The sequence below is a fragment of the Amia ocellicauda genome, chromosome 17 (genome assembly GCF_036373705.1).
Source record: "Amia ocellicauda isolate fAmiCal2 chromosome 17, fAmiCal2.hap1, whole genome shotgun sequence".
In the NCBI taxonomy this organism is placed as follows: domain Eukaryota; kingdom Metazoa; phylum Chordata; class Actinopteri; order Amiiformes; family Amiidae; genus Amia; species Amia ocellicauda.
In genome coordinates this window covers 3,190,259-3,251,820 of record NC_089866.1, presented here as the reverse complement: position 1 = coordinate 3,251,820, position 61,562 = coordinate 3,190,259, and the positions used below count along the sequence as shown (strand labels likewise).

General features: G+C 39.4%; 4 protein-coding genes across 5 annotated transcripts; 1 reads left to right on the top strand and 3 right to left on the bottom strand.

Moving 5' to 3' along the window:
* Positions 1-1,375: 1,375 nt before the first annotated feature.
* On the bottom strand, positions 1,376-17,638 carry LOC136713272 (ADP-ribosylation factor-binding protein GGA1). The gene is made up of 17 exons (XM_066690347.1): positions 17,590-17,638; positions 15,925-16,009; positions 14,309-14,384; positions 12,843-12,941; positions 12,357-12,480; positions 11,667-11,767; positions 11,021-11,101; positions 9,963-10,100; positions 9,553-9,634; positions 6,955-7,074; positions 6,209-6,358; positions 5,863-5,921; positions 5,443-5,594; positions 5,042-5,169; positions 4,636-4,805; positions 4,169-4,279; positions 1,376-3,040 (listed from the first exon to the last, which is right to left on the bottom strand). The coding sequence occupies exons 1-17, from the start codon at positions 17,636-17,638 to the stop codon at positions 2,927-2,929; spliced, it is 1,839 nt and encodes a 612-aa protein (XP_066546444.1). The 3' UTR covers positions 1,376-2,926.
* Positions 17,639-18,452: 814 nt separating this feature from the next.
* Positions 18,453-24,606, bottom strand: ears2 (glutamyl-tRNA synthetase 2, mitochondrial). The gene is made up of 9 exons (XM_066688859.1): positions 24,218-24,606; positions 23,910-24,065; positions 23,568-23,757; positions 22,825-23,297; positions 22,458-22,566; positions 21,420-21,573; positions 19,878-20,008; positions 19,096-19,225; positions 18,453-18,652 (listed from the first exon to the last, which is right to left on the bottom strand). Exons 1-9 carry the CDS (start codon positions 24,504-24,506, stop codon positions 18,569-18,571), a joined length of 1,716 nt encoding a protein of 571 aa, XP_066544956.1. The 5' UTR covers positions 24,507-24,606; the 3' UTR covers positions 18,453-18,568.
* Positions 24,607-25,137: 531 nt separating this feature from the next.
* LOC136712340 (UNC93-like protein MFSD11) lies at positions 25,138-34,790 on the bottom strand. Of its 2 annotated transcripts, XM_066688860.1 has the most exons (13): positions 34,386-34,789; positions 33,162-33,217; positions 32,865-32,972; positions 31,996-32,075; positions 30,138-30,234; positions 29,601-29,659; positions 29,326-29,470; positions 28,917-28,966; positions 28,558-28,623; positions 27,897-28,022; positions 27,354-27,528; positions 27,110-27,245; positions 25,138-26,799 (listed from the first exon to the last, which is right to left on the bottom strand). In XM_066688860.1, exons 1-13 carry the CDS (start codon positions 34,509-34,511, stop codon positions 26,647-26,649), a joined length of 1,377 nt encoding a protein of 458 aa, XP_066544957.1. In that variant the 5' UTR covers positions 34,512-34,789; the 3' UTR covers positions 25,138-26,646. The 2 variants fall into 2 exon arrangements, with proteins under 2 accessions (XP_066544957.1, XP_066544958.1); XM_066688861.1 differs by lacking the exon at positions 32,865-32,972 and having other exon boundaries at positions 34,386-34,790.
* Positions 34,791-35,775: 985 nt separating this feature from the next.
* Positions 35,776-40,565, top strand: ubfd1 (ubiquitin family domain containing 1). Its single transcript, XM_066689429.1, has 7 exons — positions 35,776-35,847; positions 36,727-36,987; positions 37,241-37,449; positions 37,685-37,750; positions 38,098-38,203; positions 38,511-38,593; positions 38,875-40,565. The coding sequence occupies exons 1-7, from the start codon at positions 35,832-35,834 to the stop codon at positions 38,983-38,985; spliced, it is 852 nt and encodes a 283-aa protein (XP_066545526.1). The 5' UTR covers positions 35,776-35,831; the 3' UTR covers positions 38,986-40,565.
* Positions 40,566-61,562: the final 20,997 nt, after the last annotated feature.

Sequence of the window (61,562 nt, the reverse complement as noted above, 5' to 3'; positions counted from 1 at the left end):
CACACACACACAGAGTTATCCATACATTGTTGTTGTTTTTTAAATTTAGTATGAATTTGAATGCCATGTGTACTGAAAACAACATTCCCCTGGTGCGGTTTCATACCTCATGACTGATGATCTCACAGTCGATCTCTGTAACTGGAGAAGTTCAGGGGAACTGGTCCACCGTCATTGCAGGACCTGCCCATGACACAGCATTAAACAGCGCACCGCTCTCGCATAGAGAGGCGATCAACCTGGCTTGGCTGTTAACCACTGAAATGTATCTGTTACACAGATAAAAAGTAAGATAAAGCTGTCAATGTTTTTACCTCGCTTTGCTTCAGTTTATTTTGAAGAGGAGGGTTTAACTTTTCAAATATGACCAATCTGAGACAGCAGAACCCAACTATCAACGGGGTTTAACCCCCAAGACACTGGGTTAATACGCAAGGCCAATAAATAAATAAATACAATTACATCCTGCTTGAGTTGGCAGAGCCAGTCTGACGATGTGAATTCACAGCAGAATCCACTCTAAGCTTCACATGCCAGCTCAGGAATACAGAAATACACTCCTACATTAAGAATATCTAATTCTGGCTCAGTTACAACAGAAACATTAAAGATTTGGAGACTAACGGTACCAGTAGTGAAACCAGTACAAATATGATGAAATTTTGACTTGCAAAATTCCCATTTCCTGTTCTTCACTGTGAGTGTCATCTGCCCTCTGTGGTTTGTTTCTTTGCTGAGAGAGAAAAGCCGACACGTTCACCATCAGATCAGTGCATTACTACACAGGTGATAACCAGGAACTGGCAGTGAGTGTTTAAATACAGGGTCTGTATATTTCTGAATGTGTGCATTCTCAATGGATGAAAGGTTTAGGTGAATGTATGCATTATTATTATTTTTTTGTTTGTTGTAAATGGTGTGACTAGTACTAGGAATTGGGAACTCTGATGAACTAAGGGTTCAAATGTAGAAAATGAACACGTTGTCACACAAAGCATGTCACTGATTAAAAAAAAACACCCCCTTCTTCTCCACTTTCAAGCCCTTTTATCTTGCACAGCTCACAAACACAAACTTTTGCAAATGCTGCCCTCTGCTGTCTAGTTTCCACACTAAGCTTTGAGTCTATGAAAGAAAAAGGCGACATCATGTTGCGAGTGTTAAAAACATCATACTGCAATCACCCACAATACTGCCATCACAGTATACACAGTCCCCTTGTTGAGAGAAACCCAGGCTCAGAACGCTGTGTTGAATTTCACTTACTGTGTAAAAATGTGGTTAAGCACTGAAGACATTGTTAAGGCGGGTGTAAAATAAGATATTTGTGGTTCAAGGGCTTTTTCTTTTAAATTCTGTTAATAAATGACACCTCTTTAAATCTTTAATACCACAATTTATTGCAACTTTGAAAGTGGCAATCGTGTATATTTTCAATTCATACGAGACAAATTAACATGGCAGCCAATTTTTTTTCCATTTTTACTTCATGAGTACCGAGCCCGGATAGGATTTCCACATCGGAAAAGAAACAAGATTGTACCTATGAGGCAAAGCAACCCTTGCATGACCAAGTTCCTCCATTCAAGTTGGGGGCTGATTTCATCAAAACACCTAATTACAGGTCTTTGGTTCATAGAAACCCTGGACTAAAACCATGAAGAAATCACCTCACTAGTGGTGGGCATGCACGCTATGACTAGACTACTACAAGGGCATGCAGTTCACACAGGTCAGGTGGAAAATGTGAGACTTAGAGGGAAGCACACCGCTAAACTACAGCAGACATTTGCAGACACCTCACAGCAAGCCGTGGGGTTCTGATATATACACATGCCCACAGAGCAGAAATGGAGTGAGACAGACTTTAACCTTTACTGTGAAAAACAAAAAAGCACCAAAAAGGCAGCATGATAACTATGGGAAGACAACAATACAGTTATGCTACAAGAAAAATGTGGGGATACATAAGGCTGTATTTTGCAGGACTATTCTATTTGCTCCTAAAACAAAAAACGCCAACAAGTGACATTTGGTGAACCCTCTCTTCTTGACCTTCCAGCTGAACAATTAAAATCTCATTCAGATGAATTAACAACACTTTTAAGCCGAACACAGGCCAAGGGGACACAGGCCGAGTTCGTACACGGATACAACGCACACTGTAGGTAAAGCCGACAACATGTAAACACGACTCCCGATTGCGTGCATTCTGATCCGTACCCTTTGTTACTAAGTGACAGAAAGGTGGCACGCCAGAGAGCATGGCACCTGCTTCTGCTCAACACTGACTTCAAAATAAACTACCCCAGTGACGAGAGACCACTTGAATCCGACTCTATTCACAGGAGCGGCTTTCCTGCGGTAATGCCACAAAAGCTCTCATTCGGCTCCTGCTGGGCACATCAAGCCTGGCTTAAAGTGCTATAGAGAGGAGATTCGGGAAAGACAAACAGAAAAAAGCATCCATTAACATCTGTATCTCAAGGGACAGTCCTTCAAGGCTGCCGGATATAACCCTTGTGATTTACCAGACAAGCGGTCTGTCACCTGGAGACACACCAACAAGCACTAGCGCTTCACAGCCAAAGTACTGACAGCAGTACGTATAACATCAGCAGTCCTACCATGTCCTAAAGCACCCGCCTATTGGGAATCTTTTTGTTATTCTGTCGCAGCCACACACTTTTTATAGACACCGTGCCATACCTAATGCAGCAGAAACATCCCTGCATCCTTGCATGTAAAAAATAAAATAAAATAAAAAGTGTCTTTGGCTTTTTCATATTATAAACGTTAACATCAAAGTCCTTGCTAAAGTTCACACCGCGATATCTTCTCGTTTGGCCAGTACTTCCCACACAGGTGAACTCTGATAACTTTTCCAGCCCGTTTAAAACAGGCACAGTAATCTAAGTGGTGTCCTTCAGAAGCCCGTCCAGGACCACCCCACATCAGGGAAGTTGTCCACCTCTCCCAGCTCAGAGATCTTCTGGTCTCCGTGGGTGAAGGTGAGCTTGTACCTTAACCTCACTTTACCCTGGAGAGAAAACACAAACGAAGGTCAACCAAAACACGTAACTACTGAGCAGTTGCATTGAGATCCCAAGAGAAGGCATGCCATGTCTTATACGTCAGTTCTTCTTATACATCTGCCATTGTAAATCAATGATGGACACATGTTTGCAGCTTTTGCAGAACAACAATATATATTGTGTAGTATCACTTCTCTGTACATTTACACAATGATATAAACAGTATAATTTCCAATCCCTTCATCAAAACTCTCGTATATGTATTCTATCAAAGGAATCCAAAAAAAGAAAACATACCATTAATACCACACAGAGTTAATGCAAAATACCTACAGTGTTAGACTGCCGCAAGAAACAAGTGCAATGCTGATCTAACAAAGCACACAGCAATATATGCCATGGATTAACACAATAATTGGGTTTTAATTGGCCCCCTACGAGTCCATGTTAGTAGGCAAAACCATTGTTGAAGCATGCCTCGGGTTGGTAAATGATTTATTTGGGTCTAGAAGGGGGCATGGGGGGTACGATAACAGTTTTTCAGGAACTGCCTCATTAAGCATTTGTTATATGTCTTGAGCTCACTTCTTAGCTCACTTACTCTTATTTCTTTAGTAAACACCCCCCCATCACAACATCTTTAAACTGTAGACATAAAACATTGAGACTAACGACAGCATCTAATCTGCCAAAAATATGTCATCGTCTGGGAATAACAATTATAAACAAAAGCAATTCTCCTTGGTTATTACAGTTAGAGTTAACAATACTAAGATCATCCGAGATCTAAACGAATCGTCAGAAGACTACGCCGTTGTAGATCCCTACGTATTTTCCTTCGAGTTGTCTTGTGAGGATGAGTAGCAGAGAAAGAACAAGTCTAAAGATCGTGCCCTTCTTTATGAAGCGCGTCTTATTCTGTGGCATCAGTTATTACGGTTTTTATGGAGCCGGAAAGTGCCGCGGCCTGACAGCGTTTCCCAGCGTAACGTATTGCTTTAATATTGCGAGAGAAAATGGGCACTCGCTCGTGGGCCTCTGAAGAGCCTAAATGACATTTACATCACATTTCCAAATGCGAAACAGATGTGCCTCCCACACATAGGCGAGCAGTGCGTACAGGAGACTCTCACCTTCTGCGGGTTGGACAGCAGCATGACCTGAGAGATGACGGCCGGGGGGTGAAGGGGGTTGTAGGCCGGGAGCTCGGAGCTGGTCGCTGACTGCAGTCTGACTCTCATTGTCTGCAAGACACGACAGCGGGTGTGAACGGATGGAGGGGGCAGCTAGTTTAACACAATGGGGCACTTAGAATGAAGGCAACTAACTAGAAAATTTCACAAGCACAATGTCAGATAAGAGAAAGCTGAAGATATCTGAAGAGTCTGGTTTCACAGAAGGCGATTTGCTCTAATCTAGGAATTCTCAAGCTAAACTAACATCATTTAGTCCATAACCAGTGCTAATATGGGTCTGGGAAACCAGCCCAAAGGTTTTAAAGGTTTCATCTCGACTGGATTAAAACATTTGAACAGAACATCAGAGTGAGAAACCCACACAGAGAAAACTGCCGACGAGATGTAACGTGAATGTTTCTCACCTTTGGCACGGCAGCTTGGAAAACAATCTCCTTCACGGGCTGCGGGGAGGTGCTCAGCATCGAGATCACGATGACGGCAATGTCCGGTCTCCCCACCGGACTGTCTCTGGCGAAGTGGAGCATCACCCTGAAGCCGTTCTGATCGTAGGCGGTGACGGGCGGGATGCTGCCTGCGGTGAACAGACACAGAGGCTAGTCAACCTGGCAACTGCACTTTACAACATGTACATGAAAGTCTGGCCATGTAGAAGATTCATATGTGCTCATCGTGATCTCATCATCATCATTTTATTTCTGTTCCGCTTACCCAACCAAATAATGGTGGGAAAATGAAAGAGGACAATGGGTTAAACTGGTTCCGTCATGTTTGCAGGTTACAGTCAATGTTCTCTGCAGGTCGACTCACTCGGTTTAATGGATTCCAGTGAAACAAAGACGTCTGAAAAGGACTTTTCCTGAGGCCGGCCTTCAGATATGGAGTGTGTTGCTGAGCTCATGATTGGCTGATTCAAAGACATGGGCTGGAGGACTGGCCTATAACGAAAGAAAACAAAGTGATATAATTAAAATCAAAAGAAGTTAACTAGGAAGAAAAGTTCCAGCACAAACGAACTTAATTAGTTAATTCAGTAATTATTATCAATGTTATTTTTGCTTTAGAAACCCTTATGCAGGATATATAAACACACACGTGGGCACAGACTTGCTCACAGTGACATTACAGGGTTTCTGACCATAGTGCAGAACAGGAAGTCGCAGTTCTTAATCTAGCGGAAATGGCCGGACCTGTGTCTGCCCGTGTCTTACCAGTTGCTGTCCTGGGCCCAGCCCTGGGCCCCCTGCACTCTTGTGCCCTGGCCGCCGTCTCCACTGCAGCCACGTGCGGTCAGTATGCTGCCCACCCTACCCTCCTCCACCTTGGCACTGAACCCAGGGCTTTGTCCCAGGAAACTTGAAGGCTGGCGAGAGTGGACAGGAGTGAAGGAAATTAGTCCCAAAGAAAAACTCTCCTCTTAACGACTATCCAGGTGGGGTATTAATTGGCCGTGCAATCGCACCGCTGTTTCAGACTCTCTGGGAATTCAGCTGCTCTACACTCAATTAAAAACAAACTCACAATAGTATGACAGATCAATTAAGTCTACAGAATGGGATGCCAGGGGGCTAAATGGAAATGGACTTGTGATTTATACTTTATAATCTAATAAGAAGAGACTAAACCCCTACCTTGGTCAGTTCCACGCCGTGTGTTCTCGAATTCTGCGTCAGTGGGGGGTCGTTTAGACCTAAACAAATGGAAGTCAGATTTAGAAATATTTCAGCAATTAATACACCTGGCATTATCACTCAGTGGCTGGACTAGAGTAGTCAGGGAGGAAAATAAGAGGTACACAGTACGATCACTGTAACCTGCAACAGGCCCAAACTGACTACAGACCAATTTCGATACACCCATCAAGAGTAAAAAAAAACAAACAAACAGGGGCATTAATTATCCAATTTAGTGCATTTTAAAAGTATGATCCATCTTGTTTTGGCCTCTGCAGTGAAAGGGCCTGAGGAAAACACAAACCTAATGACATGAGCTCTTCATCCAGCAGAGAGACGGAGCTGTTCCCATCGTGCGAAGCCCCGCCCGGGGCCGCGGAGTTGGGGTACAGGGACTCCAGCTCCGACAGGTCTATCAGATGGTAGCTCTTTATTTCTTTGGGGCTCTGCGGATCTGTGGATGGCAACACGATGAGGAGAGATTATTTTAAAAGCGGACTATAAAGAGCTGATTGCAGCGTTATTTATGTGATAAATGATGCACGATTATTTCACTGCGGTGTTCTCACAGGACCCAAACACAGGCAGGCAGGCATTCAAATTGCCAAAAAAGGAATAAAGCAGACAAACTTTCACAGCAGACGGGAAAATCTTAACCAGAAAAAGGGCAGAATTAAAGACATTGAAAAGCGCTTCTTCTTTGACTCAAAGAGATTACGCACGCTCGATAATTCACCAGAGTATACCTCAGTCGTTGGCCTCACAGGGATGTGCGTGTTTAAAGCACCAGAAAGCTGAACACAGTCATCACTAGAATATCTAACATGTGCATCGCCACTGATGCTGTGCAAAACATCTCAACCTCAGAAGCTAGCTTCAGCTTTGGATATTACACACTTACATGAATTGCTTAGCTTCTTTAAAATCAAGACCGTGAGCTGGAAACGGGCTCAGGATTTGATGAGACGCATTTCAACTAGACTTTCCTAGAGTCATCTTTTTTGTGTAAATCATGGGCTTACAAAGAAACTACACACAACATTACAGTACCTTTGGCTTTGTGGTCAGAGTGTTCGACAACACCGTGTCCATTAACCTCTCTGCTTTTAACCAGCTCTTGGTATAGATTCACCACCGAGGTCAGTTTCTCGTTGGCATGGAGGATTTCCGCTGGAACACAAAAAAAAAGACGGGACTCTGAGAGGAACGCTAAATAAATGGGAAAAGCTCTGTGTGGCGTAACAGGATTTCCACATCAAATAATCCACATAATCTTGTAAAGATGTAGGAAGTATTTCTCCCCAGGGCAATACCCACCAGATAAAGTGAAAACATAATTGATTTCCCCTATTTATTAAGTAAGCTCATTGTGGTCTCTTACAGTCTTATGTTTTCATGTAATTAAATTGCGGTTTTCTTCCCGCCCCCCCCTCACGGTAAACATAGTAATCGAGTTTGTATAGTATATCAGTCAGGACCGTTTTCTTCGCAGGCAAAAACTGCATTTGAAAAATCTGGACTGCACCTACAAAATAATAGGGAAAAAATCATTGTATAAATGTAAACCTTATAAAATTAGTCTTGAAACACAGGATTTCATAAGTGGGTTGCTATTGTATAGAGCAGGGGTGCACAATTAGAATCAATGGACCTCTTTGAACTCAAATTTTCTCCCCCCAAAGGTCCAGACCATTAAAATGTCTAACTTGTGCTATGATTCATGGGCATATGTAGTTTGTGTTTATGTATAGCTAATAAACAAAGTACTAGATTTAAATAACAATATTTACTGCACATTTTCAATGCAGGCATTAAACATGAGGTAAAATAAATAGGCCTACATTTACTTACACTCTTAGAACTAATTCTGAGTTTGGTCAAGGACAACACAACTTTGTGTTAAAATTTATACAAGTACAACAGTAATATGTATTTGTAACACAATACTGGGTATTTTTAACACATGAATGTGTTTTTCCACACAGAATTGCATTAAAAATATAGATTATTGTGTAATTTATTGTGTAATTTAGTTTAGTAATTTAGTCATTTAGTTAATACATTCATGTATTAAATTTAACACACTAGTTCTAAAAGTGTATGATTAGGCTGCAAATCACAAATGTTCTAATTTCAAGCAAAACAAGACTGCATCGTAACACAAAAATAACAAAAGAATGTTTCTGAAAAAGTGCATTGATGTTTGAACAAATAAGAAAACACAGGTTTAATATGTATCTTTCCTACTCTCTCCCACTTCACTTCTCCATCTTTCTTCTTTAGTGAGATGAATGGGCTCTTGCTTGCCCTAACTTGAACCTTGGCTGGAAATACACTGTTAGTATTTCACTCTTTCTTGCTGTTGTTGTACGTGACATTGGGATTTGCTTGATCTTTTCACAAAACTTTTTGTTTACCGTCAAGTAAAGTTTCAACAACAGCATACATGGACTCACCACTCCCCCATCAGTAAACGTTTTTTGCTGTTGACCCAGCATCCAAGCTATTTTTAGTGAACATTTGTTTGCACGTTGTTGGGTAGTGAATGCATGGGAGAGGACTCTGGTGGACCGATCATACTGGGCTTTGAGTTTATTTTCCGTGCCCTCACCTCAGAGTGCTGTGGATATGTTTGCTCAACAGATCTGTGCTTTGTCTCATAGTGGCGCTTCACGTTGGCACTTTTTATTAGAGCCACAGCTTCTGAACATATCAGGCAGAGTGGTTTGACACTCGCTGCGGGAAGGATAAAGGCATATTAGTCTGTCCACTCCTCTTTGAAAGCATGATTTGACTTCTGTGCATGCCATTCTATCATTTCTCCTCTTGCTCCCACTTTTGCTTCTCTTGCCGTCTCTCTCTCTGGCAACATCAGTCTCCTAACATGCATTGTAAACATTCGCTTTGATTGGTGTATCGTGAAGTGATTTAAATAACGTATGTGACTAGACAATACACAGTAGTATGGGGCGCTATCTGGGACCTTCCCAGCTGTGCTGAGCCAGCGCAGTATGTGTACATTGAAAAAAATCATTGCTTCATCAGTAGTTAATTTAACAATTATTCATGAGAAATGTGTTGAGGTCCAGACAGAACCTTCACTCAGTCTAGACCCGGACCACGGTCTGCCAGTTGTGCACCTCTGGTATAGAGGCACTGTCTGGAGACTTATTGTAAAATGTTCCCTTAGGCCCCATTATGAAAATTGTGGAGTTACGAACATAGTACATTAGATACGTAAAGAGCAAATAATGCGTTTCTGACTTACGCAAACCGACTCACTTAGAGAATTGTGGAACGGAAACCTTATGTAAGTTGGGGAACGTCTGTATTAGCCCTCAATTAAAAAAGGACTGTCGTTAAAAAGAACAGAGCTGTCTGGTACTAAATCAGGTACCATGAATGTGCTTCGACAAATGGACAAGTAAAGTGAAGCTGAAAAGTTGACCTTCGTGAACAAATCAAAACACAACCTTATCAACCGCTTTCACCACTAGGAACGGCAGAGTAATACATTTCCTCTCAGGGAGAAAAACAGAGAGCTTGTGGGACAAATTCATTCTTCGTCATATCTTTATGAAATGTAAAAAAAAACATAAAAACAATAAAACAAGCAAGTGAAAAGAAGAATCCTACTCCTGTCCGTACCTAAAGCGTCGTCGTTATCCACAGTGTCGCTGGCGAGGCGGAAGAGCGTGGGTCTGAGTTTCTCACAGCGTTCGTACAGACTCTGCATTGAACAAAAGACAGAGCAATCATTACATTTTCCGCATTTTTTTTTTTTTTTTTTACCTCACAGGAGGGACAGTAGCATTTTTGAGCTTGTCTGGTAATGGTTCGGTTAACACGGGGGAGAAAAGTAGGAGAGACGCGGTGAATTCACAGCTTGATAGTTGCTAATTATCAATTCATTAAACAGAAGCCACAGAGATCATGGCACAGTAATCCACCAATGTCTTTCATTAAGGTTCCCTTTGCCACCCTCTTGTCTGACAGTTGTATATAAGGCTGCTTTTTCGCTTCTTTCTTCCTCACATGAAGGGCTCCCTGGGACGTACCTTCATAATGTCCCTGTCGCTGTCGGAGACTCGGTGCCTTCTGTAATTCTCCAGCATCTCTTTCAGGAGCTTCGTGTTGTTCTCCACCTCTTCCATGGCAGTAATGCGTTTGGACACCTTCTCCATCTTCTCTTGCTCCTGCCAGGAAGGAAAGGGATCGTAAAAAGGAAAAGGCGCCCTTAAAGCTGCATCCCCTAACTATGACAGGGCCTCTTCGGGCCACCGAAGTCATAGGGAACTCAACTTTTCAAGTGCGGCCCTTGGTGCGAACTCCACTTGGAAGTGCGGTGTGCCCGGCATCCTTGCCTACGATCTGAGAGACTGCTTATGAATACATTACTGCATCCCAAAACAACTGGAAATAACACTATGACATGATAATCATACCAACAATGGAGACCACAGAAACTAAAGGCATGTTTATAATACAGTAAATGCAGCGAGCACAGGTTTGTAAACAGCACAGTGCACTTGGAAATAAATAACTATAACTGGAAATAACTATTCTATCACGAACATCTCTGGAGGCCGGTGTAACATGGTCAAGGTGAATAATTCACAATCTACTCGGAGAAACAGAAGCCGAGTGTTACAGTGATGTTCCTGTGTTAGTAAATGTCCTGACTAGAATACAAACACGTGCTCTAATATACAGTTTGCGATTCTGGTCAGGGTGTCTGTCGTTGCCATTGCTGTGGTTAGCACACCCCCCTGCCAAGTCCCCGGTGAAATCCTCTAGTACAATTTGTGAGGACATATGTTCAAGAGCTGAACAGCAGCATAAGGCTCCCAAATGGCACACACGGGCCGAAAGGAGCTGGATACTCCCAGCAGATCGCAGCGGACTGAAATGAATGAAATCCTAGTCTGAGAAACATGTCTGTGCTCCACCTCTCCTCATGTCAATAAAACATCAATAGGAAACGCTGCCACAGTCCTCCGATCGGCCCCATCTTACAAATCAGTGGACTGTTCTTTGGTAATCAACCCGAATCCCAGCGGTCCGCAGTGAATGAAGACAGCGGCCTGCTATCGACAGTAAATGCCGGTTCACGTACCTCTTTTATGGTGTTCTTGATCAGTCTGTTGGCAGCCTGTAGATCATCAGGGTGAGTGCTTTTCAGAAGCCTTGCTAATAGCTGTGAAACACAACAGATGTTTTTACTGTGCTGGAGGGTGAACAGCAGTGTTAAAACAATAAAACTTCTTAATTGTTACCCGTGTGATAAGCAATTGTCATAGAAAGCATCCCAGCGAATTTCAGAAGCCTCTCTAAGCTTACCAGAGTCCTCCAAGGCAATCTGGCAATTCAGTTACAACCAAAGAACCAGCCACCACACCCCTAGCGAATCACACAGGTATTGAATCGTCTTTGTCAGCGAAAGAATCCGTCTCTCATTAGCCTGGGTAAAGAATCCCCATTGTTTGTGTGCAACCATATATCTGGACTCCCAAGAATGTCAGCAGGGCCTGAAGTTGAACTTGGCAGTGAAAAGTGATGAAGGTGTGGCAACTTTACTTCATATCGGCCAAATTACTCTACTTTTACTGCTGTGCAACTGGTTTAAATCCGAACGCCATTCCAGGGAGGTGCCTTTCACCAAACCAGTCTACTGTCAGCTAAAACTTCACCCAGCAGGCTACACAATTGCGGTTTTGCCACATTCGAGTAAAGGACAATAAAGATTTAATCCGGTTTCAAACCTTCGATTTATCTTCGTCATCAAAGACGGAGCCCTGCGTTCGTGGAGGAAGCGGCGCCATGAGGATTTTCTCCGATAGTTTGGGGTCTTTCTTTACAATACCTGGGAGAGAGTGAGGGGAGAGAGGAAAGAGAGCAGGTGCTTGAATTCCTTCATCCATCATGTAAATCTGGACGAATTAAGCCAGTCAACGGCTCCATTGTGTAGTTTAGCATCAGACCAGATGCCCTGTTTTAAATGCAATGTGTCAAAGCCCAATTAGAGGATTTCTGATTGAAATTGACTCTTCTCTATATGAATTCAGTCCTGGGCTTTGATACCAAAGAAGCATTATGAAATAAGAAAACATATCAGCCAGTTAAATACAGCAGAGGAGGACATGGGGGATTCGAGATCTGGACATTTCCCATGTGAATATCCTTGCCAGCGTGTACCACAGCGCATAGGTATCCCCCTCCATGTGCCTGAACCCATACATGACAGATCTGTTCTTGGAGGCCGAGTCCGGCTCCTGAGAGACTATTCAGGGTCAAACAGGGCCTCGGCCAAGGTCTTAGCAACAAAGAATGAAACAAGCTGGGAATAAATTACAGAGCTCCCCCCACTCCCACAGCGAGGAGCCTGAGCTGCCTTTCAAAGAACGGGAGAGAGAAAGAGCAAGGCAGAGTACAACTTACTCGTCTCTACACACCTTGTTTCTTGAGCATCTGATAGGCTTCTTTGATCTTCACTTCGTCTGGCAGCCACACGGTCCATCCGTACAGAACCTCTGTGACCTTCTCCTTGACCTTCTCTGAGCTCCAAGTGCCCAGGTACTGTCAGGGGGAAAGCACAGGAGAAAGGTCAGTGTCCCACAAAGGCTTTAGCAAACCACACTTCAAAACACTGAACGCCGCCACGAGCAAAGCTTAACACGCTTGGTTTTATCATAGCAAATTACTGGAGGGAATAGCACACAAAAGCAAAGAATAATCATTTATTATTGTGCACAGGAAAACAAACACACACACACACACACACGGCAGATCTGTTCTTGGAGGCTGAGTCCAACACACACACACAATCCGTGACTAAAGATCAGGCCCAAGCACTGGATGCCATCGCCGTCCTGCGGGTCACATCGAAAGCCCTGCTGGTTCTGACTGACAGCGTGTGATAAGACAACGGCTTACTGTACCTTGGGCGATAAAACTTTGATCAATTCATTCAGGAAGCGGAACTTGCCAGCCTCGGTGTGAAACTGCTTGCCACAGCTGTTCATGCAGGCCTCCAGAACCTAGAGATATATTAAAAAAAAAAAACACATATCAATTATAGAGGACCGAGTGTGCTAAGAGTTACAGAGGGAGAAGGCAATGGCTAATGTGAAGCATACGGTTCCTCTAAGCCTTTCTTTACTGCACTGACACCAATTATACACCCTCTTCGTTGTGCTCGCGCTCTGTGGTGCACCGAGAACAAGAAGAAAAGACGCGGCACGATTCCGTAGCAGGGGTTTTCTTGTGATCCCTATGAAAAACACCATCTTGATATTCGCAGCTTACAATGGTCTTTCATGTCGAGTGGGACAGATCACTTGCGGATAACAAAATTTTGAAATCAGTCAAAAATAACCAAGGCGTTTTCAGTTTTTTTTTGTAGAAGCCAGGCCACAGAAGATCTGACTTAGATGTTCACGCGGCTTAAAGACAAGAGCCGAATACCTGCCTGCTTCAGATTGAGGGAGAGGAGGCTGTCAAATTCTGCTGATAAAAGCCACTGCATCCACAGTACAGACAGAGCGCTGACAGACAGGCGCTGTAATTAATGTGGCTTTCCCCTTCTAACTTTTCTTTTCTTTCCCTTCGAGCTTCCTAACAATGCAAGCCGATTCCTGTGCCGCACATTCGCTCTCCTCTCCACAGTGGCTCAACCCACCAGCTCTCCCGCCGAGGGCTGTTTCAGTAGCTGTAAATGTTAGTGGCTGTGCTCAGAGCCCAGAAAAGGAGAAGACATACAGAGGCACTGAGCAGCCTAATCTGCCTCACACACAGAAATGGAGAAGACTTTTCATGATTTTATTTCATGACTGTATCTTTGACTACATAGCCAGTGCTTCTGGTCACGCACAATTTATTTGGGAACTTTTACCCTGCAGAAACATTTCCTCACAAATTTCTAGTTTTGTTTTCATATTCACATGATGCCTTTGTTCCTACTCTATCAATACCTTCTTCGTGAGTCACAGGTATGGTGTAATGTTCAGTAATTTCCAGTGTAAAAGGTATCATTACTGCAATAGGTCAATGAAGAAAATGCATTCCAGCTCTTCACAGCATTTCACTCACAACTGACTTTTTTGCTTCCTCAAAAACATGCCTCCTTCGTTTCCTTTGTGGGGGTTGTATGTGCGTTACATTACTTTGTTTTGGTAGCTTTAAGAGAAGTTACTAGATGGAGAAGAATGCCTTTGTTTGTCCCATAACTAGTACCTAATTGATCCCTGAATTTCATCACGAGGTTTCTGCTAAATTAATTAAAAGCTGAGGTTTAAAAACTCTCAGATGGGGCTGTTTGGGTCTGATGATTCCTGCTTATTCAGACTGCAGGCACATTACTAACTTGCCCACTATATTAATTTAGAAAGCATGTGAAACATCTCACTGTTAAAGCCTGCAGAGACTCCTTCTCCTGAGGTGACTTGATCTTGTGGGCCAGAAGTCGAATAGCGGTTTGTGGCCTGGGAAAAGAAAATACAATTGAAATCATCATTTTGAAGAAAAACTCAAAAAACAACAACAAAAACAGGGCTTTGCAGAATTCCATGTCTTCTGGCCAAACTTAAGTTATACATCTGTGCAAAACCACAAGAAATGTCCAGGAAGGAAAAACTTAATCTTAATGTCTCAAAAGGTTTTATTTTTAAAATGTTTTATTTTCAATGAAAATCATGCCAGTGATACAATGACTTAGTGTTTCACCACCCCCACACAAAATACATTTCACAAGTATCGTCAAAGAAGAAAAGCATTAGCTGTGAATGTTATCCGATGGCCTCTGTGCTTCTGATGTGCTACCACAGTAACTGTTATTTTATCTGAAAATGGTCACTAAGCCTAACAAAAGCCATTTTAATTAATTGCTGAATAGTTTCTTTTAGTTCATGCCAATACAATTATTCCTGTATTTACTGGACTTTGCAGATAATTATGACCACTAATGGAGATCAGCTGCATTTCCCTAAAATGTCATTCCTCTTGCTTTCTCCATTACATACATTCTGTCTGATTTCCTGCCTTTGCTTCTGCTTTGAACAATCCTTAATTAATCCACACCATAAGACCAAGAAAAGACCAAGTGAACAGAGAATGGTGAATGGAGAAAAGAACATCTCAGGATGAACACGTGATAATGATATATCATTCATTATCTGCTTGATATCTTTTTCAGTGTGGTTTCAGTGACGCTTGTTCCTGTTGAGATCATTTGCTGCATGTTCTAACAAACGGTTATCTGCTTTGTGGATCAATGGCGCAGTCACAGGAAGTGTGAGCTAACACAGACTCTTATATGTGAATTTTAAAAAAGGCACTTTTAAACTTGCTTAAAAAATAAACAAATAAAAAAAGGTGCAGCTTCTGAAAATGCTGTCTGGAGGTGAGAGGGATACACCCAGCATGCTACTGTTGAAGAACAATCAGTCTTCAATCAGGTTGGAACGTTTGTTGCAATGCCTTTATTACACGTGGCGTGGAGAACAGCAGTGAATCAAGAAGATCCCAAAGTTGTTCTGCCTTTATTTTAACAGTCAGAGTTTTTATACACAAAAATCTAAGATCTGGTTATAATCAGAAAGTAAAAGTTAGCTAAGCAGAATATATATCATTATAGGACAGAGTTCATAGATCAACACATGGATTAGGGAGCAGGCACTTATATCATACTGTTTGACATTGCCTCCAAGAGTCTCATCGTAAATAAACAGAAATCAAGCTTCCTTCTGGCCTGACCTTCTAGCTTGACCTTTTCTTTCTTAAGTATACAAGAGAGAAAAACAGGTGTGAGAAAAGAATTTCTAACTTTTCTTCCACACTACCCGCACACACGTGGTCACTCAACCACTGTAACTCAAGACACTCAAACACTCAGCTAAGAGAAGAAGATTGATGATGCGGCCCATTGGATAAACCGATTGACTGCGGATGTTCATTTCTATTCAGTGTATAACTGTTGTAATTGCCTGTGTTTTCTAACAGCAGGTGGCTTGTTCAAGTACTTACCCTTCAGGTTCTTTGTTAACCTGCTCACAGAATCCCTGGATGCCCTCCCAGTTTTCCCCCTGGTTGTTGGGGTCTGTGGCTTTGTCTGCAAACAATCACAGAAATTATTTACATGATGGCAAGGAAAAGCTATACCTAAGGCAAAACTAAGCAAATCACAAAACCTGTACAAATAAATATACTGTACTGCATATTCTGTCAATTAGTCAATCATTACACCTTACTGACCTAAATATATGTTGTATCTTTACAGCGTATTGCAACTTACATATATTCACTGTCTTCCATAGCCTGGGTGTGACAGAATCATGTATACAATCATGTGCAACAAAGTAAAATTAGTGACAAAGAAAAAAAAAAGTAATGTGTGACATATGACCAGATCGACCTGTGGATTTTTAAAACAAACATCACTTTGAGCAGTGATACAGGTTAGACAGATTAACTTCTCTTAAGCAAAGACCTATTCAATTACTGACATATCATTGTATACATGTATGCATTTGTTTTATATACTTACAATATTAAGTATAATATAATGTAATAATATTAAGACGTCAATATTCCTAATCAGAGTAATAACTTTCCTTAGAGAAAGTTTTCTTGTTTTTCTCCAAAATACTGATCGTTTTTCATTGATTACATTACATAATATCAATAATACGAATTGCTCCAATCCTGAGAAGCCAAACGTGCTGTGGATGTCGCATTAACAGGGGAGCAAATTCAGCGTCTGTTTGCATCAGCAATGACAGGCAAACTAGACTGGGCCGGAGCTGCTGTGCAAACCACGCCAACACAAAGCCTCGGCCAGGTGGTTTCCTAATTTAATCAATTCATAAGAAGAGAGAGAGAGAGAGAGAGAGAGAGAGAGAGAGAGAACACTAAAAAACTATTGGAAAACGTTTACTTTAGAGAAATGTCGGGTGTATGTTGCTGAATCAGTTCTACTACCCCTCAATTACACCGACTTCCACAGTAAATGTGAAGTGCGTAAACGTCTCTACTGCTCTGGCTGTCAACGAGCTGCGACTGCTTCAGTTTAAGACTCCTGGTTCTTGTAGCGCAGATTTCGCAGTTCTGCGCGGTTCCTCCAATGGCATCGCTGGAATCGTGCAGATCTGCGCAGCAGCTCGTCACGTCAGCAGATGGCCTGGCTGCACAACCCGCCGCAGCTGAGCGCTGGTACACATGACATCTCGACGCGTCTGCCACTTCCTGTTTTCTATAGCCGTTTCTAAACACTTTTCGTTATTAATTTGAAGTGTTTCCTGATCTCTCCGTATTATACAAGACGTCGTTTTTCTTATGACAGCAGTAAATTATAAATCTTAGTTCGGCTCAAACCGACCTCAAAAACTTCCCGTAAGTGAAACATTGATTGAGAAAAGGACAACAGATATAAAGTTACTTAGTTTCATGCATGACATCTGCCACACGCCTGGCAACAACAGCCCCGTCTGCCCACATGTGATGCTGTGTGTGATCATGTTTAATAGGTCGCTAGTTACCTACATAACCCTTTTTTGCACAATATGTTTATCTTATTAAAAAACCAAAACAAAGACATTACAAACCAGGAAGACCAATGCAACCGCAAATCTAGTTGTTATGAATGTGTTTAACGTGCATTTTGTAGAGGCTTAAAATTGTTTTATAACTTACTGAGCCAAGACACTAAAGTTTCTCCGACTTCCTCAGCCGCCATGTCCATCAACTCTGACTGCAGCTGTCGTAAGTACTGCGCCTTTAAGAGGTCGCGTTCGGCAGCGCAATGTCCGCAGATCTGCGCGGCTCACCCAATGGGAGCGGCGGGATCCTGCAGATCTGCGCAGAACTGCGGACATCTGCGCTACATGAACACGACACACACAGCGCAGCGGCGCTTGATCCGAGCATGTGACAAATATTTAACGGACTGCTCTTTGCGGGAAGAGTGTGTACAAACGTCATCCAGACTGATAGAGTTCATTTGTATAGTTGTTTGCAATGTGGGGTTTATTTTGTGTGTGTGGTGGATTGAAATGTAACACCCATACATTTTAAACCCAGCTATGCCACACCATCACCATAATGCTGCTAACAGACTAGTCATTCACTCAGTGTACAAGGCCACTATTTTATCTAGGAACACTGAATACTCCAAATGTATATTCCGCAATGTGAACACCTTATTCAGACTATGAAAGGGAATATTCCCGACCTGAATATTGTGGGGCGTGTAAACGTCATATTACATTAATGTGATGTAAACATGAGAACAGGTTCAAGGGACAGCAGATAGTTTAAGTAGGATGATGACACTTTTGTTATGGATTTGAAAAGAATTAGAAATTTCACAGCAGCTCGATGGGGATAGAAGGGTGTACTGAACTTTAAAGAGCGATGGATGTTTAATCTACACTTACAATACAGTGCATGATATTTTAGAAAGTCACAAAGACTTGAAAACCATATGGCCGGGGATCCAGTTGGTGTTATTTGTATTTTAGGCTGTATAGATTTGAAAAAAAAAGACCAATCAAAGATACGTTTACAATCCACTTTTAATTTAGAAGCTTGTTTGTTGGAAAAATAATAAATATGTACACAGAGCAATAATGGGTTTCAATCTATGGTTACAGTCCTTTGTTTTCATTTTTCATCAGCAATTCAGCACTCTCTGTAACCGGTGATATACTTCTTTCGGCCCCAAAGATATCATCATTTCAGCAACACTTGGTCCTTGCTATCATAACAAACAAACAAACAAAAAAACAAGTCAGAGAACGGCCCATTCTTTCATGATACACAGAACCGCATCTACATAAAACATCTGCTAAGCCTCGAGCAAGAATAAAAGAACATCAGCATCAGCAAATGGATATAGCTAAACATAATTGTATTATCTGAAGCAGTTTTACTATAAATACACATTAAACCTCACAATTACTATACAGTAATACAGTCCCTGGAGCCAGGGGGGGGTTTAAGGAGGTTTGTGGTGCATCATAAAGAAGGCTGAGTTTGATTATTAAATAAACTCTTGATTTTTAATTTAACTGTAATGTAAAACACAGATCAGCATCTATATTTAAAGATCAATCAACCGATTGACTCATAGACTAAACATCTCCCTTGACTGTTGCACCCTGTCAGAACGTATGCTTCACATAAGATCAGTGATATTACCTGCTGTCCACTGAGCGCGAGGCGCAGGAGTTTCATTGTCGCGCTGTATTTCGTTGACTTTGTCTTCTGCTGCAAGCCCTTCAACTCCAGGTTCAGGGCTTGGGGAGTGAAGTCCACAGTCTGAATCAATCTATCGCAAAAAAAAAAAACATGGTAAACCCTGTCAATTAACACAACGAGGCACATTTAATTAAATAAATGCAGACATAACATGAGCGTTGTGATATAAGGCCCTCGCTTTGACGTCCTGTGCTGGGGTTTAATCCTTATAGCTGCCTAACAGTTAACTCTGACACAATCTCACACTGATGAAACCCATACACTTCTAATATCAAAGGGATACTAAATAAACTCATATATAACGATGAGCAAGTCACGTCTAAGCATTCTGATCAATAATTAATTACCTGCAAAACTACTTGAAGACCAATTTATTCATTTTTCTAACGCCGATGGTAAATTGATTCACAAGATATCCTTGTGCTGATTGGATCCCAGAACAGTACTTAATATCACTTTATCCTCCGCTAATGGTAGGTCGCTAGGAATATAAAAACATTTAAAAAAAAGAAGCATTTAACCCAACATTAACACTCTCTCTGTCTTCCTCGTGCACAAGCCAAATTCATTGTTATCAATATGCACAAAAATAATTATTAATGCTTTCAACATTTCATTCGTAATTACTGGCAGGGAGGTGGGAGGAATATTTTAAAACACAATATCATGACAGTTGCACATTTAAAAGCTATAACGGGTGTATTGTCTGCTCAGGTACGTACTCTAAGACCAGAGCAAGGATGGTGTTGAATTCTGCAGACACCTGCTGCAGCTGGCCTTGTGAAACTGTGGGCCTCACCCACAAGTAAGAATAGGCAGGAGACACCAGCTCTTGAAGATAGGTTATGTGGCCCTGAAACACACATAAATCAGAACAAAGTGATCGATGGAGTTTCATGTCAGAATAATATCACCGGTAGTTTAAATTGATTTGTGAAGGTCTATCTAAAGGCATAATTTGAAACATTACACACAGATTAGTTTAGCTCAGACCTTTTCATTAATTTATTTCCCAGATCTTCCCTTACTTAAGGATTCCCAGGAGAACTGAAATGGCCCCAAATTGTCTTAATTCTCCTTTTCCAAGAGAGGAGTCTTTATCTCCGCAAAGTACTTCTTATATAAATGTTTCCAGCACAGAGCATCTCCTAAATGCATTAGATGTTTTCTAAGTTATGATAATAAATGTGTAATTATTACTTAGGTAGGATTTAATCTGGGGTTACTTTTACTGAGCTACTTAAAAGGATTAAAGGAGCATTTTTTGCATCATAATGGAGGCACAAATATGAAAAGGTTTGGGCTTATACACTTATGAATGCAAACATGTAAGAATAAAGACTTCAACATCCATTTTAGAATCCTATCCATTAAACATGGAACATATAAAAAACATCAATCAAAAGAGGGGGAAACTATGAAGGAAACAAGATTTTGTCCCATTTTAAGCATGCAATGTCATTTTTGTGACAGACGGGAATGAAAAACACTATTTTGTGATAGCTGGGGTGGCTATTCTGCGTTTCTGGTATGACTGGTACTCTTTATTTAACCTTGGAAATGTTTTCACCGTCTTTGTTGAACAAACCCATGATGGTTCTTCATCTTTCAACCTGTAAACCTTGTGGCTCAGTTTCTGTTACAGGATTGGGTGAATGAGTGCTCTTACAGATAAACCTAGACAAAGCAGTCCAAATACCAACAATCCCACAGAAAATCCCAAAAGAAGGGAACAAAGTACTGTACAGTTGATCGTGACACTGTCGTTACAGTGAAATATTAGAATTATAAAATGTTCACGGACACACTAGTGTCTATAATTTACAAGCACTTTGATTCAATTTTCACAAACTGTAAAGCACACAAATCACAAATATTCAGACTGTACTTACAATATAGCTTATTCTCACTATTTTGTATTAATGCTCGATTCGAATTTTATATTGAATTGTATTAGTGCACTTTAGTAATGCTTGTATAAACTGTAACTCCTTAAAACCAAAAGTCTTATATTGAACAATCTAACCTTGTAAAATCTACACCCTGACATATTTACAGTAAACCAAGCACCATTGTTTACAATGACAAGGATAAAATACTATGATCTGAGTTTATTGGGGAGGTAACGTTGCCCTCTGTTGGACGTTTGTTGCATTGCTGCTCGTTGCCACACTAAAAAGGACTTAAAATCGGTGAATGTACTGATTTGATATAGAAGTAATAATTCCAGTTTGGATTAGAGGTCAGACGGGGTTAACAGTTACCTTCCGTAGCTGAAGAATGCGCTCAATATATTCCTGGTGCAGAACATCCTTATCCTCGATCTGCGGCCCGTAAACCTGCTCAATGTGACCCTGCAGATCTCTGACCAGGGACCTGCACTTGCCATCATCACCGATTCTCTGGAGTAAATGAATCCTGTGGGGGACAGGAAGGCCAGGAAAGTGTTGTGGGTTACCTCTCATCAGTGACCTTCTGAACGTAAATGGTGAGCGGCACTTTAGAGTCTGCAAGTGATCAATGGGGAGAGATGCTGTAGGCCAAGCATAACATCTCCCAAGCAGAGAGCTTCAGTGCCATTGATGCTCTGGGACACATATTCTGGATTATTGAAATGTCCCATATAAACAGAAGCATCCAGGTGTTTTCAATTTTGGTGTATTAAAAATGCAGCACAATCTTGACAATTGTGTTTTTGCAAACAGCATATATATATTTTTTTTTTTAAACAGACTTGTACAGTAGAACATTTTAAAAAGGAAAGACACCCAGGGGTTACATTTTGAATGCTTGAGCCACAGCTGGTATGGTCGTTTCGGTGTCAAAGGCGTTAATCAAGTAAACTGCACCCCCAAGGATGGTACATTTTCCAATCTGTCTTAATTATGCAGGAGTCTCTATTATCATCGCTCTATGGCTCTGGGGTCGGTGCTGCACTGCCGTTAAAGCCACTAACAATATGCAGCTTGCACGTCTCCCGACAGCGCTTACTACACATCAGGAACCGGGATCTATGAAAGCCTCTAACACAGCAAAACACTTGAGTGTATGTTTAGAAATGAAGCTGCCAAGTTGAGGAATGTTTCAATGGTGCTGCAACCATCTCTGTCAAGATCAATTTTAAGTCTCTGGAAGAGCTACGCTGCACAAAGTGGGCTCCCAGGGTTGTCTGAACACAACAAATTCCTCCAATTTCTCCAACAAAAACTTTCTCAATAACATAAAATACAGAAGAGAAATCACCAATAACATGCACTTCTCTCAATGCATTCAGAGGCTATAGAAACTAGCCAGTGGCTCACCTATTGAAGTCAGGAAGTTTGTCAAGATCCAGCAGCGCAGAGTGTGTTGTGATTTTGGTAACATCGAATTCAGAGATCAACTCATCCAGTGTCCTGCCAGGTCGATTGTCTGTATGTATAGTAAAAAAATTAACACAGAATTGAAAGGAAAATAAGAAATTGTGCTCTCATAGCAACACCTTGTGGCCAATGTATATAATGCACTTTACAGAACAATGGACACAAATGTAACTTTTCATTCTCTCTCCAAGGTCAAGGCAAGGTCACACAAATAAAGTATCCAGGGGGTCACAGAAAAGAGCTCTACTTCTCTAATTCCAGGAGATCTACATTAATGGGCAACTGATTCAGTAGGAAATGGACTTACTGGTAAATCCTGAGCCACAGTTCGTTATGATGTCTAGCAGAGACTCGGGCAGATAGCCCCCTGCGACAAAGTGCTCGATGAAGATGTCCCCCTGGCGTTTGGAGAGCTTGCTGCCATCTTTGTTCAGCAGCAGGGGCAGGTGGGCGAAGGTGGGGGGCTGCCAGCCAAAGGCCTCGTACATGAGCAGGTGCTTGGAGGTGGAGATGAGCCACTCTGTGCCTCGCAGCACGTGGCTGATGTGCATGTGATGGTCGTCGACCACGTTGGCCAAGTGGTAGGTGGGGAAGCCGTCCGCCTTGATGATCACGGGGTCCCCTTCCACGGCCGCCACCTCGTGCCTGTTCCACCCAAACACCACGTCCTCGAAGGGCTCCACGCCCTCCTCCAGGCGGAAGCGGATCACGTGGGGCTGCGAACGGCCCAGCTTCTCCTCCACTTGGTCAGAGCGCAAGTGTCTGCATCGGTTATCATACCTACAAACAAAAAAACAAGCAAAAAAATAAATAGTCTTCACATGAGATCTGAATCAACCGTCTGCCCCTTTCTTGGTCCATGCACACACTGTCCTCAATTCTGCCTCTGACACTCTTGCTTGATTTAGTCAGTGGCTTACTGTGATTTAGAGAAGATGGATATACAGCTGTGCAGTTTAACTGAGTTAAACTGTAGTTTCTGGTGGCATTTCTGCAGTGAAACGGTGGCAGCATGAGGAAGTCATGGTAAAAGCTGTCCGTCCTGCTTACCGGGGGGTCTGCCGGCTCCTGAGGGCCTCTTTCTTCAGTAACTCCAGGCGCTGAGGGCTGCAGAAGCAGCGGTAGGCCATCCCTCTGCTCACCAAGGTCTGCGCTGCCTCTCGATACAGCTCCAGCCTCTGGGACTGCTGGTAGGGCCCGTACGCACCACCTCTCCGTGGACTTTCGTCTGGCGGTATCCCTGCCCCAAACAAACACTGGTGCCATGAACACACATGGGGGTGAAGATGTAAATGTCTGTAAAGTGATTCAGTCTGGACACTTAGTGATCCTGGTCTGTAGCTGGAAGAGCATCAACAACAAGCGCACAGTATGTGAGAAGGGTCCAACTACCTGCCCATTCCAGCATGTCTTCGATGCTCTGCGCCGCCCCGGGGACCAGCCTGCTCTGATCGGTGTCCTCCAGTCTCAGTACGAAACTCCCTCTGTGCTTCTTGGCAAAGATGTAGTTGTAGAGAGCGGTGCGCAGTCCTCCCAGATGCAGGAAGCCTACGAAAAGGAACAAGTGAGGCACCAAACCAGGCATGATACCCATGTCGTGTATAGTACAGGTGTGTGGTCAATACGTACAGCCAGTTAAATATCAAGTTACTACAACATGTTTGGGATGAAACTCTGCTATTAACTGTGCACACACTTACCCGTGGGACTAGGTGCAAACCTCACCCGTACCCCCTCGCTTTCAGTGCACACATATCTCCTGCTGTCCCCTGCTGACACACCATGGTTAACCGTATGGCAGTCTGCAGCTCTCCAGTGGACACTAGAGGCCCCAGTCCCCTGTGCCCGACAGTGTCTCTTCAGCGCTAGAGCGGTCTGCGCACAGTGCAGTGGCCTTCCGCAGCCACCGTAGCTGCATAGCTGACAGTATTTCACCACAAGACCAAGCGATCGTGCACTGGGACCATTGATAATCGCTGGGAAAAACATGCTGGTGTTGACATCTCACCACCATGTACCAGACCTGTGTGAATCACATGTGTTCTGGAGTGTTCCGGTATGGCTGGGTCCTGGTCGCATCCTATTGGTTACAGAAGCCGTCAATCAGAAATAGTCCCCCGCCTCTTAAAGTCATCTTGCCCGAACGCAGGTTTGTAACTAAAGTCGCAGTCTGTTACAAAAAAGTAGCCATAGGTGTGGGATTTCTGTATCCATACATTTGTAGCGAATATAAATGTATATTGTTTATGTCACCCACAAATGATATACAACAGTGCCTTTTCTTAGAAAGCGTTGTTGCTCCACATACTATTGCATTTATACTCAATTGCACATATGTAATAGTAGTATTGATTAATTTAGTTGAGGGAGACAGTGAGGTGATACAATTTTAGTGGTTGACACTGAGGCATGTGTATTGATAAACCAACAACAATTTGAAAAACAAATGTTTGTGTTTATTTTAATAAAATATATAAAATACAAAATGTATACCCATCAACTATGCTGTTTTTTTTTCAGCCTTATGTTTGATTGAAAACAATTAGAAACAATTGGAAGTCTCATAAATATATATTCATTAAGAACAAAACATCTTTAAAATTACCAGCAAGTAAAAATATCGGAGTAAAATATTTTAATACAAAAAGCTCACTTTCAGATACAGACATATACTCTAAATGGTTTAATAAAACAGGCTGTGTATTTTTTCCAGTAATGATTGTACTTTAAATTATTATAGGATAATATCATCACAAAACACAAATAAACACATTACATAATTTGCATAATTCACTTCAGAAATGTTTACAGTATACACCAGGAATACTGGAGACCGCACCTGCCAACCTTCAAAAGTATTGAATTCATACAAATTAAGACAAAATAAGTGAAAAAAAGTTGACAGGCACATTCATGTAAACTAATAGTATGATTCTGTGAGAGTATTGTTAAGCTGCATTACACTAAAATAGGAGCGACAATGTATAACACCAAACATGTTACTTAAGAGCACAATACATATCCCCAGCAAGGCTGACATCAAACTTGAATGGTCTGTGGTAACAGGGATGCTCTTTACATTGTGCACTGCATCCCAAGAAAGAAAAGTATCACAGATGGATAATGAAATCATATAATCCATATTGTTTTAGTAGGTATTAGTCAAAACCTGTCTAACTTGCAAGTTAGAATTAGTGATTGCAAAAAAGCAGTTAATTTTCCTACACATTGACCAACCCTTTTGATTTATTAAATACATGTCTTCATTTGATCAATGTGAAATATGATACTATTAATTCACAACTATAGGTGTGCAGACTCCTCCTTTTGGTATCAGAGGTTTAATTTTCAGAAAACCGCTGTGAGCAACGCAGGGGAAGAATTATTTAGAGCACTAATCTGCATGTCTATAGGATAGTGATTTCAATGTATCCCTCCATTGCCTACTAAGTAGTGTCTTAAATTGTGCATATGCTCACTGAACATTTGATTTAGGCTTCACACCAGGGTTGGGCTGGGATTAGGGTTAGGTTTCCCAGTAATTTAGGCTTCCACTATGGTTAGGGTTGTGTTTCTACCAGGCCAACCAATCAATACTGACATGCAAATTCCACTTAGTTTAAAAAGTTGGCTAGGGTAAGTGTTCTAGTTATTGTTTTTCATTAATTATCAAAATTTTAATATGGCCAGTAGAGTACAATCTTGCAAATAGTGTTTTTTACAAACAAACAAATTGTAATGGAGTACCCTGAGATAAATATGTAAAAAAAAAACTGAATCCAACCACCACTGGCTGCAGTTAAATAAGACATTGTGTCTTATTCTAGTAAATATGAAGAAACTTATGGCTTAAAAGTAGGAAAATGTGTATATGGCTACAGTTCATGAAAAAAACACAGTTCATTAAAACCACATTCTGATAGTGCATTTGGACAAGCTAGGTCATCACACCATCCCCTCACTCACTTAATACTAAATCAGGGCAACTACATAGTTTGTAGTGTAGGGAAATTGAGTAGCAAAGGTGATATTTTATAAAAATAGTACATATCATTTTTCAATAAAAAAAAATCCTACAAACTGTTGGTCCTGCACAAAAAGTCGGTTTAAAAAACTTACAAGAAACAATTCAATATTCATGTAAGTCTACAGATATATCCTGCATCTTTTCCACCAGGAAGAAACACAGAGTTCCAGTGAAGCCCAGGATGACCATTATAAGAAGCTGCCAGGGCAGCAAGAGATAACCGCTGTAGAAAAATGCCACTGCAGCACAAATTGACTGAAAGACCAAAATAACCAGATTACCAGAGTAAATGTATGAACAAAACAAATTTACAAGTGTCTTGTGATTTTATTTGTTAAAACATGACAATGTGACTAAGAGTTTATACAATTAAATATTAACAATTTAGCTTTTTACTAAAGATTTCGCACTGGTGTAAATTAAGAATTTAATGAAGATCAAAGTGTAACAGTTCAAATGTAATTATTTACAATAAGGTCTACTTTCATCAGCATTTGAAATATGATCTGTAATTAAATTAACTTAATTAAGATTAGAGAAGATCAGAAGTGACTGCAGGCAATACCTGTATGAATTTGAAGATGGCGAACGCAGGTGAGCTTTGCTCAGCGTACAGACACCCCAGGATGCTGTAGAGCTGTGTGTTGAAGCAGCTGTCTCCTAGCCCCAGCAAGAAACTGCACATCAAGGCGATGGGCACACTGGGGACAAGCCAAGATATCAGTGAATTAAAGCAGCCATTTTAAAGACAAATGCTACAGAAAAGCCTACACCCCGTCAATAACCCTGTGCATCCCAGAGAACCATACCTGGGCATGAGATAGGGTTCATGCTGTGTGTCGGTTTCAAACACAATGGGGGCATCTTCAGGGATGATCAGAAAGATTAAATAAAAGGCGATGAAGTGCACGACCATCCCCAGGAAGACCACAGAGGTGCGTCTGAACCGGTTGTTCTTACATAACAGTCCAAATAAGCCACCACCTATATATATACATATACATAAAAACAAAAACAACTGATCCATAGTGCATTGCTGTTGGTAACACACACAATTCGGCTGTTCAGTTCACATTACCTGCGAGGGAAATGACAATTGCTCAGAGGTTCACTTGCAGCAGAGTCACATATTCAAAAACAGTGGATGAATCACAACTGTTCGGATTCTCACTCCAGGGCTCTTAACAAGGACTTTTCTAGCACACCCACTTGTGATTAATGCAATTGTGAAGCAGGCCAACTCTCTACTGCAAATCAAAGAGATTCCACTACTTGAAAGCCAGGTGGTAATTTAGTCGGCATCTGCACGTTGTCATGCTTGTAGGAACTGGGTTACGAACCTTAATACCTACCGACTATCTCTCCGACTCCAACTAGTATCCCAGAGAGCCCTATTAAGCCTTTGGCTGAGGGTCCAAACTGTGCCGTGGCTCCAAGGCAGGTCCCATAAACACCGCTGTAAAATGTCAGCTCAAGACCTGAGAAAATCCAATTATGCAAGATGAATATTTCACTCATACTCCAGTGAGACACTACAGTGGACTCAGGAGGTGTCTGACAAAGGGCACCAAATCAGTGTGCTTCTCTTTAATCCCATGTGTACTCTTCACTGTTGTGTTGTTTGGCAAATGTTTGGTATCCCATGAAATCTCAGACTCTTAAATTTCTAACGATGTGAAGCATTCTCTGATGTGATAATTTTGTTTTTTATACGCCCCTGCATTTACGCCTCCCCCCCCCACCTCCGCATTCTGCAATGGGGGGTGCGGGGATACTTAGTCTGAGTAGGAATACAAAATCTCAGAAAGTATTGACAATTACGACATATTCTGGAACCTGACAGTCTACTGGCAGTTTACCGCTTACCTTTGTACCATTTCAGGTTATTCACTGGACTTGAACTGCTTACATTTCATTAAAATCTGGGAAAATGGGGGTGTTCTAAAACATTTGTGTATTAATTAGGCATTAAATAATGTATCTTTGCTTCTCCGTGGTTGGTCTGGCACATACCGCTGTATGCCATGCCGAAACTCAGGAGAAGAATGGTCTTCGTGCAAAACATGTTCATCATCGTTCCTGAAATAAGAAAAGCCACAAGGCATTCGATGCTTTACGATGTCATTGATAATACAGAACTAGGAAAACCAACAAAGAGAAGTGAACATGCCGGAGAAAGCGTTTTACACAAACTTACTCAATCTTCAGGTCATAGCGACTCTACGTTGGTCAAATGCAGTGTGAGAAAATGCCATTACACAGGCAAACCATAAAGGCCTCTCAAAGGAATAGATGGAAGTATTTGTTTTCTAAAACTCTTTTAGAAGCTTTTTCTCCTCAAACTCCAGAAATATATTATCAGTATAACTTACTGAATTCTGTGCTGGCATCTCTTACAGCAGAAACTGCTCTCTGCTTAAAACTGTAAGAAAAGGGAAAGTACAGGTTAAAACAGCAATGTGTCAAAATCACTCCTGGGTTAATCTAATCTCAGCAGGGCTGGAATGACTTTCTATCAGTTACAGAATTAAAACCTGGCCTGAACCAAATCAAAACTTTCATCTACCCATAAATTGAAGATTACAGACTTGTACCCTATTACATTATTTTATTTTTAAGTAGTAAAAAGTGTCTTAAATAAGATAAATAAATTAAGCAGTGATACGTTTATAATTAGCAATTTACCAGTAAGTGAAAAGTTAGATATTGTACAGGCTACTATCGGGTCTTAAAAGAAAGCAGTCATGCACAATTCACATAAACTGCCCAAGTGATTTTTACATCATGTGAGCGGAAAGCAGCGAGTCGGCCTCTCCCTCATTTAGGGCTTCTTCGTCATCCTGGTTCTTCCTCAGGATAATGAAGCTCAGTGTTCCCAGCACAGAGAGGATGAGCAAGACCACAAACACCATCTTCCTGTCACCATCTGTGAAGAGGGGCAACTGTTACTAACACAGGACAACTGAGGAGTGATTTACCAGTAAATTCTGAGGAATTATAGGAAACATCTCTCTTGTGAGAATAACCTGGAATAGGACACAATATAAGTATGTTACCTGTGATTGTAGCTTTTCCATTCCAATCCAGATAAATATACAGATTCCCAAACAGCATACTGGAATTAAAAACATAAATATATCCCTTTCACAACTATTACTGTTTGTTATTATTATTTATTTCTTGGCAGATACCCTTATCCAGGGCGACTTACAAAACATAAGAGCAATACAAAGTGCAATAATACAGTACAGTTCGAAGCATAATGCAATTTACAAATTCCAATTTACACAAGTGTATAGGAAATATACAGTAAACAATACAAGTACTACATCCTAGAAGCTAGCAAGCAAACACATTTGAATTTGTTAAGCCTACGTTATTTAAAAATATTCCAAGGGTTCAAAACATCGAAATTAGAATGGCAAAGGGTAAAGAAATTGTATGAATTTATTGATAAATGATGTTCATATTTATTGTTTTAGCAGGTTATTAAAAGATGTTTTTTAATGCTCGAAAAATGTTATGAATAGCTGTAAAATGTAGCCCTGCATCTTCTGATGCAGCGGGTGAAAATCAGGCATCGAAGGGCATACCTGCACTGCAGCAGCACCCAAAACATCCCTGTGTTCTTGTTGATAGTCGTGGCATCGGAGTTTAGGACCAAGAAGTTCCCCTGAGCCGTCCACAGCACTGCAAACGCACAAACGCACACTGTCATACTGCGCTTCATAATCTACACTCCGTATATATAGCAGGACCCACAGAAAGAAGTTATTACACACTTAAAATTGTGGTGTTGCCATTTTTATTTGTTCAAAGTTGAGGTGGATCTATATGTATCTGTGTGTTAGGCAAGGAGTTTTCATATTCATCCGTATCTGCTACACCAACTGTATTCTACCTGTATAAATGTCACTATTACGTAAATAGAGCCAAAATGTCAAGAGGTTGAAACATCTTTGCTATGAAATGCAAAACCCCATATAAACCACGACCCTCTGGTCCCCCCCGATCACTGGTTAGAATGGACTAGGTTGACACGGTAAATCATGGGATGCACGCGGAAGACAAGGGAGATCTGGGGGATGTTGTGGGAAGATGTTGAAGACTTTGCTGTGACTTCAGCAAACTTGTGACAGTATAATTTCACTACCTGGAATATCTACAACCATGTTCTGGTTTATTGATTAAACAGAAATGCAAATATTAAGTTTTACATCAGTTTGCAGTGAAGCATCAAATACACGAACCGCCAGGAATAGACTGACTTGTTTCTATTAAACACAGCTGTATTTTCAAAGCTTGGTAGGTGAATGTCAGGTTCACACACTTATCGGGTTTAATACTCTGCTTTTTTAATATTATTTCATGTCCTGACATGTATCAGTATATATGTATAGATGCACTGTATAGCTGTTTCAACCTTTACAGTGATATTGGAAATGAATGGATGAATTAATGAACTGCTAAATTATACTTACCAAGCTTTTAACATACGCATTACATAGGTACAACCGTTACTGCTGAGGTTAAATGGATGTTGAGATCAAGCCTACTGAGTTCTATTCATTAGAAAACTAGGATCTTGTTTGTTGTCATTTGTTTCATGAACAGATACCACCTACTTGCTCTGCCGATACTCTGGAACAAGAAAATATGACATCACGTGACATAATGAAATTGTTCTGCGCATCTGTGTCAGTTGATCCGCAAAGCACTGATTTAAACATTTTTTACAACTTTTCAGTCCTGATATGTTTAAATTATTGAATGGCATCCATTTTGTGTTTCAGTCTTGAAAGTTATTATATTGGAGAATAGGGGCTCACTGCCACTCAGATTTATGTTATTCATTAACAGATGATACTGTATTTGCATTTCACAGGTCAGGAAATTATACATTTTCTCTCATAAAAAAGCAACTGTAACCTTTGATCTGAAATAAGATTGGTTACCTAGCAGTCTGAAATTGAACGTCAATAAAATATGGATTACCCAAACTGCTATGGCTTAATGTATACACGTTTTATTTTCCAAATATTAGGTCTTAATTGGTTTAGTTTGCATCTACATAATTTAAACCTCTCAGGCTAGTTTCTATTTTAATTTCCTAAAAGCACAGTAACTACAATATCTTCTGCATGACTTCTGGTTTTTTTGCAACAGCATTTATAAATGCTGCCTTTGGGACACTACGAAACCTTATGACTTAGCTACCAATTAAATAAAACACAGGCCAATTGTGAAATATTTAACGAGAAAGGACTGGTAACTCATTAAGGACCTATTCCTCCACATTATTTGGTTGCCAACATTTGTCTAGAACTAAATAATCTAGTCATGCTTTTTTCCCCATGTATAAAACACATTGAACATTGCACAAGTGCACTTATTGAAAATGACAGCATGGCCTACACTACTGGTGTGAAAGAATATAGATAGACTACTTACTGGCTGCTGCCAGACCAATGAGAAACGATGTCAAGTAAAAAGACCATGTGGCAGGCAGAATAAATACAGCTATGTAACCGCTGTTGGGAAGAGAGATGGACAAAAAAATCCTTTCAGTTGACAATAAACAATCAGAGAAGTACACTAATATGATAACATGTATTTAGTGCAGTTAGCCATTTAAACAATGTAGGATATTGCAATCATTTGCACACTTTATTCACTTAGTACATTTCACTTACTCTACTTTGCAATAAAGACAGTTTTACAATGCGATCCTCTCCTAATGTTTTCAGAGTTTCTTTCCCCTCTTGAACTTAATACACATTCTTTGAAAAAACGTCTAAAAAACAAAACTGTCGGATCCTCTAGATGTTCTATTCACAGTACGGATGACAGCAGGTTGACAATATCAAAGAATGTATTAATAAAATATCTGTGTTGGTATGAAAAATACCTCCTACCCACAGATACATGGTAAAAGGCATAAACCAAAAATAAATACATAAATATATAAATAAAAATATGATGGCAAGCTCGTGTTTGCAGGTGAAATGCATTTCTTTTAAAACAGGGGGGCTTGAATCAAATATAACTAGGCCTGTGAGAAGAAGAGTAGTGGACATGCAGTGACATGAGGAAGATGTATGATAATGATGTGACTATGAACACATTGTGTCTATTCCTACACTTCTTCACCACAGTTTCAAAGAACCCCACCTTTTGTGAGGTATGAAACTTACCACAAAGCAATACGCACGGCAAGCTAGTGGGGGTTGGGGGAGAAAAGTCTCTTTTAATTTATTTGGAAAACAATTACATTGTAAATTCAATTAAAACCCTTTGTCCCCCCCAATTAGATTACTTACCTGTACAATAATCCACTAAGCATCATAGTGAACCGTGGTCCGATTATTGCAACGACAGAGGGGGCCAGTAAATTAGAAATGGAAAAAACTCCATATATAATACCCAGACTGCAAGGCGAAAACATAGAAATATATAAGAGGTTGGTACAATCAAGTATTATACTGACTACTATACAGTACAATAACAAATGCCATTGATAGTTCTGTGCCCCTCTCAGTTATTACAATGCTAAGATTTAACAGATGCGTTTTTCCATAAAATGTCATCAAATGTATACTAATTACTCTGCATCTTACCTGTTGTAACCACTGCCCTCAAAGGTAGTGTTGGCCAAGCTTTTAATAACGGTTTGCTAAAAACAAAAGCAAACAAAAGACAATAATTTGGCAAACAAAATCTGAGCATTCAGGTAAACACTGAGAAAATAAATCCGTTCATAATGATTAGTCAGAAAGGCTAACCCAAAGCTAATCCTAATAAAAATAATGAACATATGAAATTGTAATTGCAAATCAATATGTTCATGTCTAGCTGTTAGAAGAAGAAATACGTATTTTTCCCTTTCAATGTCTACATTAACCCTTGTTAATGGGAAAGCACAACTTATTTGAGATAGCGGCAGTTTTCAAAGCAGTGTGACATTCTTTGTACTTTGAAGTGAACGACTGTGGCATCAGGCTGAAATGTGGAATTGTGTTATTGATGTTAAGAAATTGGTCTTCATGGAGAGCTGCTGGAATATGTTGTCATAAGATATAACTGGGACACAAGCAAATGAGATCAACAAAAGGGCCCTTTTACTTGCAGAAATCACATGATATATTGTACCAAGATGGCAAGGACATAATAACGCCAGGCAGACGGTCTAATTTAAGTGTAAATCGGAACAAATGCGTTAAATACACCCAGACAGTTTCTGTTATATGTACGTTAGATAGTAGTATAAGACTTACTTTGCCCCCAGTTTTACCCCAGTGTAAATATTCGTTTTCGGTTTTTGTGTGTGTCTTTATGTTGGTCTTAGTTTAAAGCACAGTATTGATCATGCACTTGGGTTAAACTTCAATGTCCAGTTATATAGCCTATATTTGACAATGACATTTGAAACAAATTAAAGCATGCATACATGCATTAAAACAATAACCTGGTTTATTTTCTTTATGCGTCTATACTCTCGTTTTCAAATTTCATTAAGACAATTTTACAACAAATATCTACACATCATCATCATCATGAGCGTCATACAGAATGAAAGATGTAATTAATTAATTAATCTGCCCTCACAGTTTAATAAGCATGCAGAATGTATCATTTATTTTAAAACAGAAAATAAATAAATGATAATAAATAAAACAAATGATCAGCTGAGCCAGTTTATCCATTTGCACATGGTCCTTTTAGCAATCGATAGTTCCCCTACACAGCTCAGCACCAGTTATTGATCAGTTCATGCTCTCAGTCTCAATCTGACTCCAGACGCGGGCTGGCGCTTTAACTCAAGTGACCTGTGCTGCACTTACTTCAATGTTTCCGCATGTTGTAAAGGCAGTAAACAGCAGCATGAACCCTATTCCCAGAATGAGCACATTGAACGTCCTGAAGTCTGCCATGGTCGATAGACGTGCTGTTTGCAGCCTCATAAACATGCAGACACTGGAGTCTCCGCTTGCGACAGCCTGTCATGGCTTCTGACAGAAGATGCAGTTAGCCAGCGTATTGTCCACAACAATGTACGTAGTCTCGACGTGCCTTATTCGGGAATAGGATGTCGCGTTCGAGAAGCGCAGATTTTCGCAGTTTTGCGCGGATCTGCGCGGTTCCACCAATGGGAGGACAGAGATTCTGCAAACATGCGCAGAACTGCGGACACGTACGCGACCGGTTCGCTCCCACCGCTAGTTGCGCTCCACACCGCCTTCCTCCCTTAAAGAGACAGTACCTTAAAGTTGAAACTACTGTTGACTTTGGTTACAATGACTTCTACTCGTTACTTCATAAAGCAACAAGTTAATGTACTCTCATTTTCATGTATCAAAGAAATTCAAAGGTCTAATAAAATAAACAAGCATAACAAAACAGATAAAAAATAATAATGAAAACCTATTTGGCCACAGCCTATAGTAATATTAGGGAATAAACATTATCACATGAACCAGGCAGAGTTGTTTCAGTTTAAATATATACATATGGTGTATTTAAATAATAAAACATACGTAGACACACACACACACATTTCCCTGATGGCTCTGGCATTGTATAGATTGTAGTCACGTTATAGTGTAGTGTACCGCAAAATAAAATACATTATAATACAATCTGCAGTATTACACAATACAATATAGTGCATAAAGAAGATGGGAACACATTCAAACACTATTTTCTATTGCACTTTAGTCTTCCCGTGGTATAGTCACGAATCATATAATCACAGCTATGTTATGACACAAAAATGTCACTAAATGTTCAGTCATCACCCTGAGCAAATGTACAGTACGTTGAATAAGTGCGCACAAACACGCTGTATATATGTACTGCCCTGGAAACTACGTAATATTACATCATATATTAATTTGCAATTACATTCAAAAACAGTACACTTCTACAAATTATATATATATATATATATATATATATCAGTCATTTAAAAATATATTAGCATTTTAAGTTTTATATTTTTAAAGTTGGTTGGTTTAAAACAAGCAAGAATCATAGTAATTATGAACTGAAAAATAATACACATATTTCCAAATAGATTATACATGCATCAGATCATATTAAATACTTTTAAATGTATCGCAACCTCTGGCAGCTTTATTCAAAAAGGTATTATAATCAACCACGCTGCTCTTACTGAACTCAGATTCCTAATAAAAGGCACGCCGGGTCACTACGGAAGCCTGTTGGCTCATACCGGAGAAGCACGTACGTTTCCCAGCAGGCACACTGCATTATTGTACACAATCATCATGGCGTCTCAGGATGGTGGGTATATTGGTAGAACATATTTTTTGCATACCGCTACATCAGCCAGCGCAGTTTGTGTTTCAATGATACACTGAGTATGTAAAGTATAGACGGAGCCGATTCGCGCCGGTCAATATGTAGCCAGGCAGGCGTTTCTCAATGTATTTTGTACGGCAAGGTGCCACACTGCGATCGGCTGCGTTTCAGAGCCAGAGAGGGTTACATAAGTTCTGCACGGACCCCCAACGTTTGCAAAGCTACATTTGTGGCGATAAACGCGTGTGTCCAGGGTAGGGTGTGGGGGACGGTTGATGTCGGATTGGGGTGTTTTGTTTTGAAACGATGACGCGCTATGGCGGTCCAGCTGTCATTGTTGGAGCAGATGATGTGAAAAATATCCTGTTGGTCATCAGAGGTTGGCAGTGAGTTGAAGGTGCAGTGTCTGCGTGTAAAGCAGGGGTTACAAGGGAGCAGTGAGTACGCAACTCATCCTCTTTTCAAGCCACGTTTGCGTAGTTTCACTGCCAGTCTTGGGATTGATGGCATAAGTGGGTTATTTTTAAAAATATATGTAGCCTTAGTTCACTGTGACTGTGGTTAAGTGTAATTTAGTACACACAGGGCGGTCAGGGCAATGTAAAATACTGGGCGAGAAGATCATAATAATGAATTTAAACAAATTACTGTCTGTGTTTGGTATTAATTAATATGACACTGAACAACAATCTATGGCAATGTAGAAAACTAGTGCATTACAACTGAGATGCACTGTTGTTGACCAGAGTGAGCGCCAACACATTACAAATGAAAAAGTCGTCCCATAAACAGTTGACATTGGAAGCTGGGCTTCCGGAGTCCGGGGTTCAAGTATGCCTACATCCTTGTGTTTTCCTGCAGGAAGTGAAGGTGTCGTTATGGAAGCTGAAGCCAGTCCCAAGAAGGAGGCGGTGGTCAAGTGCGAGAAGGCCGGAGAGGGGGATGCCGATGTGGAGGAGAACTCCAACGCTCAGGGGTCGGGTGTCAGTAACGGGGATGACACCGACGACGGGAAAGAAATGGTGGAGCTGAAAATTATCTGGAACAAAAACAAGTATGATTTAAAGATGCCTCTGGATGGGACAGGAGCCAATTTAAAAGAGAGAATCCATTCACTTACAGGTAAGCACCCAGCTATTCCACGATAACTGTCCTAACCTGGTCAACAAATTCTAGTGGGGAAGTATTTTATTGTTCAGATCATCTTTTATTGTAAAGATTTGGCAAAAGTGTTAAGCTAACTACTAAAATATTAGCAGACCTGGTTTCTTTTTGCAGAGTCCATTATTTCATCCACATTTTTCGCTTTCGGTGCCATCAGAACAAGTCAATAACATTCATGATGCCAATATTACAGCTTTCTCTCTCTCCTCAGGTCTTCCACCTGCTATGCAAAAAGTGATGTATAAGGGGCTTCTACCAGAAGACAAGACCCTCCGTGACATTAAAGTAACTAATGGTGCAAAAATAATGGTGGTAGGATCAACAATTAACGATGTTTTAGCAGTAAATACGCCTAAAGAAGCAATTCAGCAAGAAGTTAAAGCGGAGGAAAATAAAAAAGAGCCTTTATGCCGGCAAAAGGTAAGTACATGTGCAACTATATCAGTACCGATATGTCATTAGCCTGACAGCTGGGTCACCTTGTCTCCAGTCTTGGTCTGTGTCTGTGGTTAATAATACAGTAATAATAGTATAATCTTAGATAAAATGCCATGTGCCTTTTAAAATATGTACCCTGTTTTATTTATACATGTGCTGCTTTACTGTGTACCCGTGCTAAAGGAAAAAATAAACCAGTACCAACATTGTCTCTTAGCAACACAGAAAAGTGCTGGACAAAGGAAAACCGGAAGATATAATGCCTTCCGTGAAAGGAACAAAGGTAAGCACAGATTACTCTCGGTTTTACGCCTCACTCACCTTCACGATGGGGTTGCCGTCTACCTGGTGATGCTTCCCAGTGCTGGGAGAAAAGGCATCTGGGTTACGGCACTGACTGACGCCAGGCAGACCGCATCCCCACGGGGAGGCAGTGAGGACACTGGGCTGTACGTATGACTTTTTTTGAACCGGTCTGGATGTGAATCATTCCCTATGGTACGGTAGTAGCAACACACAGTGCTTTACGCTCTTTTTTTAAAATAATTTTTTATATCATTATTAACAACTCTGCTGTGTGCCATTCCCTCTCTGAATATTTTGACAAGTGACGTCTCATCTGCCCCACAGGAGCGCTTACCCACAGTGCCTTTATCTGGAATGTACAACAAATCGGGTGGAAAAGTGAGGCTCACCTTCAAACTGGAGCAAGACCAGCTGTGGATCGGAACCAAGGGTGAGAGATTCTCGTTTGCTTGCCCTGCGTTATCCACTAAGGGTGGGAATTGTTGCTTTCATACATGCACATATACTGTGTGTGAATATATTAGAACTGGGGTGGAAGTCTTCACTTGATCTGCCTTGCCGATCTGAAATGTCTGTGCAAAGGAGCACCTCCATTGCGCAACTTGTGAAGTTGCCAAAAACAAAGGCTGAATAATTGGTCTGAACTCCACGTGGACGGTGTCCGAGACATAGAAGGAAACGGCTTGTGAATCCTGTTGAGTAACACCTTTCATGGAGTTAAATTTTTCTCCCTACAGAAAGAACAGAGAAGATCCCGATGGGCTCCGTCAAGAACGTGGTCACTGAACCTATTGAAGGACACGAGGATTATCACATGATGGTAGGTGTGAACAGAAGACTTCCTGGCTCAGGGTGTAATGGGCTAAAGATGACCAAGGACCATGTTGATAAAGGTCACCACAAGTCGTGTAGTTTATTTTGTTATTTTTCTCTTCACCAGAATAAACACTTATTTTCCTCATGCATTTATTCTTCACATAAAGCATTTGTATACTCTGCTTTCTAAAAGATCTGAGGTCTCTATGAAATAAACTATGAAACTACTATGAAATAAACATTATGATTTTCTACCCCCCCGCTCCCCAATTTCTTTTTTTGCAGGCATTTCAGCTGGGTCCAACGGAAGCATCTTACTATTGGGTGTACTGGGTGCCTGTACAATACGTTGATGCAATCAAAGACACGGTCCTTGGAAAATGGCAGTATTTTTAAATGTGCCTCCTACCTTGACAATGAAGAACTGGGATTTAAAAATACGACCGAACAAACAAAATGAAAGATCAAAAAAAGAAAAAGAAACCAAAGGACTATACTCGGAGAAAAGACAACATCCAGCCGTCAGTTGACCGTCCTGGAGAAATTAAACTGAAGCAAGATGATCGAAGACTAAACAACCCAGACAAGCCGAAGGATACTTATTGGAAGTCAAAGACAAAGCTTCATGTCTTAGGTTTAATTTTAAGACCCGTTCAGTTGCAGTATCCCTTTTCTTGGGCCTGCTTCATCTTATTTTATTCTTGTTTTCCAGCCAACCTGACAAAAAACCAATGAACCAATTGTACATAGGTTATTGATTCTTTTTTTTTTTTTTTTGTCCCTCCCAGTCATTCTCAAAGAAATAAAACCGTATTTAAGAAAATAAAATTGCCCAGGAAGATTTGTATGTACTGTACCACATGCTTACGACCCTTACACAAGCACACCTGCTAAAGTGGATTTAAGGGCCTCTGTCGGAAGAGGCATTTTTAAAAATGGGGTTTTAGCTAAAGGAGGCAGATTCTCCTTGTAACCCACCGATTTTCACGCACAACTGTGAAACGTATTTCAATATGCATTTTAAATGGGAAGACAAGGTCGAAACATGACCGTATGAACAACTGTGATTTATATTTATGGGAGGGTTGAGCACTATATGCTGCCTAGTTGTGTTCTGGTATCCATAACTCGTATGAAAGGTACCAAATCTGGATTTGTTTTGTGTTTTGTGGCAAAAAAGCAGGGCATGATTATCTAGGATGTGATTGGCTGCTGTCAGCACCATTCAAGTCATCCTGTCAAACTAAGATTTAAACGCTAAGATTTTTTGATAAAATAAATTACATGCTTACATGATTCGTATCCCCCCTGAAATACGCACACCACTTCTGTTTTTGTGGTTACAAAGAGATTTACACAAATCAGTTTTCATAATCATGTTAATCAAATTAATAAATGTCACTAGACAGAGAAAAAATGATTAGTCTGAAGTTTTGTACTTTGGTCCATTAATATATTAAGACCTTAAGCAACAGCTGTAGGTAATAAATACATTTGATCATAAATAATATATGATGAAGATATAAATACAATGCTTTGGTATGGCTGCATTTTAGTCCATGTTAGTATCGTAGCATCGTATTAAAGTTTCCAAAGTGCAGCCTGTATAGGTACTTTGTTGTGAATTATTACTGATCCTGAAAATGAGCTGAAGCCGCCCCCTGTCTGAAAAGGTTAAATGCTCTTGGGTACGTCAAAGGACTTGACTTGTTGTTTCCCTAAATGTCTGACAAATTTGTTTCGCATAAGAGATTTTCACTCACTTCTGATTGAAAATGCAGAAAGCCATACCATGTTGTTTCTCTTTTGATTTTATACAGTATTTATGACATTGTACAATAATGAAATCAGGGCTGTATAAACAGTGGCGGATGGACCTGATACGGGCGTCACAAAGGGATATTGCAGCTTGCACAGTACTCAAGTGTTTCAGGAAGAACAATTTTTCGTGTCCATGCAATAAAAATGTAGCAACATGAGGTCCCAGAAAAGTGGTGTTCATTTCCCAGTGTTTACACCAGTAGGACTTTACATTTTCCTTTAATACACCAAAGACTAGTGTCTGATTGCCATGTCTTATCAACAGTTGAAGTTGCCATATGTTAGTGGTACATGGCCATGTTTTTTTTGTCATGTTTTTATTATTATTTTCAACCCAAGGTCAACTAAGTGATCTGAAACGGCATTATCTCATGAAAGATCTTCAATGCTGAAATATCTGTTTGCACTCATTACTTTTGTTTTGCCTTCAGAATAACAGTATTTAATTGGCAGTTACGAAATGACACATTATCTGTTTTCTTGTTTGTTTGTTTGTTTTGTAATTAACTAGAAAGACTTAGGTTGATTGAGTACCACTGCCAGAAGTTGTAAAAGGAAATAAACCATTAAATAGTTTACATTTATGTGTGAATTCTTAATAATGTGCTGCCTGTGAAACAGGTTCTCTTTAGTACCACTCCATAGACTTGCACTGCTGGATATCTTGGAATAAACTCCATTTGTGTTATTTTAATGATTTTTGTTTTGGTAGAAATAGCTTTGGCAATTAAAGTTTCGTAATTTACCAGCTTCTTGCAGTATATGCTCGTGTTTTATTCAAGTGTACCCTTAATTCCTCTTAAACTGTGATCCTATTTATCGTAAAGAGAGAGACTCAATCTATGGTGAATTCTTAAACCTACATCAGCCACCTAGTCGAACATCTCATGACTCTGGGCGTCTGCTGTCACACTCAGTTCTGTTACCCTGGCTTTGCTCTGCGTTCATTTTTAGATTCACTGAAGTTTAGATTCTACATTTCAAGGATTTCTCTAAAGGTTTTGTTGAAACCTCTTCACAATCACCAATCTCACTGCCCCACAACACATGATGTCTTTATCACATGCCGAAATCATATAGTAGAACTGCAGGGTGTTAAGACTCCTGCAAACTATATATCTTCACATTTTTTTTTCCTTTTTGTATTCATGTTAAGTGTGTCAGAAAGACTCCACAGACACTTTATTTTTAATTTTTTTTAAGGACATTAAAAAAAGAAGAAAGAATAGCTGATTTTTTAAAATGTCAACATAAAGTCCCCACTCCCTGGCTAGACCAATAACAAAAACACAACTAACAGGTTGTATAAATGAACTTAATGAACTGAGGTAAGTTTTTTCCACACACATAAAAAGGAAAAGTTGAACAGAAGTGAGTATTTTAAGCAAAGTATTTGGCTTCACCATTACATACATATACATGCAATTTACCCTGAATGCTTTAGTAGGTGTGTAAGAATTGCACTTTATCCAGACGAGGTTGTTGGTGCCTCCCAGAGTAATTGTAGGTGTGTAGCTCAGATTCATCACGTAATTCCAGCCATCAGAGACTTTACCTCCAAAAGAAAATAATTAAATTGAATCCTGAAAGCATCGCCGCACACATGGGCTTGCACACCCTTTTAATAGTGATGTATTTTTTTAATCAAGTGGTACAATGAAATAAATCATCTTCAGCAGCTGATGCAGTTTAAAATCGGTTTCAAGTCTTCTGAGATCTACTGCAATTATTATTATTATAGTACTTCTGTTTATGCCTAAAAGACAAATACATTTAGATTCCACAGTACTGTTACACATTTCAAATTATATTCTCTTTCCTCATTCCTGCTTTAGTAGAGCCATACTTATGGATCCATAATTGTATTATTATTCATTGAGTCAAATGTAAATCCTTTACAAACATGTACTTAAAGATCATAGTTTGCCACACCAATGGGAAAAGGAATCCCTTACTGAACTATCCAGTTTAATCAATACCAGATTCATTTCTGTAACAGCAGGGGGCAGTACACATCACATCCTCGAGGGAATACAAACTGGAGAAAGCCTCCAGTAACTGAAAATAAATCAAATTTAGTTACATATCACAACTTTTTACAACTATTAAATGTAAATCAGGTGGAGTCGAATATTAGTCCTTCTTATTGCTAGAGTTTCGCACAACCACATTGAAAATTGTTTGATTTGTTGAAATATTAAATTATATTATGAAGTATTTTATTCAATGAGGCCGTTATAACCCTCTGGATTGTTCCCCTGAACCAGGATTGTGCAGCAATGTGCTAAAACTAAAACAGGCTACAACATTACTTCAGTGACATTTTGTTGAGCTAAGAAAACCTCTGTTGTGTATAATAATTGGGTATTGACAGTGCAAAGCTCACCAGGTGAAGTGGATTGGAAAATCAATGGATGATTTGACACACCAGTGCACCAGTGCAGCTACTGCTGAGAAACAGCTAGTGAATAGAACTGTTTAGGAGTTACCCAAGTCAGACACAGGACAGGTGAGAGAGAGAGAAAGCTTTTTTGTTGGATTTCTACTTGGAGACAGTCTTAGCATTCCTAATCTTGTTTTTAGTTTTTCCTTAATTTAAGTGAATCTTATTAATAGTTGCGCTGTTTCTCAGTAACAAAAAAAGAAGTGAGGAAGTTCAATTAGGGTGCCAACAACTTACTAAACTAGAAGCATGTGGCCACTACAGTGTCACGTTTGCAGAATGATTGCCTTCCTGGATGAACTCATCCAAGAAGATTTCATTTGTGAACGTTGTCGGCATGTTGAAGTCCTAGAGATCAAAGTCTGTGATCTTAAGGCTCAGCTTGCTGATCTGCACTGTATTAGTGATATGAAAGAATTGGTCAATCTGCCCAGGAGAGAGATGGTGTGCACGCCAAAACCTAGGAGAGTTGAGACCTTAGAGCAGGAAAGTGGACAGAACTGCTGGGTTACAGTAGGTTGTAACCACAGAAAAGGGTGTGCACATCCCTTAGAGACATCCCAAGATCTAGAAATGCCCAACAGGTTCCAACTGCTGGACACTGAGTTGGACAGTGACAGCTCCGGGGGTGATGGGAGGGCAGTTGAGCACCAGAGCACCATGGTGCTCATTTCCCCCCAGAACAGGGAGGTAGTTATAGTAGGAGATTCAGTTCTTAGAGGTGTAGATCACACAGTGTGTTCTAGAGACCCACATGGTGTCTTGCCTGCCTGGTGCTCAGGTTGCAGATCTCCCTAAACTAGTAGATGGACTACTGGCCAAAGCTGGTGGAAATCCACTGGTCCACATTGGAACCAATTACATAGGAAAAGGTAGGGCAGAGGTTCTGCAAGACAAATTTAAAGAATTAGGAAAAAAACTAAAGAGCAGAACCTCCACTGTAGTTTTCTCTGAAATACTTCCAGTACCACGTGCTGAACCACAGTGCTGGCATGTGACTATGATGTTGTAGAAGTGACAGAAACATGGCTTACAGAAAATGATGGGGATGAATACAAATTGAAAAGATACATAGAGTTTATGAGAGACCGGTATAATCGAAGAGGTGGTGGGGTAGCATTATATGTCAGAAATGACACTGAGGCAGAAGAACTCAAATTAGATAATTCTAACGAAACAGAATCTTTGTAGGTTCAACTTTTGAATAAACGATCTGGAGGATTTGTGGTAGGAGTGTGTTACAGACCACCCAATTCAGATATTCAGAAAGATGTTGCATTGTACAGTGTAATCAGGACTGGGGGATTTCAATTTCCCAAACATAGACTGGGAAAGCCCAGTTGGGACTACAGAAGCAGAAATCAAAATGGTGGAGATGGTAAATGACTGCTTTCTATCTCAATTTGTCAGGGAATCAACCAGAGAGAGCGCATGCATTGATTTGATCTTTTCAAACGACCAAGATAGAGTCAGAGGGACACTAGTTAGAGAACCAATGGCAAACTGTGATCACAATATGGGTAGCTTTGAGGCATTCTTTAAAAAAACAAGGACCTATTCAAAAACAGTGGGCTATAATTTTAGAAAAGCAAGCCTTGAAGGTATGAGGCAGCACTTAGAAGAGTTAGACTGGAGCGCACTGGATACAGATTCAGTTCTATATTTTAAGGTTATGGTTATATTTTACTTGAGGCTCAGGAGAAATTTGTACCAAAATTAGCAAACTGACCAAAAAACATTGGCCAAAATGGTTTAATATAGAAATATGAAAAAGGATATTAAGAGAAAGAAAATGTTGTATAGTGCATACAGAAAGGATAGAGATGAAACAAAATACAAATATTATATTGAACTGCAAAAAGATGTTAAGAAAGGGATCAGTAAAGCAAAGAGGGAAATGGAAAGAAATAAAGCTATTGGAATTAAACTAATGCAAAGAGCATTGTTCAATACTATAACAGCAAGAGGTCAATAAAGGAAGAAGTGAAACAGATAAAGGGCAAAAATTGAAGTATCTTTGAAAATGAACAAGATGTGGCAAATGTTCTAAATGAGTATTTCACAGAGATGTTTACAAAAACAACCAGTCCAGTCAAACCCTACGAGAGATCAGGATAAATGAAGAGGAGGTACTAAAGGGACTAGCAGAATTAAAAACAAACAAATCACCTGGGCCAGATGGTATATTTCCAACAGTACTTAAAGAAATTAGGGAAATCATTTATAGGCTGCTAACTAAACTATTCCACATGACACTTAGAACAGGGGATGTGCCAATTGCTGATGTCATACCTATCCACAAGAAAGGGGACAAAACTGAGCCAGGAAATTACAGACCAATTAGTCTCACCTGCATCACTTGTACAATGTTGGAAAAAATTATTAGACAGAAAATAGAGGAAATGAAATCTTAATGAAAACCATATTCTTGGAGATAGTCAACATGGGTTTACACGAGGCAGATCATGTCTTACTAATCTATTAGAGTTCTTTGAACATGCAACTGCAGCTGTAGTTCACATGAAAGCATATATGGTATACTTAGATTTTCAGAAAGTTTCTGATAAGGTTCCACACCAAAGACTGATCCTCAAATTGGAAGCTGTAGGCATTCAGGGTAATGTAAGTAGTTGGATTATGAACTAGTTGATGTATAGGAAACAGAGGGTGTCGATTAGAGGAGTCACTTCTAACAGCAGTGAGGTTGTTAGTGGAGTTCCACAGGGATCAGTACTAGGGCCTGTGTTTTTTCTAATCTATATTAATGATCTGGACTCTGGGATAGTTAGAAAAACTTGTCACATTTGCAGATGATACTAAAATAGGTGGCTCAGCAGATACAATCTTGGCAGCACAGGCTATTCAAAGGGACTCGGATAATATTCAGTTGTGGGCCGACACCTGGCAGATGAAATTCAATGTGGACAAGTGCAAGGTATTACATGCAGGTAACAACAATGTCCACTATAATTACACTATGGGAGGAACAGAACTAGATGAAGTAATGCATGAGAAAGTGAGGAGTCCACGTAGACTCTTTCTCCATCCAAACAATGTGGGGAAGCAATAAAAAAGGCAAACAGAATGCTAGGGTATATTGTCAAAAGTGTAGAGTTGAGAACAAGGGCAGTGATGTTCAGACTGTACAATGCACTAGTTAGAGCTCATCTGGATACTGTGGACAGTTCTGGGCTCCACACTTCAATAAAGATATCGCTGCTCTAGAGGCAGTTCAGAGGAGAGCAACCAGACTTATTCCAGGTCTGAAGGGAAAGTCCTACTGAGAGACTGAGGAACTGAACCTTTTCACCCTGGAACAGAGGAGACTACGTGGGGACTTGATCCAAGTCTTCAAAATCACAAAAGGCATAAACTTAATCAACCCAGAGGAGCTTTTCCATATCAGCAGGGACACACGCACCCGGGGACACAAATGGAAATTGGGCTTCAAGGCATTCAAGACAGAAAACAGGAGACACTTCTTCATACAGAGAGTAGTCACAATCTGAACAAACTCCCCAGTAATGTGGTTGAAGCTGAACATTTGGGAACATTTAAAAATAGACTGGATAGGATCCTTGGAAAACTGTCATTGAAATCAGAAGAACCAAAAGTTCCAAAAAATCCAGTTTGTCTTGTTCCCCTCCAGCTCTTATCAGTAAAATATGAATTGAATTCCCTTAAAACAGAAAACTAAACAGAATATCAATGCATAGATAAACTGTTAATTTAATTAACTGTACTGCAATCATGTGCTCCTCAGATGTCAGCAAGATTTTCTAGTTATATTTATGTATTTACCCAGGGTATTCTAAAAGGGGAACAAGACAGTTGTAGCAGGACCGTTGTTGCAGACGATTATTAGATTAGTTCAATCCAATTGTCCTTTGTTTTGAAAAAGTCACAGATTTTTAAAAATACATTTCCAAATGCTACAATACCTCCGACTTATTGTGGTCTATGCTGTAAGAATGTAGAGGCATTTCACATAACTTTAATCACAACACATGTCAACAGATCACTGCTAGCCTATGAGAAGCAATATTTACAATATAGAGCAGAAACATATTTTGGGCTCTGCATATGACTGACTACAGTGACTTAAGGTATTCCTATAGGTTTCCTGAGGTGAATTATTAGTGTTTAATCAAAATTCTTTCTTGAGCATGACTACTTTGCATGTTTCTTTCTTTACCTTCAGCGTGATCAGTCCAGTCAACCGACAAATTAACATAAAAACTAATTAATTCTATGAGCAATGAGCTGCAAGAAATTGGAATATACAATGTAATTTTGGTTCAGGATTCCAGCACAGCATGCTGGGAAAGGGTGGTTTGGAAAAGGAAGGTGGCACAGAGAATAACTCACCTACATCTGCTCCCCATGCTAACCAAGTATTTCACAGCCCAATAACATGTTTACACATTTCAAGTGTTAGTAAATGTAATTAGGTCACCACCCTCTGCAGGACTGATAACAGCGAGTCAGTACATTAATGGAGAAAACACACAACACAACACCACCCCACCAAGAATGCTGCAGTTTTGTCACAGTGGTACGGGTGAATCTGCACACTGGACCAAATCAGACCATGCCACCCCAAATTAATTTGTAGTGAGGAGGGGAACCCCACGATCACCCTTTTCCCCGTGCAGGTTCGGCAGGTATCATATGCACCACGGACACTCCAATATAAGCAGATATTTATTTTTAAGGTACAATCCAGCAACAGATCTAGTTAGCAGGGCACGACGTCCGCTGTCAATGAATACAAATAAAAGAGGGGGGTTGGGGATTAAATAATCTAAAACTATAAACTAAAATCACCTTTGGGTGATAAACTCTAAAACCATAAGTACACTTTAAACTAAAACCTACAAAAAGCCTAAAACTAATCCCCCTTATTAAAACTACAGTACATACAAATATAAATAAAAAGAATAAACGAAAGTTCACAGTTCAGAACAATTGGAATTTGCAGAGTATAAGGTCTTGATCCATGTCTGCCTTTATACGGCCAGCCGGCTGCGCAGATCCCACGGTGCAGCGCTCCCTTCCTGCAGCTACAGCTTTCACTCCGTGGCACAGTCAGTGAGAAAAGGAAAGAGAAAACAGAAGGGGGAACCAGAATCAAAATCCCAGCACCGTCCGCCCCCGCCCCCGCCCCCACCCCCACGGGAGAAAATACCAACACCGTTAGGAATTATTTTGCCTGGGGCCCCCACATACTCTAGAATCGCCACTGGTTAGGGATAGGCTGCCTGCTTAATCATGCAGTTGTGTCACATTAAGTGCAGAAGAAAACTCCAAAGTTCCAAAAAAGAAATGAAATCAGTGAAATCAATAAAACAATCAGTAAAATTAAAACACATGTGAACAAAGTAAAATAAATGAAAACCATACATGTCAAATAAATGTAAACAAGGTGATAAGGCACCTCTTGTGACAGTTTGTTTCAGAAACTTCTCTCATTGTATCATGACACAGGGATGCCGTGGAACCCTAGATATTTATTTTCTCCTATAACAGTCTGTCATCCTGTAGGAGTTTTTGTTTTTGATCCCTCTGTGCCTGATGGTTTACTGTACATTTTAGTATTAATACAAAGCAGCAGTGCGGATGGAAAACCAGAGTCCTACAATGCAAGGAACTGCGTCCACTTGGTGTTAGCAACTTGGTTAGATAAACATCCTTAACATCAGTACACAAAGAAAAGTAGATTCAACTGCAGACTTTCAAGAAGAGGACTAACATGGTGTCTTGAAAGAGTCCATATGATATGGAATATTTTGCTGAGCATTGACATAATGTACCTGGTGTTCATTTGAATGTGCAATGTATTGTTCATCACAGATAATACACTTGAGGCATTTTTTGTTTTATTTTCTAGAGCAAGCAGCCAACAAAAGTAAAGAACAGCCAAATAAATAAAGCAAGATTGCATTGTCTGACAGGTGAAGGTACCTGGGTAACGAGATGTTTCTCCTCCTTGAAAACCTTTACTGGCGAGATGATGCATCTCTGTGAATCAGATTCTGTTGACAGTTGCTGAGAATGCTCACAATGCTGTTGAACAGCTGGTTTTATGTGATCCACCTAGATGCAATGAATTCAAAGAAAGCAACCTTTACAGGTTTAAGTTGCTATGGACTGAAATAACTATCTCCATTATATGGTTGTGATTATTGTGTTAATACAATCAGATTAGATTTACAGCATCTTGGCTTTGTCTCCCCACCACGTTGCATCCCACAAAGCATAAGGGCATTGTATTAATCCTGAAGAGAGATCTTAATTTCCTGATTGGTGCCCCTTATCAACCTTCTCAGAAGCTATACCATGTGGTGAAGGATTACCCATGATCAATGAGATGACTTAATGCCCCTTTCAGGTGAACTTTACTCAAGAGGAAATTAATCCTGTAGGTAATCCTATTACGTAAAGTGCATAACATTCCTTAAGAAATATAATACACATATTTAAGGATCCTGTCAAGACAGGACAGGACAGCAGGCCATTCTTGGGCAACACACACACACACACACACACACACACACACACACACGGCAATTTGGCATAGCCAATTAACCTCACCTACATGTCTTTGGATGCTGGGAGGAAACTGGAGCACCCAGAGGAAATCCACATGGACATGGGAAGAACATGCAAACTCCACACAGGCAGGCACCCAGAGCTGGAACTCAAGCCTGGGACCCCTGGAGCTGTGAGGCAGCAGTGCTAACCACCACGCCACCGTGCTGCCCCCACATTGGATTATTTATATGGCAAATACATTATTTTTTATTTAATATTAATCATTTGGTAATAGTTTAATTGAATTTAATTATCATTTTTACAATCTGTGCTGTATCCTAAATAGTAGGAGTACTATACCTCTGCTATACCTTATTTATTGCTAAACACTAGGTTTAGACAATCTGAAGGCGTCTTTGCTTTGGCTTTCAGGTTAAGTGTTAATTACTTAATTACTTAATTATAAATATAAGAAGCAAAATCAGCTGTTATTCCAGGTAAAAACTTAAGGAATTGCTTATTCTCACTGAAGAACCAAAGACCCCCATTTCTTTGTCAGCAGAAATTTGTCAGCAACTGAAACATTGTGCCTTGTTTTGCTCAGCTAGACCCAGCCATGATAAACACCCCATGCTTGATTCACACTGCAGTGACATTTTAAGGTTGGTAGCAAAAAAAAGTAGAAATGTTTTTGTCTTTCATATTTGTGGTGCTTTATCTTCTCACATCATTGACAACATGAAGTTTTCTGATTGAGGACTGATAAAAGTAATTGTTATTGTTATAGTCTTATCATTATCATCAATAAAATAATTCAGCCTGTGGCGGTTGCTCAAGCATTTGTTTCCAAAATTAGCTTAGAAAAGATTTTGATGCCTGAATAAAAGTATTTGGTTAGTATTAGTATTTCATAAAAATGAACTGATTAATATAGAATGTAGTGTTAAATATATTGCTATTGTGATCTACAAATGACATTTAAACATGTAGGTGGGTGGGGTTTAGGACCCAAGGCACATAGCTGTCTTGGGAGGGAGCTGAGGTGTGTTGAAATGCACATATTTCTTTGAAGCATGTTAACTGGAAACATTTTATTTTCGTTTTTAAACTTGTTATTTTAATGAAAACAGGTTCTGAACAGGTTTTAAACAGTAAAATATAGATGTTACATTACCTTTATCTTTGAATTTATGACTTTTCAGCTGCTTCACAGTTGTCACTGCAGCTTGATGTGAAAAATTAGATTATTAAGAAGGGTAATATTGGTGGTTATATAAGCTCTGCTTGTCAAGACAACAATGCGTTTTAATGGGGAAATGGGGATACCCCTTTATTTGAAACCCTGTCTTTCTGCTTATTTAATGTTTTGCAAATGAGGCCAACCTAAACTAATAATAATCCATCCAGCCATCCATCTTCGAAACCGCTTATCCTGGTGAGGGTCGCGGGGAAGCCGGAGCCGATAACTAATAATAATTAAAAATCAAAACAAGTCCTGGTAGTTTTCTCTGCACCTAACACACCTTTTAAATACCTTAGGTTAGGTTATCATATTTGCATATCCAATTAATATTTATTAATATATATATATATATATATAAAATACAATACAAATAGAATAGTATATATACTGCTCAAAAAAATTAAGGGAACACTCCAAGTTCAGAAATCAATGTTAAGTGTTCCCTTATTTTTTTGAGTAGTATATAATACTACAGCTATTTAAGAATCATTATATTCCTCTTTGTATGCTTCAGAAGATTGCTTTTCATATATTGCATATACATATCCATTGAATGAATTTGTTTCCTTTTACGGATGCTAGTGATATTTCCAACAAGGGGTCTAGAGGATTAATGTACTACATTAACTCATTCAAGTTGGGCTTAAACCAGCTTTTAACTGGGTTTGGGAGCTTTGTTTCTGTTAATGTATTGTTTTTTTATAAAAAATAAAGCAAATGTCAACCTAATGATGTCACATAGTCTATTATAATCATAACAAAAATAAACATTTTGTGAATGTGAGGGTTAAAGGTGAAAGGTGAAATTCAGCTGCTGTGGCACAGGTGAGCTGCTTCAGTTTGGTTACACATTCCTCCTGTTGTAAACAAATATCGATCTATCTATCTATCTATATACATAAAAAAGAAACACATCAAACCATGCAACTAGTCAAGTTATCGTGTTGGCGAAGTGCTGTTGAATAAACACTTCGGGAATCTTTGGAATTATGAACATCACGCATCACTGGAGATGAAACCAAGCTCTGAAACGGTTCAATGAAACATTTTAATGCCAAGAATGTTAGTATTACCTTCCAGTTTTCATGCCAACTTTACCTGGTCTTGTTAGCCTAACAGAGACGCACAATTGAAATGGATTCTGTTCATATAAAAAAAAAAAATTTCTATCTTAACAATTATGTCCTAATCACAGTTTACATGAATTCAGAATGAAGCTTTGCAAGATTACATTATATTGTACAAAATGATATGCTATGTAAGTGATACACATAAGACTGCAGACATAATTAGACAATCATCAAAGCAGAAATATATAATGTGCTTAAATGTACAATAGCTTGACAGCAATTAGGCTTACCAGTGCTTAAAGGGCTTTTAAAATGCTCTTTAATTATTAGGTTAGCACTTTCACAGAAATGTTTACCACTCACTTTCAATTCACAAATCGTGTGAAACATTTCCCCAGCAGACTCACATGCAGTGACAGCCTTTGTCACACCCACCCTTGTTTGAGGCTCACCTCCCAAAAAAGATGTCACTTCACTTCAGACCTTGAAAGTTAACAGATGTTCCCTTGATTGCAAAAGAACAGGTAGGACATTCATTTTAGACTTACGACAAGAGGTGGATCTGTGTTTATTTTTTTACCTGGTGGCGTTGTGAGGGGAGGGGTGGCATACAATTAATAAAAATGAGAAAAGATCAATTTAAGCCTTCTCAGATTTTGTATTAATATTATTAATAAATAATTAAAGTTAGACCTCTTTATTCTGCACATTTGAATTTTTGATCATTCTAAATACCTTGTTGGGTCTCCTGAGAAAAAGGAAAAAGGTAGATATGTGTGAGAGAGAAGAAACAGTAAGAGATTAGTGACATGGCAGCTGAATGGGCAGATTGTGACCAAACTGCTGATAAACATGATGTGCAAAAGGGGCAAAAGAAGAACCAAGTTTATAAACCGATTTTGAAATCCTGATTACCACACATATACATCAAATTTTATATGAATGCTTTGAAACATATATGTTCAGTGACTGAAATCTGGTAATGATGAGTTATATAGTTCATAATGTAGGTGGCTTAAACACAACAAAAAGCCTTAAAGGTTGAATGGGCTGTTGTTGCCTCACGTTTGGTATCACATTATAAGCGTACTCAGTGTCTTTTCTTTTCTTTTTTTAAACAGGTATATGTAAAAGATAAACTATTGAGATCTGTTTTACAAAATCATTTACGTCCCCCCAGGCAAAATTCAAACTTTGTCAAACTGGTTTATAAATTAGGGACATAAATTGTTGAAGATGTATACTGGATTAACATGTACACCTGTGTGGCAAACCTGATTTCCCTTTTTAATTGCTTTAATTTCTGTGCTGTGTCATAAAATTTCCCCTGTAGTATATTCTTAAAATATAACCATCCAAGTATGCCTCAAAGCTACCCATATTGTGATCACAATTTGCCATTGGTTCTCTAACTAGTGTCCCTCTGACTCTGTCTTGGTCATTTGCATTCAAAACGGCATTCAAAACGGAAAACAGGAGACACTTCTTTACACAGAGAGCAGTCACAATCTGGAATAAACTCCCCAGCGATGTGGTTGAAGCTGAAAGTTTGTGAACATTTAAAAATAGACTTGATAGGATCCTTGGATCACTTAGATATTAATGAACACCAAACGAGCACGATGGGTCGAATGGCCTCCTCTCGTTTGTAAACTTTCTTATGTTCTTATGTTCTTATTTGAAAAGATCAAGTCAATGCATGCTCTCTCCCTGGTTGGTTCCCTGACAAATTGAGTTAGAAAGCAGTCATTTACCATCTCAACCATTTCTATTTCTGCTTCTGTAGTCCCAACTGGGCTTTCCCAGTCTATGTTTGGGAAATTGAAATCCCCCTTTATAACAGCCACATCCTTGCTACATGCAGTCCTGATTACACTGTACAGTGCAGCATCTTTCTGAATATCTGAGTTGGGTGGCCTGTAACACACTCCTACCGCTAATCCTCCAGATATAATATTTAACTTAATATTACATTCTATATAGTTACACAGTGGGCCAATCAAATAACAAATATGAATGTAGTTCATCTATGACCATAGACCATGCACTACTGGTCAAAAGTTTTAGAACATCTCAATTGTTCTAGTTTTTATTGAAATGTATGCAGTTCAATGTCTCAATGTACTCTGAAATTAAAGCATAGAACAAATACACAATTGGAGATAAATAAATGGAATCATGGAATCGTTTTGTTTAACAAAATGTAACCCCTTAAGCTGACAACCCCTCTGGTACGCTTAAAAGGGCACCAAACACTGTTGTGTTGTTTGCCAAGTGTTTGGTATCTCATGAAAGCTGAGACTCCCATTCTCTGATGTAAAATCGATGTGTATTAGTACACTGTAAAAAGAATTTTCCATCTTGGCATGTTTAGCTCTCTATGGGTGTATGTTGCTTCTACCAAAATGTGGATGGTCTTGTTTTGATCAGTAGACTGTCTGGTTCCAGAATATGTCATAATTGTCAATATTTTCTGAGATTATGTATTCCTACTCAGACCAAGTATCCCCCGCCCCCCTATTTCAGAATTTGACACTACTAAGCCAAGTGTTTTAAAGTCACTTGTAAATGCAACACTCAATATCAGACCTCGTACCATCACACGATGCTGCCGAGACTGTAAAAGGACACTGTTCAAGGGAGGCGTTATACAGTTCATTTTGCAAAATAAATAATTTGCCCTGCTCTTATCAAGTTCGAATGGTTGTGATGTAGCTGTGTCCGGACCGCATATCATTTGAAATCTGATATTTTGAAGACACTTAGAAGTTAGAGACAGAAGTGAAAGTGAGTCAGACTCACAATTGTGAGAAATGCTTACAGTGTTCAACAAAGTCTCAAAAGCCATCATTGATAAAGTATAATTTGATTAACAATATTTTACTATTTTACTAATATTAACTAAATTAATTACTATTAGCATGATTTCTAACAAAGGGTGTGATTATAGTACACAGGACAGGGTGCTTCGCCACAGAACTGTATAATCCAAATTGGTGGCTAATGTCACTTCTAGTAATGAAAATGTAGTCTGCCGATCCACGCCACCTAGTCTTTGCAGAGCGCTAGCACCCAGAATGAATAACAACCCCAAACCATAATATCACCTCTCTGCACAGGTTCATATTTGAACTAGTTTGGAGCAGTTGAGTTGTCAAGACCATAAACCACACAGGAGTTCCAGACAGCTTTGACAAAGTTACACAATGCCAATGGTTTATTACACAAGTTAAAAGAATATCATTTGTCAACTAATAAAAGTGCAATCTCTCTCTCCCTCTCTCTCTCTCTCTCTCTCTCTACTACGAATAATAATAACAATAATAATAATAATAATAATAATAATAATAATAATAATAATATGTATTGTGTTCATGATAATTGTCTTCCCCCGACAATAACCATAACTCTGCTGCGATTAACGTAAACTTGATTTTTGACTATCCATAAGAGATGACAAATACACACAGTTATACTTTAAAGAACTCACACCCTTTGTCTGAAATAATAAAGATTAATTTAGTTTAATAAATACTGTTAATCAAACTATACTTAATTATCAATGATAGCTTTTCAGACTCTGTTGAAAACTGATTCGGCCACAGAGAGAAACTGTAAAAGTTTCAGATTGAACTGGGGTTGAAGGGGGAGCGAATATTTGACTGCCATTGATTTCAAAAAATGTCTCACATAGTTTTTCAAAGTAACATTGATAAATACATTTTGATCAGTGCACAGTATTGATTAAACTAAGTGAATCACCAGATGGCATTGTTTCAAAGGAAGGATGAGTAATTTTAAGTACAGCTGTTCATATTCATAAAACGGTAGCTGGTGCTCTGGATTTAAATAGTTAGGAAACAACAACTTTAAAGGAGCCTAATTAATATGAAAACAGGAAAGTGTGATCAAGTGATTTATTGGGTGTGACTCAAAGTGACAAGGCAGCTCAACCAGTTGTACTTTCCAAGTCACACCTCATTTGGATACAGCAGGAATGGTGTAGCAATGCGATGATAATGACTGAGGTATTTATAGACTGGAACATGAATTCAATTTTTGCATTGTTTTAGTCAGTTTGAGGCAAAAAGCACACTCCCCCTCACTGTAACTAAAATGCCTGTTGTTAGTGAGGGGTAAAAAGTCAATACACAATTTCAGTACCCCAGCACATAAAATGATCTTAGTGCTAGTTAAGCACAGTATCTCTGTCACAGTCTCAGCCACACTTGACATTATACAGCTATGCAGATTCTCTGTACTGTTAGTGGCACCGTATGAGGTTAGATTCCAGTTAATTTTGTTGTTGCTGTTTTGTTTCTTTCTGCAGAGTTACTGATGAGTACCTGAGTGAAAATACAGTGAGACAATGGGACGCTGCTCTCAATCCTTGTGCATCTTGGCTTTTGCTGTCATAAGCATAAGTGAGTCTTCTTCTCATAAGCTGTTGTGGTGTTTATTTTGGCCTCAGCAAATTTGAATCTTTATGATGATGATGATGATTAATGTATTAATATTACTACTGGCTCTAATTTTAACGTAAGGGATTCATTCAGGTGCATAAAACATTTATTCAACAACGACAACAATAATATATACATGGATTCGACTGAGTAGTTTGATTCCAGGCAGGCCAATAATATTATTATAGACAAATTATTATAAAATAAAAAGACTGAATTGCCATAGTCTGAACATGTCACACTCTTGACTCAGAGTTTCTGATATTATTTTAATAGAGCCCAGAGAGATAAAGATGCTGATGGCTTTTGACATTTGTTTTTGTTTTTTCATTCTAGTCCATGTCACGAAACCAGTCACTTCCGAGGTAACTGTATATTTAAAATAATATTGGTAACACTTTTAAATAAGGTGCCATAATTCCCCATTAATTCATATATGAATACCATATGATTTAAACATCAATACATCATTAACATCATCTGAGTTCTGATGTTGAACACATGAACCCGCACTTACCCTAACACTAACCCTGTTGTAATACATGTGATTAACATAAGATCTCAGATGAAGTGCATGACATATTCATGTGTTCATCCTCTGGGATTTATATATGAATTCATGAGGAATCCCACTCTGCTCACTGATTGGGTTAGGAAGAACCGTCACTTTTTTCTCAACTTTATTTTTCTCGTTTACGATATATTTTATTTTGAATTCGTTACTCGTGGCGCTAATTTGAGCCTATACATACCCAAGTTATGTATTCGGTCAACGAGATATTAATTTGTTCCCATGGATTATTAAAAATGTGGCCAAGAGATGGTTAATTACTTCCTACTTAAAACTTGCGCATGTGTTAGTAAATCCTGGCCACAAAATCATTAGTCCCCCCATTCCGTCACCGCATCAGCAGCGTGTGCATCCTTACAGTGTCAATCTTGTATTGCATTGTATTGCTGTTTTTATACACATATTCTTTTTTGGTACTTTTTGTTTTCTGTTTTAAATTGAATATATATTACTAAACAGCAGCTAATAATAATAATAATAATAATAATAATAATAATAATTGTTAAATCTCATTTTAGTGTGCATCAGCGAGTATTGAAGGTAAGACTACATATCAATAGCCTACAAATCGAGTGCAGTGATATTTTATATACACAACAGAACAATATTGTTTTAATGCTCTTCCTTTTTATATTTTGTCTTTTTAGAGGATGTCTTGTGCCCTGGAATGAACCGGTATGTATTAAAACTATCCCCCTATAAATCAATCAATCAATCAATCAATACATTTTAATTTGTATAGCGCCCTACGCAGGGTAGCTCCGTACTAACTCTGCAAGTCGGTTGCAATTGACCCTAAATGTATTCTACTACAACACTTTAATAATAATAATAATAATAATAATAATAATAATAATAAACTTAATGCTGTCGTTTAGTAACTAATGCTGTGTCAGAGCCCAGAGGTTCTCTTGCATTGTCTTAAACGTTTAGCCACATTCATCCACCGAAGGGATTTTTTGGTCACTATTTACTTTTACATTGTATCTACCTTGTCATGTTTAGCTCTGCCACTGCCAACCTCCCTGCTGGAATCTGCGACAGTTTAGATCAAACATGCTACTCGGTAAGTGAACTTTCGTAAAGAAAGGCTGTTCTTAAAGGAATGTGAAAACCTGATTGAAGTTGTCAGTTAGACATGCAGAAAAGTCAGTCATGTGCCTCTCCTTGGCTCCCTCTTCTCCACACTGATCCTCTTAACCAGTTCTCATCTCTCACTCGATTGTTTGAAACGCAGGTGATGAACGTCAGCACAAGTGACTTGACTGCATTCCTTAACTGCACTGCTGACCCAGACGTCAACTTCACCAAGGAGAGCATAACCGTGCTCCTAACCAGACACAGTGGGATACTGGACATAGCCCTGGATGTCTTCTCTTACAGGGTACTTTATTATTAATACGGGAAATACACACACGCGCACACACTATACACTCACCTAAAGGATTATTAGGAACACCTGTTCAATTTCTCATGAATGCAATTATCTAATCAACCAATCACATGGCAGTTGCTTCAATGCATTTAGGGGTGTGGTCCTGGTCAAGACAATCTCCTGAACTCCAAACTGAATGTCTGAATGGGAAAGAAAGGTGATTTAAGCAATTTTGAGCGTGGCATGGTTGTTGGTGCCAGACGATTTTCACGCACAACCATTTCTAGGGTTTACAAAGAATGGTGTGAAAAGGGAAAAACATCCAGTATGCGGCAGTCCTGTGGGCAAAAATGCCTTGTTGATGCTAGAGGTCAGAGGAGAATGGGCCGACTGATTCAAGCTGATAGAAGAGCAACTTTGACTGAAATAAGCACTCGTTACAACCGAGGTATGCAGCAAAGCATTTGTGAAGCCACAACACGTACAACCTTGAGGCGGATGGGCTACAACAGCAGAAGACCCCACCGGGTACCACTCATCTCCACTACAAATAGGAAAAAGAGGCTACAATTTGCACAAGCTCACCAAAATTGGACAGTTGAAGACTGGAAAAATGTTGCCTGGTCTGATGAGTCTCGATTTCTGTTGAGACATTCAGATGGTAGAGTCAGAATTTGGCGTAAACAGAATGAGAACATGGATCCACCATGCCTTGTTACCACTGTGCAGGCTGGTGGTGGTGGTGTAATGGTGTGGGGGATGTTTTCTTGGCACACTTTAGGCCCCTTAGTGCCAATTGGGCATCGTTTAAATGCCACGGCCTACCTGAGCATTGTTTCTGACCATGTCCATCCCTTTATGACCACCATGTACCCATCCTCTGATGGCTACTTCCAGCAGGATAATGCACCATGTCACAAAGGTCGAATCATTTCAAACTGGTTTCTTGAACATGACAATGAGTTCACTGTACTAAACTGGCCCCCACAGTCACCAGATCTCAACCCAATAGAGCGTCTTTGGGATGTGGTGGAACGGGAGCTTCGTGCCCTGGATGTGCATCCCACAAATCTCCATCAACTGCAAGATGCTATCCTATATATATATATTAAACAAAATAAAATTATTCAAAAAACTCAGTCTGACATGTTTTATGGGGATTAACTCATTCTTACCATTAATGTAGTTATGCTTAATGTTTCTAAAATGTATTTCACAGCATGTTTTGGAGATTTTGAGCTGCATGTGTCAAAACTATATTATTATTATTATTATTATTATTATTATTATTATTATTATTATTATTATTTCTTGGCAGACGTCTTTATCCAGTGCGACTTACAACATAAGTGCAAAAATACAGTGAAGTGCCATATTGTAGTGCCATCAGTTATTGTTATATTTTGTAATTACATAATTGACATCCATATATTTTAATTAGGTTCCAGTTGTAAGCAGCAATTCATATATTTTTATTTTAATGATTACTAATTAAACATTATCGGAGCATGTAGACATATGTTTCACAAGTCTATTTCTCTTACAGTCCTCCGGACTGATGCCCACCTCGCTTTTGTCCCATGTCCTGGATGTGATAGGACAACTGAGAGTCCAGAGCTTCAGCCCTGTGGAGTTGGAAGATGTAGCTTTCATCAACTGGTGGTTTGGGATGAGACTGAAACCATTCTTGCCGTCCGCATCGATGATGTTTCTGTCCAATCTTGGCAGAATGGACTTCAGCTGTAAGACCTACCAGGCCGTGTAAGTATAGGCTGTTACATTACTTTAGTTTGGTATGTAGTTTGTCTTCATCTACAGGCAGTTTTTATTAGTATCTCTTCAACTTGACTGATTTACAGTAACATTTTTAACAATTCACCATTATAATATGTTTCTATTCTTTTAATAAGTTTTAAAGCTTTGTGTTTTCTTGTAGTCTTGAATTGCGCAAAACATGTGTAACATCAGTCTGAATTTCCATATATACAATATAAATGTATAGTAATGTCTTAAGAAACAATGTTGTTATACGTTTACAGGCAATTCTACAAATCCAGAGAAGAAATCAAATGCAGAAATCTGCCTATTCTTCCATGCCTTATTTTGTTATGGAAGTGTAAATTAATTATATACAAATATTGGGCAGAATTTTATAATTTAAATAATAATAATAATAATAATATAATACAAATAACAGTAAATTGCATATATATATATATATATATATATATAATTATTTTTTGCATTCCCATATTCAGAATACATCATCTGAGTGACCAGTTCCAACTCATGGGAAGAACAAGGCAGCAATGGGTTTATACAGATTTAATCAAAGCCTTCTTGTCCACAAATGTAACTCAAGGTAACTACATTATTTTTAATATATTTAGATTGTGCTGAGGTTTATAAATAATGTGAATACAAATAAATCTATCAAATTGCTCAAAATTCATACTGACACTTATTTTTTCTAACATCTCAGAACCATTATGAACCATGAAAACCTTACAAACATTTGATTTTTTTTTCTTTTTTCAGCATGTGTAACTTGCACCACAAGCAGTGCTGAGTGGCTGAATCTGAATTTTGGTAATTTCTTCACAATTGTTGAGTATGATGACCTGATGACCCTGAACAGGTTCTTCACTGGGGTGAGTGCTGGTGTCAATTGTAGCATTTTTCCAGACTAGCTAGGAGGTTGTTAATCCACTTCTCATTTTATTTTAATTTTGCATTGATTGGTGATGCAGATATTATTTAATCAGTGCATTTCGAAGTGCATTAGAATTACAATATATACCTTCTCAGTTTTAAAATAATTATGATATATAAAAAAAAATCCCAGTTTTCAAAGGTATAGTTGAAATTTTAAAAGTATATCTACAAAAAGGCTATCTGTTTTTAACAATATTCTAAAGATCGACATAAGTTGTTTCACGTGAATGCAGAATTCTAAAACGCATTATTATGGTGTACTGTACTGTACATATACAAGTTGACTTTTTAAAAATATTTTCTATTATTTGCAAAAATCTGAAAATATCCTATTCAGAAAGCAAATTTCTGACTACATTTTCTAAATATATTCCTTTTTGAAAAACTTCACCTCCTATACATGCCCAATATAAAAGCCTTCTTTGAACTTCTAGTAGAAAGAAAAGAGATTCAACTAAATGTTCTTAAAATAAAAAACAAAACAAAATCCCATGGGTTTTGGACGTTGTATCAGATTATAAGGCTGACAGTTTCAGTTCAGAAAATATTTATTTTCTCCCTATAGTTGGATGTCTTGGACTACCTCTCCCCGGAGCAGAAGGCACAGCTTATTTTGGACCCCAGCTCTGGTGCTCTGGAGAATGAAACTATCATCCAGCAGGTGTTTGACAGCCTGCAGGAAAGTCCGGACAGCAACAGGCAACTTGATGGATTCTTTGAAGAGCTTGTGATGGTCAC

Bases quoted from the DNA above. Each gene is read 5' to 3' on its own strand.
- ubfd1 (XM_066689429.1), top strand. The intron at 36,988-37,240 runs GTAAGCACCCAG...CTCTCTCCTCAG, and splicing joins GAGAATCCATTCACTTACAG to GTCTTCCACCTGCTATGCAA. The intron at 37,751-38,097 runs GTAAGCACAGAT...TCTGCCCCACAG, and splicing joins CTTCCGTGAAAGGAACAAAG to GAGCGCTTACCCACAGTGCC.
- LOC136713272 (XM_066690347.1), bottom strand. From the start codon at position 17,638: ATGGACATGGCGGCTGAGGAAGTCGGAGAAACTTTAGTGTCTTGGCTC. The intron at 12,942-14,308 runs GTGAGATGTTTC...ATATATCTCTAG, and splicing joins AGTCTCTGCAGGCTTTAACA to GTTCTGGAGGCCTGCATGAA. The intron at 4,806-5,041 runs GTGAGTCGACCT...TGTTCACCGCAG, and splicing joins ACTGGAATCCATTAAACCGA to GCAGCATCCCGCCCGTCACC.
- ears2 (XM_066688859.1), bottom strand. From the start codon at position 24,506: ATGTTTTTCCCAGCGATTATCAATGGTCCCAGTGCACGATCGCTTGGT. The intron at 24,066-24,217 runs GTAAGTGTGTGC...TCCTTTTCGTAG, and splicing joins GTTTGCACCTAGTCCCACGG to GCTTCCTGCATCTGGGAGGA. The intron at 23,298-23,567 runs GTAAGCAGGACG...TTTTGTTTGTAG, and splicing joins AGGAGCCGGCAGACCCCCCG to GTATGATAACCGATGCAGAC.
- LOC136712340 (XM_066688860.1), bottom strand. From the start codon at position 34,511: ATGTTTATGAGGCTGCAAACAGCACGTCTATCGACCATGGCAGACTTC. The intron at 32,973-33,161 runs GTAAGATGCAGA...TTCGCCTTGCAG, and splicing joins GAGGGCAGTGGTTACAACAG to TCTGGGTATTATATATGGAG. The intron at 28,967-29,325 runs GTAAAAATCACT...CTTTTCTTACAG, and splicing joins CTGCTTTCCGCTCACATGAT to TTTTAAGCAGAGAGCAGTTT.